Genomic DNA, 72089 nt, shown 5'->3' on the forward strand with positions numbered 1-72089 from the left:
TCTGTGCAGACAAATAAGCTCACCCTTACAGGCACAATGCAGGCACAGTAGATTACTCATCACAGGCACACACATGAGTTTATCCGGAACAGCTCAGGGCACATACTAAGACACATTGCATAAGCCTCGCAAGCAGGCGAGTTCACCCTCAAACATGGGTTCATCTGCCCCGATACTCACAAAAACCCGACAGTGGTAACTAAGTGAAGCCCGAGCAGCGTTCGACCATCTCTAAGGTGAAAGGAATGTAGGGTGCACTAATGTGGGCATGAAGTCCGTGCACCCTACTGTAAAGGTGTAAAACCCATGCTGTAAAGATGTACACCCATGCTGTAAAGGTGTACAACAAAAGGAAAGTGTGTAGCCCATGCTGTAAAGGTGTAAAGATGTACAACCCATGCTTAAAGGTGTACATCCATGATGTAAAGGTGTACAACCCGGGCTGTAAAGGTGTGCAACCCATGGTATAAAGGTTTAAAATCCATGCTGCAAAGATGTACACCCATGCTGTAAAGGTGTACAACACAAGGAAGGTGTACAAACCATGCTGTAAAGGTGTAAAGATGTACAACCCATGCTTAAAGGTGTACATCCACGCTGTAAAGGTGTACAACCCATGCTGTAAAGGTGCACACCCATGCTGTAAAGGTGTAAAACCCATGGTGTAAAACCCATGCTGTAAAGGTGTACACCCATGCTGTAAAGGTGTCCAACACACGGAAGGTGTACACCCATGCTGTAAATGTGTAAAGATGTACAACCCATGCTTAAAGTTGTACACCCTTACTGTAAAGGTGTACAACTCAAGGAAGGTGTGTAACCCATGCTGTAAATGTGTAAAGATGAACAAACGCATGCTTAAAGTTGTACACCCTTGCTGTAAAGGTGTACAACTCAAGGAAGGTGTACAACCCATACTGTAAAGATGTAGAGATGTACAACCCATGCTTTAAAGGTGTACAACATGTGCTGTAAAGGTGTACAACCTGTGGTGTAAAGATGTGCACCCATGCTGTAAAGGTTTAAAACCTGTGCTGTAAAGATGCACACCCATGCTGTAAAGGTGTACAACCTGTGGTGTAAAGATGTGCACCCATTCTGTAAAGGTTTAAAACCCATGCTGTAAAGATGTACACCCATGCTGTAAAGGTGTAGAACCCATCCTGTAAAGATGTACACCCATGCTATAAAGGTGTACAACCCATGCTGAAAAGGTGTACACCCATGCTGTAAAGGTGTACACACATGCTGTAAAGGTGTATGTTAGAAATGGGGATCTCTGGTTGGCTAAGACTTGCACCAAAGCCAGGCAGAGACCACCACTCTACTCAGGGAAAGGGAGTTACATGCCAAAGATAACCCCAGCTCACCCCCTTGGTAGCTTGGCACGAGCAGTTAGGCTTATCTCGGTGGCGATGTGTAAAGCATTTGCACAACACTCACAGCAACAACACACTAGGCACACTACAAAAGGAACTCCACACAAGGTTATATAAAAATAGCCTTTGTATTATAATTAAAACACATCAGATAGTAATCACACAATATACACTGTACAAACTGGCACGGGCAATATTTACAAGGGATTATTTACACAGGACAGGGCCACGTGGGCCACTGTCAGAATTAGCACTCGGTAAAGAATAGTAAAAAGTAAGAATAAATATGAACTTAGAACACAGCCAGTAATCACTGGCAGACACTATACTCAGCGTCAACCTGTAACCTAAATCAGAACAGGTACAGTATCACATAAGGCGAGAACTCTATTCTGCACCAATCTCATAAGCTAAAATAGGATAAACCATAATCTCCTAAACATCAGGAAATACACTTAATCACATAACCTGCAGTAGGGAATTAATCAAACCTAGACCACAGTAGAGAACTAAAACAGTAGGTAAAACCTGAGAATCATAAAAGCACATCTATAGCATAAATCAAGGTGCATAAATCATACTAAAAACATTACATTTCCTAGTACATATAAAAATGACATTAGGGCCTTGCGCCCTACAAAACCTAATAGTCCCCAGGGCCAACTGGCCATCTATAAGAGGCTCAAATGCCCTCTGTCCACAAAGTCAGAGCAGGCTGCAAAGGCAGCGACAGCCACTGGGGCGCACTTGGCGCAAACCTAAACGTGGCAGCTGCCCACTACTTGCTGGGCAGCTGTGAGTTCAATGAATGCCTAAACGTTGCAGCTGGCACTAAGTGCTGCGCAGCTGTGCAGGCCAAGGTAGGGAGAAAGGAGTGCGTCTCACTCCTGGATTAAAAGACATGTTCCCTAAAATGAAGAACCTAAACGGTGCAGCTGCCCACTACTTGCTGGGCAGCTGTGAAACATTCAAATGGCATGAGTCCTCACTGGCCCTTAGGACCGTGGTTCCCAAACTGTGCGCCGCGGCACCCCGGTGCGCCGTAATGAGGAGCCGGGGCGCCGCGACCATAATGTGGAAAAGTGAAGCCTCTTTTTTTTGCACCCAAAATATGTCCCTCCTGCAAATCCCAAGAGCGCACTTCCCCTATATGTGCGTCTCTGATTTCTAACCTGCTCTGTTTTTACAGTAAACATAATGCTGGCGATACATGTGTAAAACAATGTTTGGGCATTTACACCCGTATCACCAGCATTATTTTTACTGTAAAAACAGAGCATGTTAGAAATCAGACATAAAATATAAGCCAAGCCAAAGCCTTCTCTCAGCGAGAGGAAGGCCTTGACTTTGCTTATGTTTTATGTCTGATTTCTAACGTGCTCCGTTTTTACAGTAAACAGAATGCTGGTGATACGGGTGTAAAATGAAGGTTCGGCATTTACACACGTATCACCAGCATTAATTTTACTGTAAAAACAGAGCACGTTAGAATTCAGACATAAAATATAAGCCAAGCCGAGGCCAAAGTGTTAAGATCCATTGGTGCACTATATATGGGTCCGAAGTATATGCATGTATAAGGCCCCTGCATAGCTCGCTCCAGGTCTTGCCAACCTTTTTCCATATCAGACAGGCACACATGTTCAGACCATGCTCACAGATACCAGCAAGTGCACGGAGGTGAAGGGGGGAGGGGGGAGGTTGCCAGCGCATTGGCAGGGGACCAGTCAAAGTGGACATAGCCTCTCACTTGCAGATGTCAGCACTGGGTCCGGCCCAGTCTCGGCCTCTAGCACCGCAGTGGTCAGTCAGTATGACTGTAGTGGGCTCCAAACTTCCTTTGGCCTGCTGGCTGCAGGAATCGTACTGTTGTATAGTTGCAGCTGGCAACCTTGTCATTCAGCCATTTATTCAACAACAATAACACAATGGAAGTGAAGCTACGGTGTTCTGTTGACACCTCCAGGGTGCACACCAGCAGAGCCATCCTCAGTGAGCGTCGTAACAACACACTAGTCATGTCCGAGAGCCGAATGAACACGTCAGCCTAGAGTCTCCTAACAGGTGCACAGTCCCAGGCCAAGGGCATGAAGTCTGCAGCCGAGGTCCCACAGTGACGGCAAGAAGAGCCCCCTCCCACATGTCACCATTCCCGGGGGGGGAGCGGATTATATAACTGATGTAGGAACTTAAAATGGATACGACGTAATCGGCCATTTGGGGACAGCACTCCTATTTGTTTGCAGCAATATTTCCATTCCTTGTTCGTGAGTTGCGTCCCCAGATCCCTCTCCCATTGTACTCTGGCCTTGGGTGGCATGAGTTGGTCCTCCATTTGGATTGCATTATAAAGGGTCGTCACAATGTGTCTGCTAGATGAGAGATTTGATATCCCTGACCCTTTACATGCAGGAGGTTCCTGTGGAAAGGAGGGGTGGTAAACCCTATATCGGACCCGTAATCTGCAGTATACTAGTGTGTCCATTGCTGATCAGGTCTCGCCCTCCCTCGCACCTGGGTCCTGCAGGAACTGACCATCTTGGAAGAAGTCTCAGATTGTGAGTAGCCCTGGGTCCTCAGATGGGCAATGCTACTGTATCTTCTAAGAGCTGTATAAGTAGGTAGTACAGTAGTGATTGGCTTGGGGAATATAATATGGGGGGTACTAGATGCCTGCGTAGTCTGTCCGAGGCCCACAGCACACAGTCCATTGTTTTAATCACTGTATGGCAAATTCAGGACAGAAGTCCCACAAGCGAGCAGAGTATGTGAAGTTGCCCCGGACCTCACTCCTCTGCCACTTGTGGTGTAAAACTGCAGCTGGGTTTTGCGGGGGCACAGCATGGCAAGGGAGGGCCTGTATCCTTCTTTAATGAAGTGAAGCTAGACGATGTTACATAGGGTATCTCATACCTAGAGGTTTGTTTATTAAAAAGTTTTGTGCAGCAGAACAGGTCACCGCTTAGCATCGCTCCAAGTCTTGCCAACTTTTTTCCATATTGCCACTGTCTGAGGCATTTATGGAAATTACTACCTTTAAATGTGTTCTTTTGAAGAAGGAAACACATAAGCAAGCTCCTTGTTCAATTAAAAGGAGCTCATTAGAATGACATGTTATAGAGTATGTAATTCACAGTGTATATGGACACATGCAATTACATAGATATTCCTATCCACATTAAGGGGATGCACGTGGGGAGGTACTCCTGCGTCAAGGGGTCATGAGGGTGGCATGTTCGAGTTAAAAAGAAATAGATTGTTGGTCTGTTAGCAACAATGAATACAGCTAGACTTAGACATCTGGAATGTCTCAGTGCTGTTGTGGGAGTGCACCAGAGTACATTTAACTGCTGGACTCTTGTGAGACTATCAATCATAGGTGTGCAAATCAGGGTATAGGACATGTTACATAAGACAAAGGAAAACAAGGGGTGAATTCACATGTCAACCATATTGGTAGGGAGTATAGTTGAAGAGTACTTGGTCTGGAGAAGCACAAACTCTCACCTTAAAATGTAACACAATGGATTGGGGCTCCCTTTAACCCCTTTACCGCGGCATAGAATCCGCCGCAGTGCGGAGGTTTCCGTGCACGGGCGGGGCCGCGTCGGCCAACGGACGTGCGCAGCACTCCGAAGGTAGTGCTTGCGACGGCCGTTGGCCGACACCAGCACACAACGGGTTAATAACAAGAACAGATTTGTACACAAGTGAACCCTTTTTGCAACATTAGAATAATTGAAGAACCGGGTTATTTAAGACCCGGCGGCGCCAGGGGCACGCCCAAAGTCTTCGGGTATCACCTGTCTTTAAACACAGAGACACGGAATCTTCTTGGTGACGTCAAAGATCTAATCTAATGGCTGCAGCCAGTAACAGAAGTCCTAGAAGTCAACACGGTATGAGTTCTCAGGAGACTGCTCAATTTTACAAAGCGAGCCATCCCTTTTTATGCCAAAAATCACATTCCAGACAAATACCTTACATTTACAAACTGTCCAATCACATGTATCCAGATCAGAGGTGTCGCATGACGGTAAAACCCACTTTTCAGTTGCCCAGCCCATGATCGATTATTGGTCGAACCCAACATTCTTCACCGGACAGGTCGAACGAACCCATAATAAAAACGGGCACATCCCCATCGTAAATAGACCATAAAGAAAGGAGCAGAAACAGGTGTGAGTAAGATAAGACATATTTTTGTGCAATAAAGGTTTATGATGTCCTGTGCCTTGATCCTCAATCCTGATCAGCTACTGGGAAAGGAACAAGTTTGGCTTCAGGCAAGAGGGTCAGTTTGCTCGGGTCATTCAGAAGTCAGCTAAAATGTACGTGTGCTAAAGACCCGTTCGGCCATAGTCATCGGCCTATGTGAGGGCAACCACAAAATGGCTGCCACACACACAAAATGGAACCCGAGGGTTCAGAACGAATCCCTAAATACGTAGTGAAGCCATCGGTGTAACGCGACGAAAACACTCATGCTTGCCGTACTAACTGGTTACGGTTCGCTAATATCAAATTCGTAGCGAAACCATGACCTTTATGAAACGGGTTCAGGATTCACGGAACCTCAGACCCTCCTTTTGCCCTTACATAGGCAATAACCTACACTCACGTCAATCTGAGTCCAGGTCTATATTCATCAGATCACCAAGATGTTGCTGAAGCATAATCCTATTACTTAGTACCTCTCTTCCATCCCCAGGTGGATAACAGTTCCCAGAACCATCGCATCAACGACCAATCTTCTTTATCCACGTGTATAGATTCAGAGATCTTATGTAACTTGGAAATGGCCTGGTATACTGTCGGAGCATTGTCTGGAATGAAAACGCAGCAGCTCGATTGAATCAATTTACATACCCCTCCTCTATCTGCAAGTATGACATCTAATGCAACTCTGTTCTGGAGAGTCATAAGGCGATCTGACTGGAGCTCAGCAGTCAAGTTACTAAGGGCACCGGCAGTTTCAACTACGGTGGACTCAACCACTCTCGTCAATTGCCGTATGTTCCTGCTGTTAACCATCGGTCCCCAAAACGGCAGAAAACCCTTCGAGAAATCTCCTAATTCTAGTCCTGCAGTATCTTCCTTACTGAAGACACCTCTAACAACTCTCGTCTTGTGGTAATCTGCCGCAGCTGTGTAGGTGGGAGGCAACAGGAACGAGACAAAACATGTGCCCGAGAAATCAGAGGGCAACCATGTGTACGCTCTATCGTAACAGACAAAATAGGTACCCTTAGCTGCTAGAAACGGTGGGGAAGTCTGGGACGCAAAAACATACGTCTCAGTGCAGATACTCTTTCCTAACTGCCATTACCTTGCAGACAAAGATGACCCTGACGGGGTACGATCCAAATCGGGGAGGATCTTTTCGCTCGCTGGTTCTCACTCAGACTAACTCCATATCCAGTCACGTTCCATCCAATATACGCTAGTGTCTCATCTCTCGGGATTGTCTCATAGGAACTAACTCTTCTAATCATATCGACTATTCCCTTAACTAGAGCACTATTCTTTGGATTGTCCTTCACAGAACGTAGGGGGTAGACTTCACGAGCATAGATGAACATGGTTCTGTATGCCCACACAGAACCATTATAGCTGAATGGCAGGACCAGGTAAGGAATACCTTTATCAGTAGTATGAGGCATAAGGCCACACACCCAACAGTTAGTCGTGTTCACTACTAGCTGGTGTTGGTGCAGAAGCTGAACAAAGGAGTTATTAACGAATTCCAATCTTCTAATGGATTCATGTTCAGGAAAAGGATGTAAAGAATGCGAAGAGACAGTAGAAGAAGGTATGGGTTGTGTAGTGGGTGCAAACGTCACTTGAAAAGAGAATATAATATATCCCATTAAAAAAATCATTAAACTAAGTAACATAAAAAGACATAATATTAAAAAACACTTTCTACTCATAATTCGAAACATTTTGCTCTTAAAACTTAATTCTTCACAGGTCTCTCCATATTGAAAAACTCCATCCTCTAACCGTGCTGTTCGCGGCTGTTGGGTGTTCCGTGCTAAGGAATGCGTCTGTCAGTGCAGGGAACGCCCTAGGACCAACCAGAACCGTCGACCTAACGTCTTCGGCTTGCACTCCAAAGACTTGACACCGCGACCTAACAGCTGAACCCGGATGGCGGTTCGAAAAACAAAAATCAGCCAAAACAGTTTCTCAGATGGGAGATCTGAATTTCAAAAATAGCAAAAAGGAAAATTTCTTATTTTATTTGTCCCATGACTCTTGGTCGCAAATTATAACGGCCTTTATCAGGCAATGTCTGGTCGCGGAATAAAAGTTCAGGCTCAGTAGTGTCCAAACGAATTGACGGTGGCACAGCTTCTTGCAGAAGATCGTCGCTTTCACGCTCAGAACTTGTCCCAAATAAACGTGCATTGCTAAAAGGCAGAAAACGAGCCTAGTGTCAGTTTCTGAATCAGGAACACCCTCCTGGACCCACCGGTCGTACGACAGAGGCAAGGGAACCCTCTTACAATGTACGCAGTGGATCCAGTTCTTCTTTCCTTGCACTCGCACTGCAGATCGCGTAGATAATAGCACCAAGTAGGGACCAGTCCAACGGAGCTGATCGTTCTTTGTCCGCTGGAAATTCTTTATCAGTACCCAGGTGCCAGGATCGATGGTGTGTCCTGGATCTTCAGAAGCCTGAGGCAATGTATCATGAACCTGTTGGTGTAACACACGCAATTTAGCCGTCAATTCATACAGATAGTCAAGCAATACAGGGTGTTCAATCTCGCTGAATTTCGTCGGCCTCGGCACTCCCCATATGTTTGCCGGGCGACCAAAAATTATTTCATAGGGACTAAGTCCCACTCGAGAATGTACAGTCATCCTAGTTGACAAGAGTGCTAATGGCAACGCGTCAGGCCATTTAAGACCAGAGCTCGCTTGTATCTTGGCAAGTTTTAACTTAAGAGTGCCATTATGAGGGAGGAGCCAAGATGGCCGTGGAGACGGACGTGTAATCTCCCGGCTCCTCGAGCCCTTGTATCCCGCGCAATAATCCTGCTTCCTATCCTGTACCTGAGTACCGGCGTAGTGTCGGGGGTGATTTCCTGATTCCGGAGGTGTCCCTCCGGAGTTTCTGCTTGCCCGGCACCCTGAGAAACGTCGAGATCCACGAAGGGGACGACCCTAGCCCTGGTCCCGGGACCTGTTCCACGCAGCGCCGCCTGTGATTGCCGTGGCTACAGGAACCAATTACCTCGTAGCGGCGCCGTCATCCTGGGCTGACCGACTGGTTAACCGGCCTCTCCGTTGGCGATCGGGTGATTGGAACTGCTGGCCGATTGTAAGCCTGACTTGCTCCTTCCCCCTGTTCACAGCTGCGGGATCGCCATCCATTGTCTCCCTCCTGCCGGGGGCGCCTCGGCGGCCATTACTCCCTCACTGCCTCGCCTCTCCTGTGCCGATCGGAGAGGGGCCCCCCCCCCCCACGGTGTGCAGCCTGCGACTGCGGACCTGTCCGGTCCCGAGGGAGCGGTTCATTTTCTCCTGGCGCCGGCCCTGCCTGGACTCATTGTTTGCTTTGACGGTGGGAGCATAACGACCGGTTCCTTTGAGGCAATGGCGGATGGCGCCCTGGTTCCTGCTCGTAATCCCCGGCTTGCTCCTCGTTGGGGAACTGATTTGACTGACGCGTCTAATATTACGGAGGTAATGGAGCTACACTCTCAAGCTACTCTCGCCTCTGTTTTCCTGGCTCTAACTAGACTGCGGGGTGCCTGGCAAACGTGCTTGCGGCTGCTGGAGGGGAAAGTTGATAGCTGCCTGGCTGATTTGGACTACACTCTGCCCGTCCTCTCTCCCTGCTCTGTTACACTGCCTCCGCGGTCCCCGGTCTGTGAGACATTGTTGCCGGAGACGTGTGAAATTGATCAGCAGCTTCGCCGGTTCATGGGGAACGAGCCACATTGTTCCCGCCTGTGCACTGATACATTGTCTCTCTCCCCAACACGGAAAGCAACCTCGCCCACTGGGTTCCAGGGACCGCTGCCTCAGTATTTGCCTATCCTGTCCGACTGTGCCTATCTCTGGGGGACATCGTTATCTTCCACAATGTGTGATGTTGAGGATTTTGACATTCTGCTCCATTTACGTGTTGACTCTGGCCGGGACTGGCGAATTTTACTTAGTCCTTGGACTCTTCTCTATTGCCGAGTGTGGCCATTTTGTTTCTTTGTTCTTGGGGGGGTGGGCTCTCCCCTTCTCTTCGCGGTTGCTGGCTTCCCGGAGGGGGCGGGCGCAGGAGGACATCTTAGATCGGGCCAGGGCTAGGTCTTTTAGTGTGTTGGGTGCATGGGCGGGCGGGGCCTGGGTTGGGCCTGTTCCTGGCTTGCTCCGCTTGCTTCATTTGAATACTTCCTCCGCTTCTGCATGGCGCTGACCATTTGTTTCGCAATGTGTAGGGGTTGCGGGCGGCTTGGGGTCCGGGAGATCTATTATTGTGTGGGCTCCTCCCCGCATCCTTCTTTTGGGAGTGATAGATCAGCTTGTCCTTTTCTTCCTCCCTCTATTCCTGTGTGAAAATTCTCATTTCTTATCTTCTTTTTTCCCTTTTTCTACGCTTCACTAGTTTTCTCTTCTCCTTTCTTCCGTCTTCTTTTCTCGCTGCATTTCGGGTTTATGGGGCGACAGGCACGCTGCTAGGGGGGGGGTAGACCATAGCCTCTGCATGTGTGTAGGGTGGGGGGTTATATTTCATTTTTGTTAGTTTCTATGGGACCTATTTTTGCTCTTTTATAATTTTTCCTTTTTCCTTGCTTTCCTTTCCTCTTTCTCCCTTTCTTATTTTCCTCTCTTCTTGTTGTTGTTTCCTTTCTTCTATATTTCGGGTACATCTGGGCGACGGGCACGCTGTTAGTGGGGTAGACCGTAGCCATTACAGTGATGTAGGGTGGGAGGGGTGTTTGTTGTTTTAGTTTGTTTTCTTCTATGGTCCCTTTTTGTCTTTCTCAGGGGGTGGGCTGCGTCCCTTGGTGTTTCCTCCTTAGTCTCATTAGCGTCTGCACCTTTTCCCTTTTCGGGGCGGGTGGGCTGTTACGTATGGCGTCCACTTTATTTGTTTGTTGGTATTCTCTGTCTATTTTGTACCTGATGTGGGCGTATGTGATTTTTGGGCTCTGCCCTACTATATCATCGGCTTGCATGGGGGGCTGTTCCCTCCCGCCCCCCCCGTTTCCACTTTCGGTATATGCTGCATGACGCGCTGGTAGATGTGGTTACTGCCTCCTTTATACAATGTAAAATGAAACCTCTTTATCCTGGCGCTGGCGATGTTATGTTTGTTGCATCCATCCTGTGCTCATTCTGTCGTGTACATTGCTATGTTTATTGCCTCTCCTGACTTTGCGGCCGGCCCCTGTGGTTGTTGGCCAGCGCTTGTACTTATACCTGTTCTTCAATAAAGGTTTTAAAAAAAAAAAAAAAAGAGTGCCATTATAACACTCCACTAGACCAGCTGATTGTGGGTGATTTGCAGCGTGGAACTTTTGTCGGATTCCTAAACCATCACACAATCTCTTCATTACTTGACCTACAAATTCACTCCCATTGTCACTCCAGACCATTCTCGGCAAACCATACCTAGGGAAAAACTCCTTAACAAGGGCTTTAGCTGTGGACAAGGCAGTATTATCTTTTAGGGGATATGCTTCTACCCATCTCGAGAAGGCACACACAACCACGAGTACGTATTTCAGGTTGTTGCATCTCTCCATATGGATAATTTCTAATTGCAAAACCTCACACGGATACGTCGGAGGCGCAAAATGACCAGCTGGAGTTGGAGTTCCCTTACCAGGATTGTACTTCAGACAAACCATACAATTCTTGACCACATTCTCTGCACACTTAGGAATTCCAGCATTTTGCCATACCGGAGCCAACAATTTACAAATTCCTTTCACACTGATATGAGCCATTCCATGCGCCATCGTAACCACTGCATGCACGTACGCATCGGGTAACAACCATCGCTGATGCTCTGACAACTCAACCCAACAACCATTCGCATCTAATTTACCCGTACTCTCTCTCCATACGCTCAACTCTCTCTCTGTAGCTTCAGCTTGAATAGACTTCACACTTTCTATCGTATCCTCACACATTCCAACATCACCAATCCATCTTGCAGGGCCTGAGACATACATTCGACTCATCACATCCCTCGCCACATCTTTCGCAACTTCATCTGCAAACGCGTTACCGTGACCAACGTCATCGGTAACCTTCTTATGTGCACTGCATTTCACAATCGCCACTTGCAACGGCAAGGTAAGTGACTCAAGAAGTTCGTTCACCAACTGACCATTCTGAATCTTCGTTCCATGAGACGTGAGGAAACCATGTTCCTTCCACAAGCGTCCACAACTATGAGCCACACCAAACGCATACTGGCTGTCGGTATATATGGTCACTCTCTTTCCTTTTGATAACACACACGCTCTCGTAAGTGCAATCAACTCTGCTGCTTGAGCTGAATTATGTGGGATACGTGCAGCTTCAACAATCGTATGCAAAGTCGTAACAGCATATGCCGCAGTCGTATCACCATTTGGAAGCTTGAAGCATGAACCATCCACCCATAAGGTAACGTCACACTTCACAAGAGGAGTGTCCCTAAGATCTACTCTCCCTTTCGTTTCTTCTTCTGTCCTGAGAAAACAATCATGCTGTTCAGAAACGTCTGTCTCTACTGAAATCGGCAACAACGTAGCTGGATTCAATGTATTGCATCTCTTTATGTGCACATGACTCGCTAAAAGTGTCAACTCATAACCTGACAATCGAGCACTAGTTAAGTGCTGTGTCTTAGTCCTGTTTAACAAAGTACCCACTGCATGTGGAACCATCACAATCAACGTTTTATTCATCACCAAACCAGCAGACTGTCGAATAGAAACAGCTGCTGCCACTGTGGCTCTCAAACAACTCGGCAACGCTCTAGCTACCGGATCCAAGGTCGACGAGAAATACGCACATGGACGTTGCTTATCGCAGAACTGTTGTTTCAAAACTGACAACACACATTCTTCTCTCTCGTGGACATAAAGCGTAAAAGGCTTACTGTAGTCGGGAGTACCCAACACAGGAGCCGAACACAATGCATCGCGCAATTCAGAAAAACTTGTCTGGCATTCATCGGTCCAAGGAATAGGATTCGGAGTATCCTTAACAGTAAGAGCTATCAAAGGTTTCGCAAGAAGCGAAAAATTCGGAATCCACTGTCTGCAGTACGACGTAATACCCAGAAAAGCACGCACTTCTCTCTGTGTTATTGGCACACTCATTCTTGCAATCGCTTGAATTCGTTCTGGGGTCAATCTTCTTCCCTCCTTCGATAAGAGATGACCTAGGTAGGTCACTTCTTGTCGACAATACTGTAACTTCGAAAGAGACACTTTATGATGCAAGTCAGATAAATGACGCAACAACGACAAAGTAGCTTCTTTACAAATCTCCTCAGTATCGGCAGCGACTAACAAATCGTCGACGTACTGAATAAGAGCAGCACCATCAGGCAAAACAATCGTATCAAGCTGTGTTTTCAAAGCCTGACTATAGATTGACGGGCTCTCACAATAGCCTTGTGGAGCGCGCTTGAACCGGAAACTTCGACCTCCTAAAGAGAAGCCAAAGATATCCCTACTCTCCTCAGCAATCGGAATGCTGAAGAAAGCATTCTTCAAATCAATCACCGAAAACCAAGTGGCCGAAGCTGGAATCATGGTCAATAAGGCAGTGATATCTGGAACAACAGGAAATTGTGGAACTACAATCTTATTCACCTCGTGGAGATCGATCACGAACCTATATACAGGTATTTGCGAAGCATCAGTGTGTTTCAGAACAGGCAAAACCGGACTATTACACACATTACCTCTTGTTTCCTCAATCACGCCTTTCTCAATTAGATCATGGATAATCACTAGCAACGCCCTTTCACCATCACTAGAGATCCTATATTGGGGAATACGTGGCATTTTAACGTTCGCTGTCAGCGTCACACAACATATGGCGGTATCTCCAAAAGACCCACATCATTAGGACCAGTAGCGCAAGTAGTGTCAGGAAGAGAAGACAATTCCGTCGGAAGTTGATCCTTCGACAAATACATCGGAGAGACCACTTTCTTACCCAATGTAAGTTGTACTCCCGAAGGAGAACAATACAACGTCGCGTACAATCTTTTCAACAGATCCAATCCCAACAAGCTCTCACCACAACCTGTCGTCAGAATAAAGGGTGCTTCGAATTCACGAGGTCCAACAGAAAGAGACAAAGGACTAGAAATCGGGTTTCTAACTGGGGCGTCAGAAAAACCTACTGAAACATTCGTCAAGCCAGACAAAGAAAGGTGCGCCAGGGAGTCTAGAGTGCATAATAGAACTCTTCGCAGCACCAGTATCCAACAGAAAAGGCTCTGACACACCTGATGTAATCACTTCAACATAAAGGTCAACTCTGATCTACTGGAACTGAAACAACTCCCTCTCTTTGTCCATGGCTGTCCTAGCAATCATTACCATCCATATTCTCACCCTCGACCTAGTAGTCGTCAGCATAGTACTGAGTCGTCCTACCAGACGCATTATTCTGCTGATCAAAACAATTCATTGAATTTTGTGGAGGTAAGGAACGCGCATTCTGGGGGAATGCATCACGTCCCCTACCTCTAGAAACTTGCAGAACGCCTCGACCTCTTGCACCAGAAACACCATTCATACGCTGTAACAAAACAGGGCAACTATTTTTAAAATGACCCTCTTCTTTGCAATATGCACATTGATTAGGGCCTACAGGAAAACGCGGTTGAGAAGGCTCAAACCTTTGCAAGTTCCGCTGAAATTGCTGAGGTTGCTGATAATCACGTTGGTTATTACGAGGCGGGTACGCTTGCTGTAAAAGAACCTTCGTCTTCAAATCTTTAGTCTTCTTGTCTGCTCTGTCCTTCTCATCCTTATCCCTATTTTCGTAGTATTGTGCAGTAGCCAATATCTGTGCTGACGAGGAAACAGCCCAAGAACTCTCTGAATCCTTTAACTTGGTACACAACTCGGGAAGTAAATTATGCACAAACTTATCAACAAACAACCGTTGACCACCCTCGGTACTCATGTCTTGACCACTATGGCCAATGATCGTTTCTTCAAACCTGGTGAAGAAATCAGATACACTTTCATCTTTCTTCTGCTTACACGCAGACAATTTGTCCCAATTTACTCGCATAGCAGGCATCAAAGTCTTCATGTAAGTAATGATCCTACCAGGAAGGTCTGCAACTAAAGGCTCAGGTTTAGCACCACCAACTTGTCGGCCATCCGCAGCACCAATATTAACCCATGTATCACCTACCTCCGGCACATGATCAGTATGACGAATCAATCCCCATAGCGGTTGTGGGACCACATTTCCAAACAACATGTCTATATCAGCTAGATTCATAACACATGAGTCTGCGGTCTGTGATAATTCCTTATAATACCCTGCAGGATTTTTACGGGGGTCAGGCAAAGTCTGCTTAAGAGCCAAAACTTCAGCTCGTTTCCACGGAACATGTACCCAAACACGTTGAAAATGAGCCGGCACAGCTGGGGGATTATTATTCGCACCAGCAGGTACTGTTTCCTTCCATACCGGAGGAACCTCTCTCATTGGATACTGTCTCGCCTTTCTCCTAACAGAAGGATCAGGCTCAAACAATGACTGAGAAGGAGACTTACTCCTAAACGACAACAATGTCGCAACTGCTCTCTCAACGTCGAGACCCACTATAGTTCCCTTCGCAAACTCGGACTGTACACGGAACAACTCAGACGGAGTCTGTCCCAGATCACCATCTTCCCATTCTTCACGAAGGAAAGTACACATTTCATCAAAAACATACCTCTGCTTCGGTGCTTCCCATTGACGGAAGACATCCATAACGGACTCTAAATCATATCTTGCAGAATCAGTAACCCATTAACGCGCTAAATGATCTAATACTGTCCTCTCCGTGGGACCAGGTATTTGGCTACGCAATTGCTTACGCTCTGAAATGGGGGTCGTGCTCAATGACCCAAAGAAAGGAGACAAAAGACTAGTAACAGTATCCGTCATTCTCTGTCGAACAGAAGGAGAAGTTGACAGGACAGGAGATAAAGCGGACTGTGAGGAAGCTAATGTAGGAGCAGTAGCAGAGGAGGCAGCGAGAACAGGCGGAAAAGTCATAGGAATTAAAGACGGAGCAGGTAGCATAGTCGGCGGCCCTTGAGAAGGCTGCACCAGAGGAGTAGGAGCCAACTGAATAGGAGCTGGCGGCTGTGCAATAGCAAGAGGCAAAGCAACCGGAGGTTGCGCAACTAAAGATTGCGGAGGTGCTGTAGCACTCTGCGCATAAGGGGGTGGTGAAGTCAACAAATGTGACATCAAAGGATCTTTCACAAGGTCCTTCATCGCATCTTGCTGAAGAGGTGGCAAAACTGGGTAGCATTTATCAATTTCCATTTTACGTTGCCTGTGCAACTGCTCACTCGCTTTTTCTTCTTCGTTATCTATAAACTGTATAGCAGCTTGCATTATCGAGATACCCTTTTCTCTTTTATTCCTCTTTGCTAATTTAATTTCTTTCTGTTTGGCTTCCTTTCGCCATAGGCGGAAAGAGTCAAACATCGCCGGCCGGGCTTTCTTCTTAAAAAGTCTAACCTCTAGATTATCTAAAATTTCCGTGTCATAACTACCATATAGGGGCCACTTAAGGACACCATCCTTTCTAGTGTAGCGAATCCACACTTCATTATACGTGATGGGGCCCACGCCATGTTTCACATAGAGCTCATAGGTTGGAGTTCCAATCGGAGGGACCGGACACGAGTCCTCCAATCGGGAATCCCTAATACGACCACAACAAAATAGTCTTCCAAGTCTGCTAAGACCAGGCATCTTCGCTCACTAGTCTAGCTTCAAACTTCAAGGGAGTATCGAATACGATAGTCTCGTGAATACACAAGTCCCTCGGCTTTGGAGCTTACAAGTTCCAAATCAAAGATCCCAAGGGATACCCAAAACTAAGGACTGGGAGACGCTCCACTCATACTTAACTGAGGTATCGATGACGTCCCAAGAAGATCCGTCTATCGTCTCGCTCTACAAATCATCAAAGGCTCCAAGACAGGGCGACAGTCAGGGCAGCAGTCCTTCGTAGCCGTCGGAAAGCAGGGAACCTCGCAGCAAAGACTTTCGGACCACGACAACATACAGGGGTCGATGAAGTGGTAGGCCTTCCTCCAGAATTTTCACACGAAGCTCCTCACGATCTTCAGGCTTGGACCGGTACCGCTGAAGTCGCCCAACGTTGGGCGCCAACTGAAGAACCGGGTCATTTAAGACCCGGCGGCGCCAGGGGCACGCCCAAAGTCTTCGGGTATCACCTGTCTTTAAACACAGAGACACGGAATCTTCTTGGTGACGTCAAAGATCGAATTTATTGGCTGCAGCCAGTAACAGAAGTCCTAGAAGTCAACACGGTATGAGTTCTCAGGAGTCTGCTCAATTTTACAAAGCGAGCCATCCCTTTTTATGCCAAAAATCACATTCCAGACAAATACCTTACATTTATAAACTGTCCAATCACATGTATCCAGATCAGAGGTGTCGCATGATGGTAAAACCCACTTTTCAGTTGCCCAGCCCATGATCGATTATTGGTCGAACCCAACATTCTTCATCGGACAGGTCGAACGAACCCATAATAAAAATGGGCACATCCCCATCGTAAATAGACCATAAAGAAAGGAGCAGAAACAGGTGTGAGTAAGATAAGACATATTTGTGTGCAATAAAGGTTTATGATGTCCTGTGCCTTGATCCTCAATCTTGATCAGCTACTGGGAAAGGAACTGGCTTAACAAGTTTGGCTTCAGGCAAGAGGGCCAGTTTGCTCGGGTCATCAGAAGTCAGCTAAAATGTACGTGTGCTAAAGACCCGTTTGGCCATAGTCATCGGCCTATGTGAGGGCAACCACAAAATGGCTGCCACACACACAAAATGGAACCCGAGGGTTCAGAACGAATCCCTAAATACGTAGTGAAGCCATTGGTGTAACGCGACGAAAACACTCATGCTTGCCGTACTAACTGGTTACGGTTCGCTAATATCAAATTCGTAGCGAAACCATGACCTTTATGAAACGGGTTCAGGATTCACAGAACCTCATAATGAAAGTCTGGGGGGAAAACCCATGTGTTCTAATCTATACCTTGAAGTCTACCAGCAGTTCTTTGACGACAGATATTAACTCACAGACCTGTTTACGTTACATTCACTTTGTGATCTGCACCGTACATGTTCTGTGCAGCAGGCATATCAGCCCTTTGCACTATCGAGTTAAAACTTCTATATTAGACAAAACTCTGATCTCGCCTAGGAGAACATTAATCACCGGAGCTTTATTGACATTTTAATTGCTGCCTGAACACTGCTAGAGGCCAGGAACGGGGCAGCATGTGTTTTTACACCCCTGTGCGAAGTCATCACCCGCTACGGTGGCACCGGTCGCACCGCCCTAGAGCCAACCCTACCTTCACTTTTATGAGTGACGCTATAAAATGTATTAAATGCATCTGAGAGAGAGTGGTTATGGAGACTGTTAAAGGGTAGTAGGGAGGGAATACATGGCAGAGGGGGTCATTGGGAGGGGGGTGCCAAAAAACATTGCCGCACTGGGCGCCATCAGTGCTAAAGCCGGCCCTGCTGCTGTGCAACAGACTCACTTAATGGTAAAAAAAATGGTTGGGAGCCACGGCCAACGGTAAAACACCTTCACAACGGAACTTTCATTCCGCATACCTTCACTCCGCATATCATTTATTTTATTTATTTATTTGCAAGCTTATACCGCGCTGGGAATCGACTCCCTAGGGAGTATCTCCGCGCCATTGGCAACGTCAGAAAGCAAATAGCCCTGTCATGTGTAAATATCATGCTGCAAGTATCAATAGTTGAATAAAAAAGTTTTTCGTTTTTTCCTGAAAGGAAGATGATCCCTGCAAGCTCTGATTTCCAGGGGGAGTTCGTTCCAGAGTTTCGGGCCGGCCACTGACAGAGCTCTACCACCTTGTCGTGATTTCCAGAATCTGGGGACACAAAGTAGTTCATGGTCTCCAGATCTCAGAGTTCTTACGGGAATATATGGGGAAAATTTCCCTGTTAAGATCTCCGGGCCACTACCAGACAGGCACTTATGGATAGTGCAACAGGTTTTAAACAGCACTCTCTGTTTTATGGTAAGCCAGTGGAGTTTTTTTAGAAGGGGTTTTGAGGGGGTTCTGGCCGGGACGTTTAGAACAAGGCGGGCAGCCGTGTTCTGCACAACTTGAAGTCTAGCGATGACCCCTTCATTGGCGGCTAGCAGCAGACCATTGCAATAGTCCAGTCTACTCAACACGAGTGACTGAACCAAAGTTCTTCTGGTGGAATCAGGTAGCATGGGAAACACCCTACGGAGAAGACCAATAACGTGAAAACAGGAGCCTACTACAGAAGTAGCGTGATGTTTTAAAGTAAGCTCCTGATCCAGTTTGACTCCCAGATCTTTCACTACCATTTTTGGCTCTGGGACTGGGCCAAGATCACAAGGCCACCAGTCCGGAGTCCATAGTCGTTTTGCTTCCCCAAAAAGCATCACCTCCGTCTTGGAGACGTTGCACTGAAGGAGATTTACTGCCATCCAGCGTGCTACTTCTTTCATCCCTTGAGCAAAGGAGTGGCGCACTTCAGGAGTCAAGATTTTAAAGGGAAAGAGGAGTTGTGTGTCGTCTGCATACGATACAGGGATAACCCCGTGGGATCTCACGATGTTAGCTAGGGGTGCCACGTAGATATTAAATAATGTAGGGCTCAAGCAGGAGCCCTGTGGCACCCCCTTTGAGATCTCCACCTCCTCTGACTGGTAGGAACCCAGCATAACTCTCTGAGTGCGCTTGCTAAAAAAACTCCTCAGCCAAGCCAGCGCCTTGCCACCCAGACCGATGTTAACTAGTCTGGTGGTCATGATCTCGTGTGACACCGTGTCAAACGCCGCTGACAAATCTAATAGCATCAGGATAACGGAGTACCCCTTATCCTGAAGCATACGGAGATTGTCAATGACGGACAGCAAGGCGGTCTCGGTGCTGTGCCTAGGCCTGAAACCCGATTGAGAGGGATCTAGTCCCCCTACACTCTCAATGAAGTTGGATAAGTGCCGATTAACAAACTTCTCGGCCAGCTTCCCTAGGAAAGGGAGGAGAGAGATGGGTCTCAGGTTCGTGAGGTCAGTCCATGGAATGGAGCTGTTCTTGCGTAGAGGCCTCACCAAGGCACGCTTCCAATCAAGGGGAACATCACCTGAAGCTAGAGATAAATTAAGCACCTGTTGAATTCCTACTCCTAGATCTTCCCTTAGGAGAGACATGATCCGGGCTGGGACAATATCTGACGGGCAACCACTCTTAGTCTGGTTGATAAGAGTATAGATTACCTCGATAGATATAGGGGGGAATTCAACCAGTTTATTAGCACTAACTCCTGTTGTGCAGGGGTAAGGTGGAACCACACTATCCACAGTGCTGGAGATATTAGGAGAGGAGTTTGAGGCCAGAATCTTTGCATAAATACCCTCAATCTTCCTTACAAAGAACTGCGAGATACTGTTGCAAAGTACCTGGGACTCAACGTCCTCAGTTTCACAGGCTGCGGGTTTAACAAAGGTCTGTAAGATCTGATAAAGGACTTTCACATTATTACCTGCAGCTGTTATTTGGTCTGCTATATGATGTTTGCGAGCAGAACGTATTGCTTTGTGGTAATTTTTCTGTGCGGTCCTATAAAAGACCTTATCCTCAGCCTTATGAGTAGCTCTCCATAATTTTTCCGATTTCCGTGCCGCAATTTTTAATTGCCTTAGATCATCTGTGTACCAGATTTCTTGTCTTGGGGCAGGACGGGGCTATATGTTTTAAAAGGAACAACAAGATTAATGGAAATAGCTACTGCTTCATTGAGAGCTGTTAGTGCAGCATTAACATTGTTCCCATATTCAGGCCGGTTGGGTTCAATAAAGTTGTCCCTAAAGTTCTCAGGCTTCAGTTTATTCCAGGGTCTTCTAACATCGGCCAATATTTTATGTGCTCCCTTAGGCACATAAGTGGATCGAGTGTAATACTCGATAATAGAGTGATCCGTCCAATCCACTTGGCAGGGAGGTAAACACTTTATGGAGGCGGAGTTATATAGCACAAGGTCCAAAGTGTGACCAGCTAAGTGCGTGGGTCCCTGATTAGCTTGGTGTAGACCTAGAGTGGTTAGATCTGCCAAAAGAGTCTGCGCCTCCACACAAGAAGAAAGTTCACTGTGGACATTAAAATCCCCTACCAGGAGAAAGTCAGAATCAATCTGTATGTGTGGGGCCAGAATTTCAACAAGTTGGAGAGAGAAATTACCAAGCGAGCCAGGGGGTCGATAGGCTAATGCTCCCTTCCTTATATTTTTCGAATTGGGGTTTATAGTAAAGATGAGGAGCTCCATTTGTGAATTACATAAGGTCTCAGTAACCACAACCTCAAGGTCTTGTTTAAAAACAATAGCCAGTCCCCCACCAGTTTTGCTGGGTCTGTCCACCCGTACTAATTTGTATCCTTGTGGTATCCCCATAGTAATGGCTGGAACAGAGTGGGGCTTCAGCCACGTCTCTGTTAGAAAGCATAGATGAGGTTTTTCTGATGTTATCAAATCCCAGACCTGGGTGGCGTGGGCAGCCAAAGAGCGAACATTGCACAGTAGGTTCTTGCAAGACAGAGTTGGGTCAATCGAACTGTCAAGTGCAGTTTGCTGGCATTGAGAGAGTTGTAGCCGACGAGGTGTAATTACTGTACTACAAGTAAATTGAGTATGACAGATTATGCAAGAAAACGGTCCCTCCAGAGTGCCAGATACTTTATGTGAGCACAAGCTGGCAGCGTACCTGTTTAAAGCAGCTAGGGATTGACTGGTGTAAGTAAGACCATGCCGAGGACGCGACTCAGGAGTGTGTAATGAGTCCGCCATTGCCCCCTGCCTCTAGCCTCGTCCTGTCGCGGACGGGCGCAGACGGGCAGGTCTTAGGCTCGTCTTCGGCGCAGGAGGAGGCGCCACACTGCGCGTCAACACTGCGCGTTGACGCCGACGAGTTACTTTATAGTCCCTGATCCTGGGAGAGCTAGAGCGCGAAGCGCTCGCCTCCCCGGATGTTTCAGGCTCTGCCCCGCCTTCCGCGCCCGTGATTGGCTGGAGGGTCGGACTGGGCGGGTAGGCACAGATCAGGCTACACGGAAGCTGGTCCCTCAAATGCGTGTGGGTAAGTGGTTTGTTTTTTCAGTGTGCAGCTAGTAAATCAGACACAGCACTATAACAATACTACCCCCCTTTTAAAACGCTATTAATAATTAGCGAGTGATTTTTAAAATAAGGCTTTGTTCACAGATTCAATTTTACACAGCATCACAGCATAAAAGCAATTGAGAGCAGAAAGCACTGAGACTGTCGCCAAGCGGGGTGGGGAGAAGCTGCCACCGTCCCCCTTACCGCACAGACGGTCGCCTCCTCGCTGTCTTTATAGTCCCTGATCCTGGGAGAGCTAGAGCGCGAAGCGCTCGCCTCCCCGGATGTTTCAGGCTCTGCCCCGCCTTCCGCGCCCGTGATTGGCTGGAGGGTCGGACTGGGCGGGCAGGCACAGATCAGGCTACACGGAAGCTGGTCCCTCAAATGCGTGTGGGTAAGTGGTTTGTTTTTTCAGTGTGCAGCTAGTAAATCAGACACAGCACTATAACAATACTACCCCCCTTTTAAAACGCTATTAATAATTAGCGAGTGATTTTTAAAATAAGGCTTTGTTCACAGATTCAATTTTACACAGCATCACAGCATAAAAGCAATTGAGAGCAGAAAGCACTGAGACTGTCGCCAAGCGGGGTGGGGAGAAGCTGCCACCGTCCCCCTTACCCATTACAACTAAAGTACCATTACTCCGCAATACTATTATAACACATGCCATTACATCTTATATGCTTTTACCACGCATGCTTTTACAACGAAATTCGTTGTAAAAGCATGAATGGTAAAAGCAAATGTTTTTAATATTTAAGTTTAAGGTAAGTATATGGTTTTAGTTTGGGGGTGTTGGGGTATATGTTTTAGGGGGTTCAGGGATATTTTAGGGGTGGGTTTGGGTTATGGGCTACAGGGGTATTTTAAGGGTTCAGAGATAGGTTTGGGTTTTTTGGGTACAGGGGTATTTTTAGGGGTCAGGGCTAGGTTTGGGTTTTTGGGTACAGGGGAATTTTTGGGTTCAGGGCAAGGTTTGGGTTTGGTATACAGGGGTATTTCTAGGGTTCAGGGCTAGATTTGGTTTTTGGGGTACAGGGGTATTTTTAGGGTTCAGGGCTAGGTTTGGGTTTTTGGGTACAGGGGAATTTTTAGGGTTCAGGGCTAGGTTTGGGTTTTTGGATACAGGGGAATTTGTAGGGTTCAGGGCTAGGTTTGGGTTTTGGGGTACAGGGGTATTTTTAGGGTTCAGGGCTAGGTTTGGTTTTTGGGGTACAGGGGTATTTTTAGGGTTCAGGGCTAGGTTTGTGTTTTTGGGTACAGGGGTATTTTTAGGGTTTAGGGCTAGGTTTGGGTTTTGGGGTAAAGGGGTATTTTTAGGGTTCAGGGCTAGGTTTGGGTATTGGGGTACAGGGGTATTTTTAGGGTTCAGGGCTAGGTTTGGGTTTTGGGGTACAGGGGTATTTTTAGGGTTCAGGGCTAGATTTGGGTTTTGGGGTACAGGGCATTTTTAGGGTCAGGATGGGTTAGTGCTTAAGGGTGCTGGGGTATTTTAAGGAGTAAGGGTGGCTTATGATTATGGGGTGCAGGGGTATTTAACCGGACTAGGGTGGGATTAGTTTTTAGGGTGTAAAGGGTAATTAATAAATGTAAAAAATTAAATATATATAAAATATATATGTAATATTATTATATATATATACATATAAATATTACAATCTAAAAGAAATAATGTTTTATTAAAAAAAAAAAATATATATATATATATATATATATATATATATATATATATATATATATATATATATATATATATATATATATATAAAAAGTACTTTTACAAAGTATATGATTTCACCACACATGCATTTGCCTTTTAATGGCATGCGTGATACAGTCATATGCGTTGTAAAAGTTTGAGGAATTATGGCTTGAGGAGTAATGGTACTTTCGTAGTAAAAAATGCGGGGTGATGGTATGCGGGATGAAAGAATGCGGGATAACATCATATATTCACGGCCAACTGCCAATTAGGTCAAGGGAGCCACAGGTCAAAAAAGTTTGGGAGTCACTGCCTTAGGAGAAAGGTGCAGAGCGTTGGAGCCATCTGGCTCTAAAAGATAACATGTGCCTGGGAGCACTCTGGCTCCTTAAAATATTATGGCCAAATGTTAGAGCCATCTAGGCTCGGGAAACCACTGAAGCGAACGTTGGAGCCCTTCAGGCTCTAGATAGCAGGTATGCCCCCCTAGCGATAAAGTATGGGGACAACAAGACCCCTCTGGGCTTGTTAGCAATCAGGGCCCTTAAGGAAATATGCCCCCAAAGCAAATATGTCCTAAGCCCCTCAGGGGTACTTTTACAATAAATGTGGGCCTGGTTGGAGCCATCCGGGCTCTGGGGGCAATGATGCAAAAACATGCGGGCAGGGACCCGGGCCCCTCGGGACAAGTAGGGCCAGTGAGGAGCCACCCATAGGCACTTGAAAGAAATGGAGTTGACCGTTGGAGCGGCCCGCTGCCAAGTGGGGCTGCTCGGGAAGAAACAGGGACAACCCTCTCCTTACCGGGCTGGTCTTTTCTCTGCCGGCAGTGCCGTCCCTCACTCGTGCGGTGGCATGCGGGGCTCTCCCACCTCACGGGAGCCCCGACTCACCCCTGTGCCACACTTCACCCGGTCCCCCGCCTCGGGACCGGGACTTAGGAATGGAGCCTGCGAGGCTCCCGGCGCATTTCTTCCTCCGGGGCTCCCACTCGCTCATGGGAGCCCCGCAACTCTCGCGCTGCTTCCGGCCCAGCCGCAGGCCCCGCCCACGTCACAGGTGGAGTTGCCTGACTTCCGGGCGAACGCGGCTGGGTGGCAGCGGTGATTTTCCACTCGGGGCACAGCGAGGGGTAGGCTCCCTCTCCCGATAACAAATTGGGCTGCGGGGTGAGCACCCGTATTAAAAATATAAATAGAAGGCGGCCATGACGCGGGGTGGGCACCCGCTAGAAAATATAAATTAAAAACAAAGACGCAGGGTGGGCACCTGCGCACCAAAGTAATTAAATAAGTGGGGTGGGCACTCGTGCTGCCATAATCATGGGGGAACCCCTTTAGGAAGCATTGTAACCCAGCGCTGTGAAGGCAAATAAAAATAAAGCACTCTCAATGCACTGGGGCAGGAGGAAGGTCTTTTAAGCTAAAGAAGGGATCCTGGGGGCAAAGAAAATAAGCCAAAGGTCCCAGAAGTCTTTCCATGCCTCTAGGGCAAGGCACAGGGGTCCCAATAAGTACCCCAGGCCTCCAGGGGCTGGGCAGAGCCCAGGGAGGCAAGCCTTCCCCTGAGCTCCAGCAGCAGCACGCCCCTGGCAGATTCCAGTCCAAGACAAGAACATTTACTTGGGGTCACAGCCCCTCTTTTATACACAGAAATCCTTTGTCTTAGCAGTGTAGGCAAGGGGAGAACAAGATGCAACTGGTTCTTGAGCACTTTGTTTTGCTCAGCCCCTCTCCCTATTCACAGGACAGGCCAGGTACATCAGACACACCACAGGGGGTGGAGCCAGCATTGTGGAGGGAAAGCCCAGCCCTATTCAGGTCCCAGGTGCACTCCTCCCTGCCATCAACATGCAGATCTCTCCATTCACCACCGGGGCAGACCCGTCCTGACTCCTGGAGCCAGGCACACCAGCCAGCTCCAGCCAATCACAAGCCAGACAGTCAATTCACATTCACTGCACAGACATGCCAACTTCAAGAAGTGGCACTTCTACACTAGACACAATAAAGCTGCACACGTCATCGTGCAGCATTTAATCTCACGAGTTCGCACATACCAAACTCGACCCTGCACTCCCCACACATCAGGAACAACCATGGACACACATATCCCCCATGCATTCCTATGGGAGGCAGGCCATCTCAGCACACACACTTAGAGTGCACACGCACTTTACACTGGGCCACAGTGCTAAAGTGCGCAGAGGCCTAAAATCACTACCACCATGCCAGAGGCTAAAGGCAAAAAGTTGAGGGGTGATCCTGCCAAAAAGGCCCAAGTCCAACAGTTTACAAAACGTGCTATAAAACTGCAATATCTACCCCACTGTGGAGAACCTGAGCCTTGCTGTAAAACTGCAAAGTCTCAGCTCTTCTGTGCACCAACACTGCATAACACCTGTCCTACCACCATTGGTGGTGGGAAGGTTTAAAATCCATGCTGTAAAGATGTACACTCATGCTGTAAAGGTTCACAACACAAGGAAGGTGTACAACCCATGCTGTAAAGGTGTAGAGATGTACAACCCATGCTTAAAGGTGTACATCCATGCTGTAAAGGTGTATAACCCAAGGTATACAACCCATGCTGTAAAGGTGCACACCCATGCTGTAAAGGTGTACAACCCAAGGTGTAAAACCCATGCTGTAAAGGTGTATAACACACGCTGTGAGGGTGTAAAGGTGTACAACCCATTCTTAAAGGTGTACACACACGCTGTCAAGGTGTGCAACCTGTGCTGTAAAGGTGTACACCCCATGGGGTAAAGATGCACACCCATGCTGTAAAGGTGTACAACACAAGGAAGGTATACATCCATGCTGTAAATGTGTAAAGATGTACAACCCATGCTTAAAGTTGTACACCCATGCTGTAAATGTGTACAACTCAAGAAAGGTGTAAACCCATGCTGTAAAGGTGTAGAGATGTACAACCCATGCTTAATGTTGTACACCCATGCTGTAAAGGTGTACAACATGTGCTGTAAAGGTGTACAACCTGTGGTGTAAAGATGTGCACCCATGCTGTAAATGTTTAAAACCCATGCTGTAAAGATGTACACCCATGCTGTAAAGGTGTACAATCCAAGGCATACAACCCATGCTGTAAAGGTGTACAACCCAAGCTGTAAAGGTGTACACCCATGCTGTAAAGGTGTACAACCCATGCTGTAAAGGTGTACACCCATGCTGTATAGATGTACACCCATACTGTAGAAGTTTACAACCCAAGGTGTGCAACCAATGCTCTAAAGTTGTAAAGGTGTATAACCCATGCTATACCGGTGTACAAACATGCTATAAAGGTGTACACACATGCTGTAAAGGTGTACAACACGTGCTGTAAAACTGCAATATCTACCTCACTGTGGAGAACTTGAGCCTTGCTGTAAAACTGCACAGTCTCAGCTCTTCTGTGCACCAAGACTGCATACACCTGTCCTACCACCTTTAGCTATGCAGCAAACGTGGAAACGTGACCTCTTCTAAGTCAGTGTGAATAATATCCAACTGCTATAGCAGGTGGCACTTTAAGGCTCAAAGGTGCAGCACTCCATGCACTGTGGACAACCGCCTACCCACAACTAATTTGTCAGCAGCTCTGACCTGGGCCGAAGAAAGCTCCAGTTCAAACCCGGTCCACTCCCTTTCTTCCCTCTAGGTAACATCTGACTCCTGTGGCACCTGCTCCCTTTGCGGCTTGGACCACTGGCTCTAAGCGGACCCTCTCCGGAAAACCAAGGGGTAAAATACTGCTTCATTCAACCGGACATAATGCTGCTGGCTGAGGCAGAATGGAGGAGAGAGAAACGTGTCAGCGAATGACATTAGAGCATGCTGGAGGCCTTCTTGCCATGGACTTACGCTACTAGGCGGCGGCCATATTAGGTGGGAGGAAACCCTCAGGAACCAATAGGAGTGCAGTGGAAGCACTCTTTTTGCAGAGGCCCAGAACTTTAAAGCTGTACTCAGATGAACCAACATCTGTGCAGAGCCACAGTCCCTCTCTCTGTAGTACAACTGAAAGCTCTTTTTTAGGTTGATCACATGGCGTCTGGCGAGAGCTGCGCTGTCCAGCCAGACCTAAAAAGGACATAATACCAAGCAATACAAATAATGAACACTTCCTCTATCATCAACTGCATAATGTAAAACATGTTTCAGACAATGATGACGTAATTCATTATATGAAAATAAATATTGTCTAGACTTATGGTGAGTAACAAACAAACAACAGAAGCTGTCTCCTGTCTGGAACACTTCTCACAAAACAATGCTATTTGTTTCATCAGTGCCACGTCACTGAGGCAAGTTTCTATAATTCACAAACATTTGCAATTGAATTGAGGGGGCAGGCTACCCATTGTCCCTTTCTACGTTTGCAAAATTGTTACTTTCTAATTTAATAAGACACTTACCCTGAAGATACTTCAGCCGCCTGGTGTTATTTACACTACAAAGGAAGCATAGAGGCACAGGCCAGCAAATGGTATAAGCTGGGGAGAATGCTGACTAAATTCCACCAATTTAAATAACTCCAAGTATTTTACCAACCTGTGTGGAGGGTCGCCTCTACACCTAAGAACCACTCAGGAGCCTCGGGGGTGGTAGTAATTTCTTTAATTGAACTGAGCGCCGGGGAGAGCGTCCGACGGGCTCCGAAGTAGCGGCTTCACAAAATGGCCGCACTTCCGGTTCCGCCCGCGGCGCCCGCCCCGAACGTCTAGAACGTCACCACATATCTCCCCCCTTTAGTGCCCTCAACCAAAACACAACAGAACACAATCAGTCTAAGTCCAGGGGCATCGGAGATGCGAAATAGGTATAAGGAACAGTCTTACTTGATCTCCATGCTGAACCCTTCGAACTTCTTGGGGGTCTTGACCATTCTGCCCGACCTGGTTCTCAACCGAGCCTTTCCGGTGGTCTTGCTTCGTGTCTTTACCGGGCTTACCGCCTCACTGCCTGTAGATGACCTTGTTTCCCGATTGAGTCTGTCCCCTTCTGGAATCCTTGGCATGGGTGGCACGGTTCTGTCAACTTCTTCTGGGTAGTGCTGGTCGTCTTCGCCTTCCCAACGTGCTTGATCTCCCAGCCTGTCTATCTCCTCCGTCGTTTCGGAACTCTGTTCTTCTCCGTCTATTCCACTCAGGGGACCTGTCTCTTCTGGTACGTCCCATTTTAGGATCTTGCTGCATCTCGCCATCCTGTCTTGAGACCATACCTTACCGTCGCTGAGCAGCGCTGATCTAGCATATGGCTCTACCACCTGCAGTGGTGGGGTGAACTTGCTTTCCCCCTTTCTTTTCATTACGGCAGTCTTCACTCTCACCCATTCCCCCTTTTCCAGGGCTACATCTTGGACATTCCTTTTTGTGTTGTAATGTTCGGTGTACACTGCTTGTGCCCTTTCGATGTTGCGCCTCACAACAGCAGGGGACCATTTGCTCTGGACGATTAGATGCTTCCACGCCAGATTGTCCTTTGTGAATGGTTCTCGCCCTCGCAGTATGCGGAAGGGGCTGTACCCTGTGCTGGCTGGTGTGATGCGGTACGCCCACACCATTTTCGGGAGTTCTCTTTCCCAATCTTGTCCAGCGCTAATTGCTGCCTGTACCGATCCCATTATTACTCTATTGAATCGGGGTATGTTTGACTTCGATTCCGTTTCGCACCATGAAAGCGTCCCATTTCGCTGATACAAATTGTGGTCCATTGTCACAAGTAATTACCTTGGGGATTCCTTCCTTCAGGAAAGTAGAAGTTAAGAAGGGAAGTACTGTTTCCATGTCCACCATTTCTTGAACTTTCACTTCCGGATACTTTGAGTATCTATCCACCAAGACTATGGCGTATTTTGGCACTCCATGGGTATAGAGGATGGGTCCCAAAATGTCCACGGAAAGCATTTCCCACGGGCTGGAGGGAACGGGGAACTTTCCTAAGGGTGGTCTCAACAGGACCTGTGTTTTGTCCGCTCTGTGGCACTGCTCGCGCGACCTTACATGCCTTTCGACTTGGCTGTCCATTGCTGGCCACCAGTAAGCTTGCTTTGCTCGGGCTTTGGTTTTCATTATGCCGAGTTGTCATTCATGTATGATAGCCAGGAGATGTTCTACTAACGACTGAGGGGGAACTACTTTGTCCCCTGTTAGTAGGAAGATCGGGTTGTCTCCAATTGATAGTTCCTCTCGCACCTTCCAGAATTTCTTCAATTGGCTGTCGAGATGTTTCTTGTCTGGCCATCCGTGCATCACTTAGCCTTTCACTGCTTCTAAGGCCTCATCATGGACATACATACGCTTCACCCCATTCCTTTTCGCTGATCACCTCTTCATGGTCCTGGGTTACTGCTACCATGTAGTCTTCCCATCCAGAGGGCTCCTGGTCTTCTGCTCTTTCCATAGCCGCTGCCCTGCTTAGAAAGTCAGCCACTCTGTTTTTGTTGCCCGGGATGTATTCAACTTCATATACAAAGTCTAGTAACCTCAAGGTCGTCTTGGTGATGCGGGGCGTCGCATGGGCATGTCCGCTTGAAGTGAGTACCTTCACCAGGGGTTTATGGTCTGTGGGAAGTAGGAAACTGGAGCCCCATAGCAACTGTCTAAACCGCTCCATGGCCCACACTGCTGCCAGCATCTCTTTTTCGATTACACTGAATTTTTCTTCGTTTGGTGCAAGCGACCTCGAGGCAAAGCTGACCGTTGAGATTTCTCCCTTTCGTGACCTCTGCATTACTACAGCTCCTAAACCTTTGTCGCTCGCGTCCGTAGTTAATATGGACAGAGCTGCTTGGTCAAATCCTTTGAGGGGTACTGCGTTGCTAATCTCCTGCTTCAGGGCGTCAAACTCTGTTTGTTCCTCTCCTGACTATTTGAACACGTTCTTCTCCTTCAGCAGCTGCCTCAGGTTATGGGTTTTGGAGGCAAAATGCGGAATGAATTTGCTATAAAATTCAGCCATTCCTAGAAACGAGCGAATGTCCTCCTTCCTCGTTGGTGTGGGTGCATCTTGGATGGCCGTCATGTTTGCTTTTTTCGGTTTTATTCCCTTCTCACTGACTTCGTGACCCAGGTATGTCACTGACTTTACTCCGAATTTGCATTTCGTCCATTCCGCCGTGAGTCCATTCTTCTCCAGTATGGATAACACCGTATGTAGTTTTGTGTCGTGGTCCTTCTTCGACTTTCCCATTATGAGTATGTCATCTTGGAAGTATTGCACTCCCTCTTCCTTCTGAAACAGCTTGTGCATTAGTTTTTGGAAAACGCCGCAGCTGACGCTAGTCCAAACGGCATCCTTAGGAACTTATAACACCCAAACGGGGTTATGAAGGAAGTTAGGTGACTGCAAGACGGGTGTAATGCGATCTGGTGGTACGCGGAAGAGAGGTCAACTGTGGAGAACCACTTTATTCCCTTCGTCTTTGACAGCATTTCGTTGATCCTTGGTAGAGGGAACTTGTCAACTAGTATGTTCTTGTTCAATTCCCTGAGGTCCACACACAGGCGCACTTTCCCGTTGGGCTTCTGTGCCACGACCAAGGGTGCAAGCCATTCCGCACTCTCAATGGCCTCTATGATGCCGCTCTTTTCCAAGTGCCTCAATTCCTCCTGTACCGCCTCTCTGCTTCGGAACGGTATGTTGCGGACTTTGTGGCTCGCTGGATCTGCTCCTTCCTTCAGACGTATTTTGTGCGTGAACTTAGTCATTCGGCCAATTGTTCCTTTGAAGACCTCTGGGTATTCTCTTCTCCACGTCTCCTTTTCGTATCCACTGTCGGTGTCTGTCATTAATACCTTATCGACCCCTCCTGGATTGAGTTGAATGCCCAAGGCTACCTGGTCTATCCAACCTAACACTGACGGCCCCTTTTCGGCCACATACAGCTTGCCATCCGCCTTTCGTCCTTTGAATTCGAAGGTGAGGGGGCAATACCCTACCATGGGTATCGGTTCGCCGGTGTATGTGACCGGGCGTATGTCTGGGGACATTAGTTGTGCTGCCGTCTCCTTCTGAAAGTTCTTCTCCCATACCGATTGTTGCACTATCGTGTAAGGGGAGCCCGAGTCTGCCACGATGTCGATCTCTACTCCTCCAATTTTCATACTCAGCACCGGTTTCTTGGAATTAGTGCAGTTTATCCCCAGGACTTGGTCGTTTATGCACAAAACTTCCTCTTCTTCTTCTTCATCTCCTTGGGTGTCTCCTTCCACTTCATCTACCTGCGTTACATATTTCACTTCAGTTTTCCTGGGCCGGCGTCGGCACACTTTTTCATAGTGACCCATGACGCCATAATACGAGCACCTGGCCCTGAATGCTGGGCAGACTTTGTCGTTGCCAACGTGTGTCGAGCTTCCACACCGGTAGCAATTGTCCTTGCTGTCCCACCTGGGCCCTTGCGTTCCTCTGGTCCTCTGCGGGTATCTTTTCTGGGGCTATGTCTTGACTGGTTCTCTTTGTTGGTTCTTGTTCGGCCTGTTCCCTTCTGTCACTTTGCACACCGTCGTCTTGCTGATCATGTCCTTCCTGGCCGCTTCTGCGCATCTCTTCGACAGCTCCGCTTTTTTCACCATAGCTACTACTTCTTTGAGTGGGGCATCGCCGTTCACCCACAGCTTCTCTTGGACGGCTGTGTTGGACGTGTGCATTATTATTTGGTCTCTTATCAGTTCATCGTGCAAAGTTCCAAATTTGCAGGTCACCGCTAGTTTTTGTAAGGCAGCTACGTATTCGTCGACCGATTCCTCTCCTTCTTGCTTCCTCTGGAAGAAATTGCATCTATCTATGGCTACACAGACCACCGGTCGGTAGTGCGAGTCTAGGTCCTCTACCGGGTGCTGGAATTCATCTGTGTCTGTAGGGTCTCTGGTCTTCTTCACTAGGTTGTCGTATACTCGGATACCCTCGGGGCCTAGGTTGTGCAGGAGTATCTTCTTCCTCCTGGCGCTCTAGTATGCCACTTCGCTCTCTTCCTCTAGGGCTGACAGATAATTCAGAAAGTACCTCTTCCAGTCTTCCCATGGCATAGCTGGCTCCCCTCTCTTGGGTCAGAACGGGACCAAGTTGGTGAGGGAGGACGATTGCGCACTCATCTTTCCCGCGTTGCGTGGAACTTGATTTTGCGGCACACTTGCGCTTGGTGGACTTCCTGGCGCCTGTCTCTCTTCTTGTCCGCTTCCTTGTGTGTGCGCTGCGTCTCCTTCCTCACTGCCGGACGTGCTTGAGAGTTCCAGGACTGCGTTTAGAGACCACGTGCAGGGCCTTGGCTTGCTCTTTGTCAGTGGGTAGGTCGGAAGCAGGATCGTGTGTGTTAGTTCTCTCCTGGTACAGCTACCCTCTGATGTCCTTCTCTAGTGTCTGTGACGAGTGGGTGCACCCCTTCCACTTTTGCCTGTTTATATCATTTCCTGCTGTGGCTGCCTGTTGCCTTGCTACTTTTCCTCTCCTGGTCTGTTCCAGCATGTGCTGGTTGGCTTGGGGGGGGGCGTGCACTCACCAGCTGTGCCCTAGTGGAGGTTGTGTGGTGGCTTGTGCTTGCCTGCACCTGCTCTGCTTCTCTCATCTGGGTCCTTCTTTGGTGACCTCCTGTCCCTCTGCCACGCTCAGTTTTGTGGGCTGTAGAATGCTCAATCCACTGTCCGTTTTTCCTTTTGTTTAGAAAAAACATATATATTTCCTTAATTGAGGCATCCAGTCCCTCGTCGCCATTTGTGGAGGGTCGCCTTTACCCCTAAGAACCACTCAGGAGCCTTGGGGGTGGTAGTAATTTCTTTAATTGAACTGAGCGCCGGGGAGAGAGCGTCCGACGGGCTCCGAAGTCGTGGCTTCCGGTTCCGCCCACGGCGCCCGCCCCGAACGACTAGAACGTCAGCACAACCTGGTGTTAATTACACTAAAAGCAGCGTGATACAATGCACTAAACTGTACACAAGTGTGACTGTTAAGAGTGACTGTCTGTATGAGGAAATGAATTCCCACCAAAATAGAAGTCAATGGCTATGCTGAATCTTGACTATTGAAGCACCTGCCTCCATGTCCCAAAGAAAAACTAAAACAAAAACTAAAAACAAAGGTTTCAAGGCTTGTGTGCCTTTCCAAAATGTGTCTTTGTCCTGAACTAAGGAAAACTGCAGTCGTGGCTGGTGTCAGGGCAAAGTGGCGAGGAGGGAGAGGGACAAAACAAAACAAAAAAAATAGAAACCGTACCTCAATTCTTCCGCATTGCCGCTCTTCTGGCTCCACTGCAGGCACAGGTTCCCAGTCTGCCCTGCCGCCAATCCTGACGCTACTCTCCCATTATGAAAGCAGCATCAGGATTGGCCTGCGCGCCCTCGATTTGTGCTCACAGTGAGGCTGGGAGCCTGTGCCTGCTCTCTCCAACCCGGCAAAGCAGCTCAGGTTGGAGACAGCTTCAGTGTGCATGACGGTTTGGCCGGCCTGAGACGGCCGGCCAAACCATCATGTGCACTGATAACAGTGCAGACCACTCCACCTCAGTGCCTGTCATCCCCTGGCCTACTCCCAAGACTCCATGGTAGAAGAAAAATAAAACAACACTAAACATGGCTCATTATTGGTTTATTGTTCAGGTTTTGCAGCTGCTGCTGCATGGCAGGGGTGAGGCGACGCTCCTCCGCCATAGCGCAGGAGCCGCTGCCGTTAGACTGACCAGCTTCACCTGTGAATTGTGAAAAGCACTTTAAAGCTTCAACCCAGAATAAACTGGTGTATAACCTCCTCCCACCTTACACACGCGACAGGGGAAGGTGATGGAGAGAAGTTGCTCTCATGATGCATACATGCCACTTTTCAGAATACCCAGAAGAACTGTACAGAAGAGCTCAGTCTATTTTACCTCTTGCACGTAACACCACCTCACTGAGTCCTGCCAAAAATGGTTAATAGAATCAGCTGACACCATCAGAATGCATTTCTCTGTAACAGTTAGTCATGTGCCAAAGCAAGGGGACTTGACCAATCAAGACAGCTCAGTGGGTCAATGCCCATTCAGCAAAAACACCATTAAATATAACGGGGTTACCCTGTATCCCTCAGAACCTTGGTATACAGATATGAGCTACAAACAGTTCTGTTGGGTAAAACAACCCCCTCAAGGGGAATTGTAAATAATGTTTTTCATTAAAAATTAAATACTCAAAGGGCCTATAAATGATCCCTCCAACATGTTTGCAACTTCTCCTGACTCAGATAACACAAATCTTTCCAGAAAATGATATCTAAAAAACACTGCCACAACGCAACCATTAACTTATGTTTTAAATATATTATGTTTCATATATCCAAACATGTAAATCTATCTCTTTTCATATTTTTCTACTGCTGTTTAGAAAACATAAAGAACGATATATCACAATAACATATACATAGTGAAAATCAAAAATCTCCCAGTGATCACATACACAGACATGAGACCTTGGAACCACATATAATTAAAATGTCCCAAAAGGTTTTTGTTCAGTGTGTCCTTATATCTTCTTTAAGTATTCCAAGGATAGCTGACATAGGCAATTAAGTAATGTTGTCGATGTTTCAACCCTGTGTTCAAGTGTTACATACATCAAGGCAGGCCTTCCTCAGGCCCCTGTGACGCCTCTCTGCACAATCTACTTGCACCTTATGCAGTTTTGTACATTTTATTTAGGTATTAGGAAACGCGTATTATTACTCGTTGTAAAGGAACTTACCTAAGACAATACAAGCAAGCTATGTTGTATTTACAATCACTGCCTTCCCTGAGTGTATGTGTGACTGTAGTTAGTTTTATTCAGTATGTAATTAAACATAGGAAATATGGCTTCAAGCTAAACGACCTGTTTGATGGTCTTGCTACATTTTATATTTTATGATATTTTTTATCTGTTTTCTTATTCTAATGTGTTCATTCAATCTTGTGATGTGTATTTATTGATTGATTGATTGTTTTGTATTCTTATTTGCATCTGTATTTTATGGCCTCTCTGTTCGAATTAAGTGGCCGATTAGGATGGCGGACGGACCCCCGAGGTGGAGGGACCGTCCGCAAGGGCAGCGGCGTTCCCTCCATGCCAATTAGGATGTGACCGCCAGGGTGGCTTCAAGCAGCACCCGCCGCAATGTTAAAAATGCATGCATTGCATTTGCATGCACAAAGCGGCAGGCACCGCGCGGTGTCTGCCGCTTTGTACATGCAAATGCAGGGGGGTACCATAGGTACCCCCATGTGCACCCCCACCACCCCTTCACCCTGGGGGCCCGCAAGGGCCCCCCAGAAGCAATGGTCCACATGCTTTTCCACGGCGGAAAAACCACAGCGGAAAAGCATGTTTACACATGCTTCCTAATTTGGCTGGCGGTGTCTTGCAGACACCGGCACCAAATAGCAGGCTACACCCCGCGGATCAGCAGGCCCGTCCGCCGCTGATCCTACCGCCATCCTGATCTGGCGGGTGGTGTTTACAGGGACCGTGGCAGTGAATCCGCATCCTCCGGAGAATGCGGATTCACTGCCATCCTAATCGACCCCAAAGTTCTTTGAGTGACTGACAAATAATGTAAAACATGCTGCTTTGACGTGAGAGAAATAAACACTGACCCAGAGACACAATTATGTACTCATTGATGAAGCAACATGCTCAGAGGGACACTGAAGGATATTCACTCACTGCCACTGACTCAGAGACACACTCATGTACTCATGGGTGCGCAGAGACATACTCAGAGTCACTCTCAGGGACATGCATTCTCTGAGTTAGAGAATCTCACTCAGAGGCACACACTAGTATATGCACTTTCAAAATAATTATCAAGTTGTCACAATTATCATAATAATAAACGTAACAATACGATAACAATGATACTATCGTCATTATAGGATGGCCTTGTGTGACTTAATCAAATTCTCAATAGTAAGCTTCCCTGCCAACAGAATAAAGCACATATTCCCAAACAACATACTCCCTTGAAGAGGATGTCTTAACAAAGAGGTCAAGGGAGGAATGGCATTGGGTCTGAACTTCTATCTCACTTTTCCCAGTAGTGCTGAAAAACATGAAATCCCTAGAGGTAAGTAATTGCCACCTACCTCTTACCCTTGCACTTCTCCTTCTAGGGCAATGATGGTGGCTACGTCTTATGGCCTACCTCCTCCTCTGGTGGCCATGGACTTCTGCTCTTCAGTGGGCTTCTTTCAGCCGTGCCAGGGTGGCCCCTGAGTTCATTTCTTGGTGGGTGTTTGTGAGAGCCAAACGTGCACAGCACTTCCCTTCAACCAGTGCTTCATTTGTAACACAATAAGTGCCAGGCCCTTGTCAGGATGCCACTGCAGTTGGCACCACCCATTGCTCCTGACAGTGCTGCCAATGACAGTACCTACACAACTGTTAACCATCACACTGCAACAAGTGTGGCAATTCAGACTGTTCTAGGCCCCCAAAGCTGTAAGACTGGCTTGTGCGTCAGGTATTAGTTGTTTTTATTGTATATTGAATTAATAAACAACTGGTGTTCATCACATCTCTAAATTACACAAACAGTGCCACCATGTGGCAGCAGTCACAAGTGTTGTTATTGACAATTAAGTGCTGGTGCAGAGCACCAGAAACCACTGGCTCTTATTAAGCACTGCCTGCAGCCCCACACAGCGGCGCAGTGTGTTGCTAGGGCCAGGGGCAACATTTTTAAAGAAAGTATTGCGCCCCTTAACCTGTGGACCGTTAGCTCAGGAAGTGCTACCGGTCCACAGGTTAGGGGGCGCAACACTTTCAATTTAAATTTTGCGCCCCAAATAATTTTTTGCCCCGGACCTATCGACCACCCCATACTATGCCACTGACCCCACATAAAGCCAGTTTGTATGTCTGAAAGTACTGGATTTATGTAGCGGAAACCTAACTATAAAAAAGGGGCACAATGTACGTAGGAAGGTCTTTCTACACTTAGCGGGCGAAAGAGTGGCAGTGCCACCCATTAGACCATCCTCCCATTGTGGGTGCCACCTTCCAAAGTTGGTCAAAGTGAGTAACAAATTGGGTATTAGAAGCATTTTTTACCTACAGCGCTGCAAATGCAGTAATTCAACGTTTAGCACTATGTAAAAACACATTATGATTATGGCATGACAGCGAGGGGTACTCGGTCTGTGGTGACACATAGATGAGACGGTGCTTGAAGAAAGAGGTCATGAGTTTTTAAAAAGTAATACTTGTGACACCCAGCCTTCCTTTGTGTCATTATGCCCATGTAAAACAGGTGCTTCTTGCTGCTTAGCAGCAGAACAATAGCACCCCCTCCCTTCATGATGTTTGGGAAAGCAACTGATTAAGGAAGGTTAATAAAACCATTTATGGACCTGGAATCTATGTGTCTAAGTTTGGTAAAAGTAGTTCCTAGAGGTAGCTTAGTTTCCAGTGAGCGCTATGTTGGAAGAGGTATGTACGTATACTGATAGCTAAATTTAAGACTCCAGATTACATTCAATGAGAGCTCTTTTCCTCCAGGATTGTGCAAGAGAAACCCATGCTCTTTGAAGTACCCCAAAATGGAGTAAAGCGCACACAAATGATTTTCTGGAAATTACTTACTTAATGTGTGGGTGCACTTTGAATAAAAATGCTGGACAATGTGAGTGAACACATCTCACATGGTGTGCAAGCCTCTCTGTAAGACACCATGTGCAGTAGAGCAATGCAGGTCTGCCTGAGCTCCAGAACCCGGATGGGCATTTTTAGGTCTGGCCTAGGCAGCGCATGCGCTGTCTTTTCGAGACATACTATTCCTAGAATATGGGCTTTAAGCACTGCCCATCTTTTCACTTGTCTCCTCGTACTGTCCTTTGAACATGCTGGCTTTTTATTGGTGAATAGGCTTAGTAGTCCCTCCTTTTGGACTTTTGTATCCTCCCATGAGGAGTGCTCCTCTTACCTGTGCTCTTCCTTGTCAGGTTAGATAGGAAACTTGGAGAGCACTATATTTGTTGTTGACCTGCCTCTGCTCCTGTTAAGTGTTCTGTTTACTTCATACACGGGCTTCATGAAATGCCACTTCGTTTGGGTTTGCCTGTCTTCCAGGTGTATTAAGCTTCACCACCACTTAATCTCCCCATGCTGACACCTCACAACACTGCTTTTTAAAATGTTTTTGCACCCCTCTTGGTGTTTCGGCTTTGCTGGCTCTTAATCTCCCTGTGCTTCCCCCCTCCCCCACCCTCCCCCTCCCCAACACTGCTTTTTAAAAAGTTTTTTGTTTTATTATTTTGCAGTGTTATATAGTGATCCGAAGGTATCAGAGCGCTTTACATGACCACCAGTTGCATTACAGATGGACACATTCAATTTACAGCCAGGGCCAACGCCGAGACTCGAAACTGGCTCCCCAGCTTCAAGGTCCATTGATCTGGCCGTTAGGGCACATCCGATCGCTGCTCCCTTCTCTCCTGTTCCTCCCACTTTCCTCCTCACATAGTGCCATCCATCATTGGCTACACACGGGTAAGGGCGACAACAACGGATCACGACAGCACTGTGGTTTGATCATTCTCTTGGGCTGCTCGTCCCATAGCCATAGCATTGGCTTGGTATTTCAAGCTTTTGAGTCAGCTGCCCCCAACCTTGAGCCACCGCAGACTGCCCCTTGTTGAACCCGCCGGTCTTTGTATGCTGGAACTCAAAGGTCTTGTGTATTTAACTGCACACCCGGCCATGGAGTTTGGGACCTCGTGGGTGGGGACACAGAGCTACTGCACCTTCCTTCCTTTGGCCACAGAAGTAAACACTATGCTGCACCTCCAGGCAAACAGAGATGTGTGGGTGTGTGTTTGTGTGTATGTGTTTCTGTGTCTGTGTGCACTCCCAACTGTGTATGCCTTCGTCTCTCTGTACAATTCATCACATGATCCGAGTGGAGTGCTCTTGTTACCTATTGACACCAGGGGACCTCTGGTGTCAGTGGTTCTGAAAAAAAAGTATCAAGAGAAGGACAAAAAAAAAACAGGACGCCCTCCACTCAATACTATTAATATACAAAAGCCTGGTTATAATTTAAATATAAAACTTTTAATCTGTAAGGGAAAGTCATAACATTTCTTATCTTGGTAGGACAAGGTTTGTTATCTAGTCATATACCCCCCATAAAAGTCATCTTTAGTGCTTGAAACTAATCAAAGCAGGCCGGAAACCCACAGAACTTTGACAACTAAGCGGGTGTAAAAAGTGAGGTGAGTCAAGGAAGTGCCTCACATAAGCTACACCACGGGAGCTGCTTGTAGGTACTCACCAGTTAACTTAATGTGTCATCATCGACACTTTCCTGATACAAAATGAAGCGTAACCAAACTCCCAAGTGTGTGTCATTTAAAGAAAAAGTTGTATTGAAAGAAGAAATATCAAACCACTACTTGAAACCTACAGATCCCCGCTATACAAAGGAGGCTGACAGTGCTCTCCTTTAAGGCTAAAATTGAGTTACGGATACACATTACTCCTATTTTAATTTTTTGTGTCCGTACTCGTTTAAAACCACCATATCGTGTTTAGACCATTTTAACCTGAATGGCCGACATGTTTCATTGCCAATGACTTTGTGGCAATTTCACCAGGGTACAGGGACCCAATTCCACCTCAGGAATGCACCGGACCTGCAGTATGTTTGTAAAAGGAAATAAAAAGAAAACAAGAAAACAAAGCAAGTGACATAGACATATACACCATTATATTCAACCCACACAGGGTACACTTAACAGTACTTAATATTAAATGTATTTACCAGGTAGTTGCCAGGTGGATGTATGACATTACAACGCATGCTTTTACCACGCATGCCTTTACAACGCAGTATTTACAACGCATGCCTTTACAACGCATAGCGCTTTGGGGTGCTGGATAGTGAATAGTTTAATTTACTATTCCAACTCCAGTCCCCGTGGATAGTACGGAAGGTGTTGGATCGTAAATTAAATCTATTCCCTATCCTAGAGCGCCCCCAGCGCAATGCGTTGTAATGGTTTGCGTTGTAAAAGTTGCGTCGTAAAGGCACTGCGTGGTAAAAGTTGCGTTGTAAAGGATGTTTCCCTTGCCAGGTGGAATCCTACCAGCAAGCCACCTATAAAAATCACAGGAGACCCACAACCAGGTCCCAAACACCTGAACATAGATATGTGCATATTGATACAGCCAATACTCTACAGCCTTGTTTCCCCCACTGTGTTAATAAAAAAGAGTGGCTCTTTTATCCATTCCAATTCCATCTTTCAAGGAACTTCAAGTTTTCATGCCCTGACCGGTATTCTAAAAAAGTCAAGGGCTTTATGGAAAATAAGCGAAAACAAAATGATGCTCATCCCTCTTACGGTCAGGGAGGCTTCTCCAACCCACCCGCCTTAGTTAAGATAGCAAGAACCGATTCAGGAACCCAACTAATCTAGTCCCTGGCTTATCGGACTCACCGCTGGGCCCAGAGTCCACACCTATTCAGCACCCATTGCCTTCAGCTCTCCTCTACGCTCATAAATCCCGGGTGACCTCTGGTGCCAGTGGTTCTGTAACATCTGTTATGTGTTTGCCACTTCATGATTGCTGTGAAGTAATAGTCTCTTGTCACGAGGAAAGGTCAGCTCTTATGAAGGTCATGCAGGGCTGGAACATTGCTGAAATGACAGCTAGCATCATGCTTGCATTAGTTAGATGTTATAGTGGTACACGCCATAATTTTACCTAAAAAGGCAGTCAGTCACTTGTCAACGAGAAATATAGATTTTTTTGTGTGTATGTTATTTCTTTTCTTTTTCTTGCACCCCCTACCTCCCGTCATTGGGCTGCTTGGTGGAAGGCCATGCGAGCCAGCTCTAATATGTATGGCGCATTAAGTGTACGGTACCTTATGTGGCTAATAGAGCTCCCTTTAGAACTCTAAAGGGACCCTAGTAACAGCCTGTGCTACTGCACCCTTTCCTTGATCCGTGGATTTTCTTTTATTGCTCATGCTAGCTCTGCTGGGATATTTTTTATTAAAAAAACGAACTAACAAACTTTATCATTTGCAATGCCAATTGCTCTAACTTTCACTAATGCAAGACCGATGTGCATTGCAAATGCTTGTTTTCATTCTCATTTACCAGCAGTCACAAGTCCTTATTCGAAACAGACCTTCATTCCAACACCACATTGCTTGAGGATGTGGTGGTGTTTCCATATCCGGTGTGTTCTTTGGACTTTGGTCCACATCTTGCTGCCATCTTCTCCTCTGCTTGCCCTGCCCTTACACATAGAAGTTGCATAACCATCTTGTAACACCCTTATGTATTTTATGACTTGAGGGTTCCTTTTAGTGTGCATGAAGACGTAGACATCATAAGCTTGCTTGGGAATCTTACCAACTTCCAGTGTCCTGCGATGTATAAGTCAGATATACTTTTTAGACCTCACCTAAGTTCATGCACTATCTGCTGTGATACATATTGTTAGCTTATAGCGGATTTTTAACCCGCCAATGCTTACCATGGTTGGCTTTTTTGTCACTCTCATTTGCTTACTTATTTGTCAGCTTTAGTGGGCTTTCCTTCCTCTTCTTGTGTTTGTCACTCCCCTGTTGCACAGACCCATTACTTGTGTTCTTCCTCTGCTCACTTTTTTTGCTCAATTTGTTTCTTTTTGGTTATGCCCTCTACAAATGTACGTATGTTTTCCAGCTGTCTTTCTTGTGTACTTCATGTTCCTCTATCTCGCCTATGTGTTTCTCCCCTTGTCCTCTCTTTCTCAGTTGCTGTTCTTGCTTTCTCCCTGCCCAGCCACCTCGTGTTGCAGTTTTTGCTTTCCCACCTCCCTCTGTTTCCAGTGTGATTTCCCATCTGCGCCCACCCACCCTCCATTGTCCGTGTGCTTCCCCATCACCACCTACCTACTCTCAGTTGTCTGTATGCTTACCCATCACTGCCTGCCCACCATCTGTTTTCTGTGTGCTTCGCAATCCCTACCCATCCACTTCCCGCTGTCTGTGTGCTTCTCCATTGTTGTCTCTTGCGTGTACTTCTCTCCCTTTCCCCATCCTTCTTTCCTGCCATCCTGCCCTCCATGTTGCCTCGTCTCCTGCCCACGGCCCACCCCCAACCCACTCCCTATTTGTTTTTCTTAAGCGCATTTGTGCTGTATCAAAAAAGTGCTTTTTGCTCAACTTTTTATTTACTAATCCATCTCAGATTGGTAAAGAAAAAGAAAAAATGATTGTCTCATTATGTAGGCGTGTGCCTATTAAATGACACAACAACAAAGTCACTATACTTTTTTATAACATTATTTTCAGCCACGCTGCTGTAAGGCACGGCTACAAATCATTGCCAAAGCCAGTAGGGTTCATATGGGAGACCTATTAGCTTTGCCAATGCTTAGAATGAAGGGGAGGTCCTTGTACCTCAGACGCTTAGTAAAGTCATCAAATAGGACCCTCCACTGGCTGTAGGGATCATTGATCGTCGAATGAAAATGTAAGAAGGGAGCTAGCATTAACAATACATTTCAATCACAGGGAAAACAATGTGGTTCCACAGAAACGACAGAGAGTATGGTGTCCAAACCATAAAGGTTCTATTAGCAATTTAGTCAAAGTTACAATTCAATCAATTAGTAGTAAATTAGTCAATATATCATATAAGAATATATATTCAAATGATTATGCAGCATTAATTTATATAATATTAGAAAAATGGTGCAAAATATGAGAACGTAGAGGAGGCAGAAAATTAGATAAATAGGTTCCATAAAAGAACTTATGTATTTCCCCATCCTTGAAAGTGCCAAGGGGGTTGTCATCATCAAATGAACCAAGTCTAATGTTCAGGGTACAGGCATAGGTGCTCAAGCATAAAGCTTAACAACTGGGGCGGGGTAAATCAGCACAATCAAGTATGTCTTCTCTCAGCAAAGTCAGTACAGGATCTGCTAGACTGTTCTATGGAACACACAATTAATACACCAAAGACAGTTCTGGAAGCCTCTCCATATCAGTTCCCACCAAATGGTCCAATCAGAGGATGATGTTCTCTGGGAGCAGGTACTCTCCCTAATTTCCCAGGCCTGGACAAAGAAACACACATTTACATGTCCTTAAAGTTAGCAATAGTCCAGTCTACCTGCTACAGGAGGATATCTCCCATCCCCATGAACTACACATCCACAGCCAAAGTCTAATTATCCCACCTGTCTAATAGATTTAATACTGTAACAATGAGGCTTTCCTAACTAACATGTATGTTGATAAGACACCTGGAGAAAAGCATATGAAACTTACAGAGCATTTCATAAGTGAGCAATTTGTGTGACTCGGGCCTGGTTACAAGTTAGGCCAACTTTAGGAAAATTGTAGTAAAGTGCAGATAACACAAACAAATACATTTATTACATTTCTGATATATATGTGTGGCTCTCACGAGGAGTAAATACAAACACCATCAGGAATTCAATTAACATGGTCACACAGATTAATAAGGTTATCGGACAATGTGCATATATGATGTATACATGCACAAATCTCCCTTCCGACAGCTAGACTAGCCTTCACACAGTGCAAATCAATCTTCTGAGACATTTCAAAATGTTGTTGTCTTCAGTTCTCTAACTCCTTCATCTCATCATAAGCCTTTTACTGTTTCTCCTCCAATTAATCTTCCTTCCCTTTCCTCTTAGTTCCCTCTTAGTTCCCTTTCGATCAACCACCAACATCTTTGTTCTCATGCATTTGAATCCCTTTAACAAAGCAAATAAGATAATCAAGTAAATGGTAATAATAAAAATAGGCCTCATATAGCACCTAAAAGTTGACTACCAATATTGCCACGCCAACTACCTATAGCAGAAAATAATTTTCCAACTACTGTCTAAGCACCTGTTGCTTCTAATTCCTCAAATGCAGCTTCCTCTCCAGTAATATTCTTCACATACCCTTCTCTACTCTTATTTCCTTACTCGTATCAGGTATAAATGTACAACATTGTTAAACCTTCACCATCTTATAGGCTCCGTCCTCTTTAGCCAGCAAAATATCTAATAAAAGGGGGTTCTGTAAAACAGTAAACCTACTAGCTACCAGCTTAGTATCAACAGCCAACAAAGACCCAGCTGTGTTACTTGTAAGTTTGTCCACTAATGTAGAAAGCTTTCTAATCTTCAAATTATTTAAAAAAACTCCTCTGAAGAAATCATAGCTCCAAAGATGCCGCCTACTATTTGGGATGCACTTAGTTCTAACAGGAAAATCTGACTTCTTGAGCATCTAGTTGATATACATGATACATTTTGAAGGAAACTTCAACTAAATAGCAAGTACCTGCCCAATTAGCAGACAACTTAAAATAAGCTTTCTGTATGCAGACATAATAAACTTTAGGAAAAACAGGATGCTTTCCTGCAAGCCCTTGTTCTGTGTTAGCTAAAATGTCAAACTTATGATAACACTGACTCACTCCCATAAAGTGATTGTGTGCCTTATCTTCTCTCCTGAGCCATTTCCTCCATGTTGCCATCTAAGTTCAACTTGGGGTAAACTCCTATGTCCTTATACCTCGCCTCCTATTCCTTCCTCTCATCCTTAATAATGTCCATCTCTGTCATTGTTCGATAGTGTATAATTTCTCTCCTACATTATAAATCATCAATTAATTTCTTCTCAAAGGGAGTCAACAAACAAATCAAATGATATCTGTGAGCTTGAGCAGTATCTAGTTTAGTTGGGGACCTATAGAAATGCTGAACGGTGTCCATTTCCTTTGCATTAGAATAAGGATTCAGATGTTTATACATGGGGCTTCTGAAAGACTAAGGGCCTGATTATGAGTTTGGGAGTCCATTGGCCCACAGAACCCCGGGTGGAGGTGCTATGGCAGTCGGGGACGGCCGTAGTGGTACGACAGCCGTATTACAACTATGGCGGTCGGACCTCCATGGGACTGTCGCTACTGCAAGGGAACCATGCTCCTTTGTGGTGGCGCAGCGGTCAGAGTTGCAGCACTGCTGCAGCACCGCCAAGCATATTCCGAGTTTCCCTCACCGCCAGGATTTCATGGCGGTGTTCATGAGATGAAATACTGGAAATGAGGAAATAAAGGAGACCCCACTTGGCCCCCTGTTGACTCTGGGCCCTTGGGTGCATGAAGAGGGGCACAAGATGTGCCTCCTCTGCAAAGCATGGACTTTACAGGCCATGCTGTGCAAGTAAGGGCCTTGGCATTCCCAAGGTGGTGCCTTTTTCAAAGGTTCCACCATGGAAACGCCTAAGGACTGCCCGCCAGGAAACGAGAGAACTCGTAATCTGACAGGCGGCCGCTGTTCAAATTTAGCGGAGCTGGAGTGGGGCAGTGGCGTGCCACCTGCTCACGCACTGCCAAACCTGTAATCAGGCCCTAGGTCATAATTCAAAAAGTAATTCTCAAAGTGACCCTGACAATATAAAATGCTAGGCAAAATACAACAGGTAATGCCATAAGTAAGGGGATATGATGTTTGATTATTCCTTCAGCTACTGAATCTGACAAATAGGTGCAGACATAGCAGTCTTCCGCATCCATCTCATTTGTATATTCATAAAGGAACTTAAAGAATGCATTTTGCAAAAAATCTCCCTCAAAAGCATCTTTATGCTAAATTCTATGGTAAAAGCTACATCTGTCTTCTACTGAAAGATGGTGGGTCTAGATGTGATTCTAACAAAACTCACATCTGTAGTGAAGAGTGTAATGCAAGTTCAACTTGTAATGTGCAGTTAGCTATAAAGCCAGGAATGGCTGATGGTGTTACAGCTAAGGACAAACATTGTCCACTGGCGTAATGAAACTTGAGGGGGCCTCCCTGCAAGGTACGTGTAGGGGCTCCCCTCTGGACCCATTAAGGAGCTCTCCAGGCAGAGTACTGTGCTGAGGGGGCCCCTTGGAACTTGGGTCCCCCCTGCACTGCGGGGGCTGCGGGGGCCTGTGTTACGCCACTGTGGTCCTTTTTGGGAAGCTGGTCTCAGTGCTCTGTCCTCCTGGTTCCAACACTGACATCTGAGCTGCTAGGCAACATTTTTAGTAGTTAAGATGGCTGTAAAATAGTTCAATGAGAATGTATTTTTAGGTCTTTTTGTTGACAGTTCTGCTATCAAATAGACCTTTAGCTAACAATATACATGGAGTGGGCTTTGGCGCCGCCCATTTGAACCATTGGCTTTCTCAAACCCTCCTCTTTCAGCTATTGGTTTGAGACTCTCTCTGGCTGGTTGTATGACGGAACAATGCAAGGAAATACTCTGCAAGCCTTTACCATGCATTTTTTGCCCTGCATTTTTTTAGATTGCATATGCTTTTACAAAGTATGCCTTGACTACGCATTGTATATATATACTTGTATTTTACAGTTAGTATCCCCAAAAAGGTTTTCCCCAAAATGGCATCAGTTGGAGATAAATTGTCGAAAGTTGCCATATGCTATTATAGCAGCAATATTTTGCAAATTTTTTCATGATGTTTTTTTGTATGATATTTTAATATATTTATCGTATGTATTTATTAGGGGAATTGTTCTTAACTTTATTTTTTTTAAAACAGTATATTTATTGCTGCTTGTTTGAAAAATAAGTATATGAACTTTGACGCATGTATAGTATTTTGTCTACCTCGATGATGACGTATATTGTCCACTGTGCACTGCCACTTTAAATGTTGAATCATTACTCCAAAGCGCTGTCATGTGATCAAGGGTCGTGGAAGACCCGAAACGCGTCATGGCTATGGTGCGGGGGCACTTTTGCACTAAATAAAATTTGCACCAGAAATTTCCTGGGTCCGCTGTCGTCCTTCTTCATGCTATAAGGCTGACTTCCTGAGTAATATATATATATATATATATATATATAATATATATCCATATATATTACATATATAAACAATGTATTTGTGGGGGGAGACACCCCACACCCCCAAACTTACCTTAAATGGGTGGTAAAGTCATACGTTGTAAAAGCATATGCGTTCTAAAAACATGCGTGGCAAAATATGCGTGGTAAAGGTACAAAGTAACATCATTGTAAAGGCTGTTTCCCCTCCGTCTATCAAGTCTTGGCTCAGACTAGTGGAGTATTCATCTCTCACTTGATACTATTGACTGTTTGGGTGCACACTTCCGACTCCATTAGATAGCTTGCATTGAACTGCATGTGAGACTAATTTAAAAACTTTCAACTTTTCTCCTCTCGCTGCCTTTCTCCTGTGTCTCACTCTTATGAGGTATGCGTACGTGTGTCAGCACTTTAAACTCAGACATATTAGCTTTGCCAATGCTTGTTTGATTTGGAATTTAGCATTAAGGATACACACCTGGATGGAAACTCAGACGAATATCACCTGAGTCTTTTTTCAATCTATTTAACAAGACTGCGGTCTTCATTCTAATGGGCTGGCGTGGGCCCAATGATACCTCAAGTAAAATACAATTTGCAGACAGAGTCAGCAACTTTGTTGCTCCTAAATATAACGTTTGCAATAAAAAAAAATTGGAAATAACGTGTTTCTGCACAGGGCATTGCCCTGCCGTAGTTTATCATGCGCAATTTCCAGCATATAGGGCTTGAAGGAAGTTGTATGCGCAGAATTCAGGCGTGAGCGTTGTTTCTACTTATGTGGTAAAGCAAAGGGTGTAAAATTAAAAAATATGCACAGAAAGCGTGTAAGCCAACTTTTCTCTCACTTGTCCACCGCTCTGAATGAAGCTGTAAATAGTGTTCCTCCGCCGCACTATTCTTTCCTCAGTGATGCTGCTGAAATTGTGGGCTTCAAAGGGCCTACCATGGAGTAAAATGGGAAACAACCTTTACAACGCAACTTTTACAACGCACTACCATTACAACGAAACTTTTACAACGCAACATCCATTACATAGCATGCCAATACAACGCAACCATTACAACGCATGACACTACAACGCATACCATTACAACACATGTCATTACAATGCAGTCATTACAACGCATACCATTACAGCGCATACCATTACCATCCAACACTTACCCTACTGTTGCACCCCCTGGAGTTAGAATAGTAATTTTTACCCCTACACTATCCAACACTTACCCTACTGTTGCACCCCCTGGAGTTAGAATAGTAATTGTTACCCCTACACTATCCAACACTTACCCTACTGTTGCACCCCCTGGAGTTAGAATAGTAATTTTTACCCCTACACTATCCAATACTTACCATACATGCAATGTAATGTTATGCGTTGTAATGGTATGCGTTGTAAAGGTAGTATGCGTTGTAATGAATTGCGTTGTAAAGGTAGTTTTTAAAAATTTGTTGTAATGGCATGCGTTGTAATGAAATGCGTTGTAATGGATGTTGCGATGTAAAAAATGCGTTGTAAAGGTGTGCATACAACCGAGTAAAATTGTACATTCACACTGCTTTGGCCACCTTGTTCATTGGTGTGTATTTTTTGGAGTCCGATATGAGCATGGAACAGGATGTAATTTTCTTTCAAACAAAAAATACCCATAGGGTGATGGTTTAGTCTCAGCACACTGGCCACCCATCACAAGCCCCTCCTCTCGTCATTAAAATGCTATTTTCCAGGACTAATGAAAATTCCAGCATCAAAGGAGAAATGTGCTTTGTTAGGGAAAACGCTCCCCGCATCATCGTCAGGATTAATTTAACACAATCAGCGCTCTTTTCCGCCATCAAGGAATTGAATTATGTGATTGGGCTGATGGGAACTTAGAGGCCTGTTTAGACAAAAATCATTAATTTATCTGCCGCTCACCCCTTGGTGACCTCCGGAGTATTTAAAAAAAAAGCGCATGCACGCATTGAGGTGAAAAAAGAATTCCTTCCTCCAATCGCGCAAAATATCTACTTTTTGGGATGGGCCCCGGACAAGAAGTCATTCGGACCGAACAGAATGAACCTCTTTGTTTATAAAAAAAAAATAAAAAAAATAAACCTCTCGTAAACCAGGTGACATGATATTCACGGACACTTGTCACTTGAGGGCCGTGCGCTGCCTCCCTTGTCACTGGCTAATCGGTGCAGCTGCTCAGGGCCGGCTTTAGGGCAGTCAGTGCGACTGGTGCAGCGGCACTGGGCGCTGACCTGGAGGGTGGGGGCTGACCTCAGGTGGGGGCGCTGTGTTTAGCAGTAACTTAGGATTTAAAATCAGCTGATGCAGAGTTCCTTGTGGGCCCAGATTTCAGGCAGCAATAAAAATGTCAAGATAACTCTGATCAATGTTCCTGCTAGAGAGAGAGAGATCAGAGTTTTGTCTAGTGGCAGTTTTGACTCGCAATAAAGTAGTGCAGAGGGTTAATATGCCTGCTGCAAAGAGCAGATCTGTATTTAAAGTGGATAGCTGAATGGATTAGTAAAGCCAGCCTTTGTAAGGCTTTAAAACAAATGAAATGTGTGGGAGAGAGGGGCTCTGGAGAGATGAGGGGGTCCTTTTGCTGGGTGGTAGCGAGGGCATCTGAGGAGAAGGTCATGGGGGGGGAGGGGCGCTAAAAAAGATTGTCACATTGGTGCCCTGCAGCTGCCATTGACCATACAGCTACCAGGGCGGAAAAGAGTGTAGGTAATGAACGTAACATTTACAGGGGGACGTCTGTGGCGGCCATTTATGAAACTCTTGATTCTTGGGCCTGCAGTTAGGGTGACCAGAATTTTAAAGCCAAAAAACGGGAAATTTCACAAAAATAGAAAAAGGACTACAATTTTACTTCAAGAGAGCGCGCAGAATGACAGCGATACTCAGAAGAGAATTACAGAACAGGTAGTTAGAACATTCGTAAAAGGCAATTTTTAAACCCAGTAGCTTGCCTGTTAATAACATTGGTTTCTTGAAACAACTGCTAACTATTCCTGCTTTGTAAAACATAACAAAACATATCCTGACGTTTTCAGTCTGCCCTCTTTAAAAACCGGGACATGAGCTAAATTTCCTGAAATCTGCTGGGACAGCTGGTGAAAACCGGAACACCTTGTCACCCTATGTGCACTCTATCTTTAGAACCCACTGGGCTGGGGCCAGCATGCTGTAGGGTGACAGATGTTTTTTCTCTAGTGGATGTTAAGACATTGCCATATTTCTTCCAAAGATTCAAGTTTTGTAAACATTTATGTGAATTTCGTAATTATAGAGAAATGCCTGCCTCTGTCTGTCTCCGTCATTATCTATCAATGGCAGGGATACTCTACAGTACGTCTCCTCTAGGCCTTACTCCCTCTATGCAGTGTCCATGTCTAGAGGAGGAGTGAGAGAACTGTTCACAATAGGTGGCCATTCCTTCCTTGCCCTTTCTGCTGAGAACATCAATGAAAAGTCTAGTGGATGCCAATCGTGATGGGCGGGTGGCATTGTGGGTCCCTGGACTTAGTTGGGAAGAAACGGCAGGTAACTTAGTATAAACACCTGGGGGCATATTACCAACAAATAGCGATATTTATCGCTAAATAGGGTTAGCGGCAATATTTTTAACGCCGCGCATCACCGGTTTTTATCGCTGAGATAACTTGCTATTAGCAAGGTTAATCTCAAAATCAATTAAAATCAGGCGAAATGTGTGAATATCGCTGAGAATACAGCGATATTCACGCATTAGCGACAAAATGCTCTTAGCCATGTTGTCCACCTCCCATTGGATAACATGGTTAAGAACTGGTCTGAGCAGGCGTTAGTTTTTGGCGACAGCGGGAATATTTCCATCGCTACGCCTGCCTTGCTAATAGGCGATAGCGACGTTAGCGACTGCTTGCAGTCGCTAACAGGTTGGGTACGCCCACTGTGCATGTCATTAGCGATAAATATCGCTGACATGCGAAGCGGGCCCCAAACCGCTCGCTATCGCCTAAAAGCTGTCGCTAACATCAGTTAGCGACAGCTTGCTAATAGAGCGATAGAATTATCGCCGCTTAGCGGCCGAAAACGGCCACTAAACCGGCGATAATTGCCTATCGCCATCCTTGGTAATATGCCCCCTGGTCTCTATTTGGAAATAGACTACAGCCACTAACACAATGCCAATACTGTTTAGGACTAGCAGATTCAAAAGGTTTATGATTTTCAGTTACCATAGAGCCACGTTTTATGTTAATCATGGGCCCAGTAGTGGGAAGCTAAGCCTCGAACTTCGACAAGGAATTAGGTTATGCTCCCCAAGCTTTTATCTAATTCTGTTCACCTTGACCTCACACGCGTGTGCACACACACTCACTCACACACACCTGAGCTCCTTGAGAGACTACAGCTTTTAGATGTGAGAAACTGAGTCACTGAGTGAGTGATGGAGGTACTGAGTCAAAAAATAAGTGAGTAAATAAGTAGCAAGCCAGTCACTGAGTAGGTAGGTGAGACATTCATGGAGTTAATGGCAGTCAGTCTGTGAGATGATAGGGAGTCAAGGAACGAGGGAGGATGTCACGGAGTAATTAAATAAATGAGAAAGTGCATGATTAAGTGAGTCACTGAGTAAGTGAGTGTGTGAGGGAATCAGTGAGCATAGTAATGGGAAAACAGATGAGTATGGTAAACAGTGAGTATCAGTTGTGTCAAGCATACATTTGACGCAGTGTCCCTAGATGGTAAATATTCTAAAGTCTAAGTTGAAAAGAGTCATGGGGTCTGCATGGAGAGTCGCCTTTGGTGTACTTTAAGATGGTTGCATGATAAAGGCACGCATGGCTAAACCATGCGTGCACCTACCACGCAGCCCGAACCACGAATGTTCTTAACCATGCATTCCCTTACCACACAATTTCGTTGTAAAGGCAGGATTGGGAAGGGGGAATGCATCGCTAAGATAGCAACTACCCGACCCCCCTCCCTGCCCTAAGCCCTAAAATTATATCATTCTATCTCGCCTCCCGTCTGAAGCCCTCAAACATGCCCTGCCCTTAAACCAACCCCTTCCCCACCCCCTGCCCTGAGGCCTAAAACCCTGCGCCCTACCATAAATTACCCAACCCCAGCCCCTCTGTCCTGAGCGCTAAAACGTACATCCGCTAAGTCCATAAAACGACCTCAACCCCTTCCACTGTTCGAGGCCTAAACCATGCCACCAATTAAACAAGCATTTGCAATGCAATAGGTCTCGCATTAGGAAAGTTTGAGCTATTGGTATTGTAAATTACACATTTTTTATTTATGTGTTGGTTTTGGAAATAGCGAAATTAATAGCTTTGTCATTTACAATGCCAATAGTTTTAACTTTTGCAAATGTGACACATGTAGCATTTGTAATGCAATATGTGTTGTATTTACGTGACTTAGATGTATTGATATTACAAATAACAATGGCTTTTAATTTTTTTAAATAATTAATACTTCAAAGTTATTGTAATTTATAATGGCAATAGCTTAAACTTTTGTAAATAACTTTTGTAAAGATTATGTTCAGTGTATTTTATTGTGACGAAAATCCAAGAACAGAAGTGAAATATTAACATCTTTTTGTGACATTTGTAATAAAGCTTGAAACATTGAGAGGACATATTTGAACCAGTTGTTTTTGAATGGTTGCACAGATTGATGCTGTGGTGGCGCTGAGTGATGTTGTGGTGGCGATGAGTGGATGTCTGACGCTTGTGGATGCCTGACGCTTGTGGATGGCTGACGCTTGTGGATGGCTGAAGCTTGTGGATGGCTGACGCTTATGGATGCCTCAAGCTTGTGAATGCCTGATGCTTGTGCATGCCAGACCCTTTTTGGATGCCTGACGCTTGTGGATGTCTGATGGGTGATGCTTGTCTGATGCTTGTGGATGTCTGATGCTTGTGGATGTCTGATGCTTCTGGATGCCTGATGCTTGTGGATGTCTGTTGCTTGTGGATGTTTGATGCTTGTGGATGTCTGTTGCTTGTGGATGTCTGTTGCTTGTGGATGTGTGACACTTGTGGATGTCTGACGCTTGTGAATGTCTGACGTTTGTGAATGCTTGATGCTTGTGCATGCCTGACGCTTGTGGGTGCCTGACGCTTGTGGATGCCTGATGCCTTTGGATGTCTGATGCTTGTGGGTGCCTGGCGCTTGTGGATGTCTGATGCTTGTGGATGTCTGATGCTTGTGGATGTCTGATGCTTGTGGATGTCTGATGCTTGTGGATGTCTGTTGCTTGTGGATGTTTGATGCTTGTGGATGCTTGATGCTTTTGGATGCCTGACGCTTGTGGATGTCTGACGCTTGTGGATGTCTGTTGCTTGTGGATGTCTGATGCTTGTGGATGTCTGATGCTTGTGGATGTCTGATACTTGTGGATGCCTGATGCTTGTGGACGCATGATGCTTGTGGATGTCTGATGCTCCTGGTTGTCTGATGCTCCTGGTTGTCTGATGTCTGATGCTTGTGGATGCCTGATGCTTGTGGATGTCTGATGCTTGTGGACGTCTGATGCTTCTGGATGTTTGTGGATGTCTGATGCTTCTCGATGTCTGATGCCTGATGCTTGTGGATGTCTGATGCTTGTGGATGTCTGTTGCTTGTGGATGTCTGTTGCTTGTGAATGTGTGACACTTGTGGATGTCTGACGCTTGTGGATGTCTGACGCTTGTGTATGTCTGACATTTGTGAATGCTTGACGCTTGTGCATGCCTGACGCTTGTGGATGCCTGACGTTTGAGGATGCCTGATGCCTTTGGATGTCTGATGCTTTTGGATGCCTGACGTTTGTGGATGTCGGATGCCTGATGTTTGTGGATGTCTGACGCTTGTGGATGTCTGACGCTTGTGGATGCCTGACGCTTGTGGATGCCTGACGCTTGTGGATGTCTTATGCCTGATGCTTGTGGATGTCTGATGTTTGTGGATGGCTGATGTTTGTGGATGTCTGATGTTTGTGGATGTCTGATGCTTGTGGATGTCTGATATAGAGCTGGTGGGTGGTGGGGGGCAGATAGGGTTTGCAGTTGGTGAGGGTGGCAGAGGTGGTGGTGCATTGGTGGTGACAGTGGTGCTCGTGGAGTTTGTAGTGGGATAGCATGTTGGGTGTTGTAGCATTGGTGGGATCGCGGTGGTGGGGCTGGCTGTGTTTTTAGTAGGAGAGCGTGGTGATGAGTGTAGTGTTTGTGGGTGGTGAATTGGCGGTGATGCACTTGTGGGACTAGTGTTTACAGCGAGAGGCTCTGATGGTGGTTGTATTGCTGGTGGGGGTCGTAGAGGTGGTGCCAGGCCCACCTCCCTGGGTGTCCCTTCCTTCCCTTCATACTCGCTAATCAGTGGGGGTTTCGGCTCAGTACAGTTGCTGTTGCACCCACCAGCACACCTTCTAGGTAAGCTACGTGTTATTCTTGCCCAAAATATAATAAATAACAAATAAACAAGTAGGATCCCTTCGAGCCGAAGACCCTGCTCACTGAGTAGCTACTCTGCGTTTGTATAATGCTTTATTTAATCAAGGCTTGTTTGTCATGGACTGACCTTGGCCCGCCGTGGGTGACTGGTTTAACCTTGTTTTTGGCTGCACGTGTGACCTTCGTCGCGCCTTGACGCCCTGCGGACACATGCAAGCGCCTCCTTCCGCTCGAGGCCAATAGTAGCCTTCTCAGAGTGATGCGATTATCCCATATCCGGGGAGATGGGGACAGCTTTATCCCATGAAAGCCTCTTTACACAAGCAGGCCAATAACGGCCAAAGAGCGAGGGTGTGGGCCGGAGAGAGATCGTGGTGAGCCAGGAGAGAGCGTGAGAGTGAACAGAGATGGATAGCGATGGCTAGGGATGGAAGAAAGAAGGGAGGGACAAAGTAAGGAGAGAGGGTGGATGGAGAGGGTTAGGGGCAGAACGGGGGAGGGGCACAACGTGTGGAAAGGGGAGAGGGTGAGAGAGACGCAGAGTGAGCTGTGAATGGATGGGGAGGGAGGGAGTGAGAGCAAGGGGGAAGATGGGCAGAAAGTTTAGATAAAAGAGAGGTGCATATATCAGGAGAGAGGGGAGGGGAGCAGAAAAGCACGAGTGGAGAAGAAAAGCGCGAGAGAAAGGGAGCCCAGGAAAGAGGAGCGCAGCGAGGCACAAAAGTGTGTAAGGAGAGAGACGCGGTGGAGCGAGAAGGAGAAAGAAGTGGAGGAAGTGAGACGAGAAGGAGAAAGAAGTGGAGGCAGTGAGATAAAAAGATTGCAAAGAAGAGGGGCGCAAAATGTGAAAAGAGCAATAGATAAGGAGAAGGGGAGGGAAAAAAGGTGGTAGATGGGGGTGGGACGAGAGAGAAAACTAGGGAGGCGGGGGAGCGGAACCCTTTGAAGCACGGCCTCGCGGCCGTGAAAGAAGTGAAACAGCAGGGATGTAATTAGGGTGGAGGAGAAGTGAGTCCGAGCGTGCGCTGGGGTGAATGCCTGAGGCCGAGCGCATGCTGGGGAAGCTTCAGATGCCTGTGGAAGGGAGGCTGATGGCTTTGATGTGGACGCGCTTTCCGCACGAGTGCACCACACAAACTGTCCGAAATCCGCAATGGTTTAAGACCTTGGTTTGCCCACTGTACTCTCGTCTATTATCCCTTGCGGGATTAATAGTCGAGACCTAAAAAGGAACCGAGCCCCCTCGCCCTGAGCCATAAAACCACCCCACTCTTAAAAACTCTCCCCAAAACCAGCCTCAGCCCATAAAACTGCCTGACCCCCTCCCCTCGCCCTAAAATCCCTCCTTCCCAAAGGTACCCCAACACCCCTCGCCCGGAGCCCTAAAAGATACCCAATCACTAAAAACAACCCCCCCAACCGGCCCCAGACCTTCTTACCTGTCCGCTTCCAGAGCTTCCTGTTGAGATACTTCCTCCTCTTCTTCCCGCACATCCTGAACACTAGTCCGCTATCTGCCTTAAGGCAGATGTGTGGTTCAGGCAAACGTAGTTGTGCTTGCGTTGAAATGGCATGCATGGCTCTGCCCGCTTTGTTCTGGCCGTTTCCCCATTAAGATCCATCTTTGCTGATGCCTCAAACTGTTCACCTTCCACTGAGCTAGGCCCATCTCCGCTGTGGATACTGGGCCAGACACAGCACTCCTTCCTCAATATAAATCCAGCTCCGCCCCAGATCCCACCTTGGAAGACCTTATGCCTTTTCCTTAATTTAGGCTTCTCTCTCTTCAATGACCACCAACCCAAATTCATCTAAACCATCCATCATAGGACTTCTGTTGTGAAAGACGTCGCTGTACCCAGTCTGGCTCTATCATTTATTTAGCTATTTTATAAAGCGCCAATTGTCAGTTTACGATATCTTTGGACAGCTTGCACTCAGAAAAAAAAGAAAAAATATGTACATTAAAGTAAAAAAAAAAAAAACATGCCATTAGATCTGGTCGTGAGAGTTGGTCCTCCTTTCTGGAATCCTTTAATCGTGGCCCTTGGGGCAAGTCATAGGCAAAAGCTTTTTTTTAAAGATTTATTTTGTTTGAAAATGCTTCATTAGAGTTAGTAATAATAAAAGAACAACTTTTAACAAGAGCATATATAAGCACCTATGTAAGGTGAAAATGGATAAGTAATGGGATAATAATGTTTAACAATTTCCTGAATACATGCCTGCCAACATTTTAGAAGAGCAAAGTGAGAGATTAAAAAATAATTATCGGGAGAATGTATTTGCCCCATGGACTTCTATTGAAGCAGAGGCAATTTCAGGCAGGAGACAGCCAAAATAAAGCCACTTTATTCTTTAAAAATCGGGAGTCCCCCCCAATCGGGTCTGTTGGCATGTATGTGAATGGGAGGCAGTTGAGTTTGGCTCTGAGTGAGTTGGGAATCGAAAGTATCTCAAAGATTTGAACCCAGTTCTCCAAGCTGATGGAGCATATAGGGATGAGGTGTGGTCATGTTACCTGGAGTTTTCTAGTGAGGGTTTAACATGGAGCCGGTTTTTATACATACGATGGGCTTTTAGTCCAGAAGGACAATGCATTGTGACTCTAATAGAATCCCAAGACCAACTGGGAGCCAATGAAATGCTTTCAAAGTTGGCCTTGCTTGGTCAGATTTGCATAAATAGAGACACATCTTATAGTTGAGTCTGTAGGATGTCACTCAAATTATTTGGGTGGCCTGCATATATCACATGGCAAATCAATTTACAATTTCTTCTATGCTCCCTTCTCTTTCAGTCCTTCACCTCCCCTATTAGCTGTTCTCACCCTTCTAAATCAATGCACCCACAGTGTGATCTGAACCACATATCAAAATTATTAGGGGTGGAAGGGAGCCATATTCCATGTTAAATCCTTGCTAGCAATGAGTCACTATAAGTAAAAAGACTATGCGGTGTACGCATGCGTGTGCGCACCTTCCTTCAACCTCAGTTCCAGAACATCAGCGGCGCCTTGTGAAGGTATTCTATCCGGAGCTAATGGGGCATCAAGCAAACATCTGTGCCCCAAGAAAAGCCCCCATTGACTTTCTGAGAGAAATACAATAATACCATTTGACATAATTAATCACTGCTGGCTCTGGATAAGGTACTTCGAGGATCAGCGACTGTCTCAAATCGAAGAAAAATGGAGGAGGGTCACTAGGAGTTGAGAACACTCAGGGGACGACCCCCCCCCCCCTTTCTTTCTCTGAATGACAGTGTTTTTTCACTTCTATGGCTTAAAGTGATGACCACTGTAGTCCAGGTCTCAAGAGCCAATCAGATCGGTTCTTGATTGAAATCATAGAGAAGCCTATGTAGCTTGTTCTTCCTGTGCTGACGTCTTGTGTTTTAATTGGCCATCCCAATGGAGATGGAACTTCCCACTTCAAGTGATCACTGCACAAAGATGCTCTATATTGGGTCACTTGGTTGCAGTGTTGAGACCACACAGCTACAGGACATTGATACAAATGCCATATCGTGTCTTATTATGCGTGTTTCCATGAATCATGTAAATACTTTCTCTAGTTGTGGGAGTCCCCACTAAGCCAGTTCTGAGAAACAGGAAACTCTATATCTTATAAAATCGACAGGTGGATTGTGGGACGAACTTGCTGTCCAAACATGAAGGAGTTATGTTTTCCCATCAAGCAAATGGAACGTCCTATGAAAAAATTTAGATTTTTTCATGGAATTTTGCTATTAAAGAAAGTACTCTTTCCTGAGACCTTTTTATGTAAGTGGTGTAAAGAAGTGGGACATTGAAGGACTGTAATGTCACCAGTTGGTAAGTAGGCTGTAAAGCTAAAATAACTTGCTGGCGTGACCTTTCAGTGTTTCAAATGCTCAGTTAGAACATAGTATTTTTTTTAAAAAAAAGAGAGAGGAGGTAGTAACTGGCATCGAATTTAACTAGGGGACTGTAGAGAAACATTGATTGATTTTTTTTCATCATTGATTGAATTCTTTTCCATCAAGTGAGTGAAATTGTTATCATCATTGAAATATTTCTCTGTATCAACACCTTGGAGTTGATATGCGACAGGGGTCTACGGGACCCCATAACGCAACAGGAGAGCCTAGGCACGACAATAATTTATGACCCAAGAGTAGAGGGATGAAGAGATAAAAACAACCCTCCCAGAAGTGTAGCGAGGGAAGCGGTGACCATTGGCTGGCTGCAGGACACAAGGAAATGTTTTTAAATTTTGCACTGTCCTGTCATTGATCAATGACTGTATTTAATTATGTTTAGAGTCTTTTAAAAAGTATTGTCCTGCTATGTTTATTTAAAATGCTTCTTTGAATGATATCACAACAAGTTGCATCAGAGAAGTCAAATTGTTTTATGTGGTGTCTGAGTGTTCCACAACTGTATATTTTTCTCTCAAGTCTCTCTATCCAAATCTTAACAAATTTTTACTTCCAGGAGACCTATTTGTTTATCTTTCAGGGTTTACAAAATTGTGAGTGAAGGGCACAATGGGTTCTGGTAATTCTAAAGGAACTATGGAGGTGGTAAGGCCTCGCATGGTGAAAAAGACAAAGAAATTATTTAAAAAACTGTCATTAGAGAAGGATTTTAAATTACCAGCAGATAGCCCTGCAGCTCAGGTTGTGAAAGATACAAATTGTTTAGAATATGTAACTCCTTTTTGCGCGCTAGTATGGACGTGGAAAGGGAATGACGGGCTGTGGCCTAGATTTGGTTCTCTTGAGATAGATGATATTGAACGCTTGACAGAACGTATACACTTAAAGGGTGACCCATCAGGGGATTCACATTATGTAAAAGATTGTTTACAGCAGTGGCTTTCAATTGCAAAAAATAAAGCTCTCCTTTCAAAAAAGAAAGGCCAGGGAAATGCCTCCACTGAATATAAAGACTGTTCTGCAATAGCAATGGTGAATAGTGAGTGCAAGAAGCCTACTAAAAAAGAGCTAGAATTAGCAAAAGATTGGCCCACATCTTATAGCCAGTGTTTATTAGAATTAAGTAACTATGTGCAAACAGAACAGCATTTGTTGTCACTATGGCAAAAGTGTGGGTTTTCAACAATTGAAGCAGACCGGGTTAAAGAAATACCAAATGCCACTACTTCTAGACGGGCTGCTGCTCTGCTATGTATTTGGACGCACCGCCAAATAAATGTTGATATAAATACGTTAAAAAAACTGTTTATCGCCTCCAAGCCTCAAGGCCTTTTTGTCAAAATGGGGGAAGGAACAGACAATGAGCAAATAACTAGTAGCGCATTGACTGAGGAGGAGATCTTGTTGCTTACTGAGGAAGAAAGGAAAAGACAGAGAGTAAATGCAACTAGTGAATTTAATTCCTGGGTCTCAGGTAGAGCCAGCAATGAGAACAGCCAACAAACATTGGGACAAAACATCCAGTCTGCAGGGCCTGTTTCTCCTGCACCTCAATTCTCATCCCCTCTTCCAGCAACTTCAATTTACCCATCACTTTCAGGCCCCTACAACCAGTGTGAAAGACATAACACACCTGAGCAAGCACTGGCTTCACAACAAAGTTTAGCACGTGTACCTTATTTCCACATATCCCTGGAAGGTGATTTAACTAGGGTACCTGACATACCAACTAACCCCAGAGAGGGCAGTTTTGGAACACCAGTCTTGAATGGGCACTTATCCTTAGGAGGGGACATGCTACATGCTTTTGAATCCCCAGCCCAACCTTCCACTTTTGGTCTGAGTGAAGATTTAGGGCTGAGTGCAAAAGAGAGAAAAGATGAGGAGGAACATGAGCAGTTGACACACCTGAGGAAAGAGGCAGATGAGTTCCAAGAAGAAGTAAACACTGATAGGGAGGAAATACAACGCTCCATTAATAAACTACAGGATAAGCTAGAGAGAAGGGAACGGCTGATACATATACGGTCACAAACACGGACCCTAAAGGGAAAGGGTGAGAACTCATATACTGATGACATACTATTGAACACTAAAATAACTGCACCAAAAATAGTGTTGGGAGGGACAGCCATGCTAAAACCATGGACGCCCTTGGAGGCAACCCAAATGACTAAGGACGCGCCTGACCCACTGACTGCCAGTGTAAAATATTATGAGTGGCTTCATAAAATATGTATTGCCTATACCCCCCTCCCGCGAGATGTAGAAATGCTATTAAAAATAGGATATGGGAGCAGAAGGTCTTTAGTAAAAAGTGCATTCCAAATTCCACAGGAAAGGGATTGGACCATACTGACTAATAATATGGATGTCACAGAAAATAGATTGATTCATTGGTTAGAGTCTATCAGGGACACAATTAATGGGCTAGCAGTTAAACATGGTGATTTTTCTCAAGTCACTGCCACATTGCAGAAGCCAGGTGAGTCGGTGGCTGATTACATCTTAAGGTACAATGAAGCATGGGATAACAGTGCAGGGGTACCACGCACCACAGAGGCCTATAAGGTATTGGCTACGCAAACCCTTATGAATGGATTGCTAGCTTCTGTGGCCCACAGTTGTAAATTATGCCACCCTGATTGGTCCACTAAAGGATATAACGAGTTGTGCACGCTTCTCATAACTATGGAAAGAGATGGTATTTTTAAGGTAAGAAAGGACATCACTAAAAATGACAAAGGAATGATGTTGCAGCAAATACAAAGAGAGGAGGAGCCAGAGGGAATGTACTATCAGGGGGCACAGCAAAGACAGGATAATGGACAAGGATACCAGAGGAGAGACAAGAGTAGGGATCGGTGCTATAATTGCCAGAGGTATGGGCACTGGGCACGCAATTGTAGAAATAATAGAGGTAGAAGGGACTGGAATGAGAGAAGTGACCAGTATAATAGAAATGATAGAAACAGGAATGAAAGGTCAGACAGAAATGAGACCCAGCCATCTGCACCACCCATGCCCAGAGACCTGAAGCAGACCCAGCACTCCATGAGGAATCCTTTCCAGGAGCAACATGGATCAGCATAGGACAACGCGGAGAGAGAGATGGGACAAACTGCAGCAACCAGAGCCCAGTGCTTTATGATGAAGGTATCCGAGACACCAGAGGAGAATCCCATGTTTCAAATTAAGGTAGGAGATAAAGAGATCGATTTCCTAATAGACAGTGGTGCAACCCTATCTGCAGTAAGAAACAAGTTGGGTCCTGGTAGTGGTGAAACAGTCACTACTATAGCGGTAAATGGAATGATGATGCATGAAGAATTGTCAGAACCCCTACCAGTTTCTGTTGATGACTTCACAATGACACATCAGTTTCTGCTGTCACCAGATACACCCATCAATTTGCTGGGGAGAGACCTCCTCTGTAAATTGCATGCAACATTATATTTTTCGCAAAATGGGATTTACTTACAAGTACCTGAGAACAGGTTAGAATTGGCTAATAGAGCACTTACTGCTTGCAAATTAAGTGAGGACTCTGTGTTATGTGCACCCCCTGTCTTCTCTCTCTCTCCAACACGTTACCAATGGACTCCATTACATGGAGATTTTTATGAAAACATGTTTCAAGAACTGTTTAAATACAGCCCTGACATTGAGAGTGAATTGGTCACTCATTTAGTACAGTTGACATTAGTACCTGAGCCCATGCACTGTACTGCAGCATTTTTCACAGGAGCAGTGCCTGAATGGTACGCCTACAGGGCAGACAAACATTTGCACTGGACAATGGAGTTGTTTGAGCACACATTATATGTAGGAAAAGAAGGGTGTGCAGTGAGCATTAAACTGGGACCACAGGAAATGAGATTATTTCAAGTGCCAGATTCTGAACCACATGTATCCATAGCTGTAGCACCAGGTTACTACCCTAAGGATCTAGGCCCCATGGTCAAACGCCTTCAGGACTTACCTAGAACAAAGGATTTTACATTTCCTTTAGGAATGGTGTCTGTGTTAGGAGATGGAGAAGGGTGGTGTTGGACGTTGTGTATGAACAGAAAGGACAGGACTGCAGTTTTTGACAAACTTGAAGGGAATATGGCTTTACAGCTGACTAAAAATAAAATACTAGAGCAAGTGAACTCAGAGGTCTGGGCAAAACACAAAAATGAGGCAGGATTATTGAAAACATGCCCTCCCCATAAAGTGACACTTAAAGAGAATGCTGAATTACCTTATGTCCGTCAGTATAGGCTGTCACCTCAGGCTGAGGAGGGAATAAAACCTGTGATTGAATCTCTCTTGCAGCAAGGTATCATTAAAAAGACATCCAGCCCCTGTAATAGTCCTATCATTCCATTACCCAAGGGCAATACTGGGCAGTATAGGTTCATACAGGACTTACGACAGATAAACAACATTGTGGTTCCCTTAGCACCTGTTGTGCCTGATACCAATACTATATTATCTTCTATACCTGTAGAGGCAGAGTAATTTTCAGTCATTGATCTCTCCTCTGCATTTTTCAGTATCAGAGTCCATCCAGAGAGCGAGTACCTTTTTGCTTTCACAGTGAAAGATACCCAATATACTTTCAAAAGACTGGCACAAGGCTATACTGAGAGTCCCACGGTCTATGCGCAGGCAGTAAAGAGAGACCTGGATAGCCTACACCTGGAAGGAGGTAGCATCATCTTGCAATATGCTGATGATCTACTTGTGGCATCTCCATCCCTTGAAGCTTGTGAAAAAGACACTGTAGCGCTGCTGAATCACCTCCAGGAGAGAGGACACAAAGCGTCATTGTCAAAATTCCAGTGCTGCCAAAAAGAGGTGACTTACCTGGGTTATGTGGTATCCAAAGGAACACGCCGCATATCACCTGACAGGATCAAAATGATTCAGGGCATGAGGCCTCCGTCCACCAAGAAAGGAATGCTGTCATTCCTGGGGATGATGAACTACTGCCGCCAGTGGATCCCTGAGTACAGATCCTATGATGCCATCCTGCGACAATGTACACTACAAGATGCTCCCAACAACATTGTATGGACTAATGAACTTGCAAACTGTTTTAAGAAACTGAAAGAGACTGTGTGTACTGCACCAGCCCTGGGGCTGCCTGATTACAAACTGCCCTTCCATCTCTATGTGTCAGAGCAAAATGGCATTGCAAATGGTGTGCTGACACAGCAGCATGGCTCTGGAAAAAGACCTGTGGCATACTACTCCGTGACTTTGCCTGCAGCAGTAACTGGGCATCCAGCTTGCTTGAGAGCAGTGGCATCAGCAGCTGTGATGGTAGAGAGGACGGCTCCCATTGTGTTGGACTACCCTTGTATTGTTTATGTGCCACATTCGGTACAGTTGTTGTTGTCATCTGCAGCAACACAACATTTTTCGGCAGCCAGGCAAACAGGTTATGAGGTCACTCTGTTGTCTAACACCAATATCACCATTAAAAGATGCCCACCTGTTAATTTGGCAACATTATTACCTCCACTAGGTGATTCAGATGAGACCCCTGACCATGACTGTGTTGAAATTGTAGAGACATGCACCACACCCAGACCAGACTTGCAGCAAACACCATTAGAAAAAACTGACTATGAATGGTACACTGATGGTTCCTCCAGCAGACTAACAGACACTGATTACAGAGCAGGGTATGCTATAACAACAGTAGACACCATAATTGAAAGTGCAGCCCTCCCACCTGGCACATCTGCCCAGCAAGCCGAGCTGTATGCTGTCACAAGGGCATGCATCCTAGCTGAGGAGAAAGATGTTAATATTTACACTGATTCACGTTATGCCTTTGGAGTTGTCCATGATTTTGGCCAGCTGTGGCAGTATCGTGGTTTCATTACAGCAGCAGGACGCCCCATTCAAAATGGTCCCTTAGTAAAGAATTTACTACAGGCAATACTACTGCCCAACAGAATAGCAGTAATAAAATGTGAGGCACATACAGGAGCTAATACTGAGATAGCCAGAGGTAACGCGATGGCTGACACAGCAGCAAAAGAGAGCATGTTACAGCCAGTGCAGATGGTGCCTTCAATGGCAAAAAGTATTCCAAAAATACAACTGATTCAGAGACAACTGTTGCTAGCTGATGTGAAAGAAGCACAATGGTCTGCACCTCCAGAGGAAGAAAGAGCGTGGAGTGATGCTGGATGTGAGCCAAATGATGAGGGATTGTGGGTACACAAGGATGGGAGGCCTGTGGCCCCACGCAGTATGTTCCTGCCCCTTACAAGGCTTGCCCATGGACCCACACACATGGCTCAAGGAGGGATGAATGCTTTGATTAGACAAGAATGGTTTGCACCAGGGATAACAGCTTTTACTGCGCAATTCTGCTCCCAATGTCTTGTCTGTGCCCAACATGCTAAAGGTCGGTGCCCCGCTACCCATGATCACTTGCCAATACCAGAGGGTCCCTTTACCAACCTTCAAATAGACTTCGCCTACATGCCCCCAGTGAATGGATTCAAATATTTGTTGGTATGTGTGGATCAGTTTTCAAAATGGGTGGAGGCGTTTGCCACTAGGAAGAATGATGCAGCAACTGTTGTGCGATGCTTGATGAATGATATAATACCCCGATTTGGGGTCCCCCAGAGCATAAACAGTGATAGAGGGGGTGAATTTGTTGCTGCCATTGTGGAAAAGATGTGTGAGTGTTTGGGAATAGAGTGGAAACTGCATGCCCCTTACCACCCACAAAGTTCAGGGCAGGTGGAGAGAATGAACTCCACAATAAAACATAAATTAGCCAAAACAACTGATGCAACAGGCCTAAAATGGCCAGAGGCGCTGCCTTTAGTGCTGCATGCCATAAGAGCAACACCATCTAGAACAACTCTCTTGTCCCCACATGAGGTATTGATGGGGCGGCCTATGTCGGTGGGGTTGAGGTTGCCTCTCACAGCATCCCAAGCAGCACTGCTGTGGACGGATGAGCAGATTTCTGACTATGCTGTACAATTATCAGTGGTATTGAGGCATCACCATCTCCAGGTGAAGGAAGCTTTGCCCCATCCTTCCTTAGAACAAACACACCCTTTTAAACCTGGCGACATGGTCATGGTGAGAAAAATAAAAAATGTTTCTCTTACTTCTAGGTGGACTGGACCCCACGTTGTGCTCCTGGTTACCAGAACATCACTAAAGGTGGAGGGACGTCCCGAGTGGCTGCACGGAACACGATGCAGAGCTGCACCAACAACGCCTGAGGCAGAGTCACCTTTAACAGATGAGCAACGGCCACATGTGGAGCAGCGCGAAACACAGGACAAGGGGGAGACAGACCAGACCTTTCCTAACAACAACGCTGAGGGTCCTTCATCAAGTGTCCCAGGAACGGTGACACCAACTGATGCTGTTGAGTGAAGCACGCAGGGTAGGTCCGGGAAACTGCCCCTGAACAAGACGACTACGGACCAGGAGGGGAAGCAGATGACAGCACACCACAAGAACTTTCATTATTGACACTTACAGAAAGTACCCTGGAACTGAGACAGAAAGGCACTGCCTAACAACATTTTAAATTCTGAAAGTGACATTTACCACTGTCCAGAAAATGCATTGCATTATGCTAACAATATTTTTAAGTACCTTAATCATGTGTGTGCTACCTGTACTGCAACAACCTGCTGACCATCCCCTCATTGCAGTACATGAGAAAGTTGCCCAGGCTTTAGGCCTTCAAAATTGCTGGATTTGTAGAGAGTTATCCAGACACCGCAGCGACCCTATTGGCCTTTATGAAACGCCTGTGCCTATACAAAATTGTGCGCAAGGAATAGGATGCCTCATATCCAATGTAACATGGGATTGTGGAGAAGGAAGGATTGGATGGTACCCACGGTGTACCATACTGCCAAATATTCAAGCCCAATACCAAGTGTCTCCTACAGTAGAATACAAAGACAAGGAAAAAGCATTTCCTGTATGTTTAAAGCATCGTGTTTCAGGATATAACCCAGCTTCCCAATACTTAGGACATTTAAAAAGTAGCAAGTGTCCTAACATATTAGAATTTGATAATATCACAGGGAATTGGAACATAAAAGACAGACAGTTAGTAAGTAGGAACTGGACAGCAAAGGTACGAGGAAAACAAGTAAACTATACTTTGCATTACTGGAACATCACTATAGATGGAGAGACACTGTTAGTAACACCTGATGGTCTTCTATATGATCCATTTATTGAGCAAAAGAATAAGCATGCTAGGGCACCAAATGTGATTTCTAAAATATTAGAATACCCCTTATGGTCAGCTCGCTGCTCATACATGGCACCATGGGCAAATGTTACGCTTATAAATTCTTCATGGATTGATTACAAATGGTGTGATGAATTCCAAAACACTTTCCCTGAAGGGGTAGGCCTTCCACTCAGTAAATATCACACATTAGACACACAGTTACAGGGCGGAATGTATTTTGTTTGTGGCACTAAAGCATACAAGGTGCTTCCCCGGCACTGGGAAGGCATGTGTGCTATTTCTTACCTTACACCAAACATTTCAGTCGTGCCACGCATTGCAGCCCATGAGCCACTAAATTTGGGGAGTTTTGCTCATAGATATAAAAGAGATATACATGCACCTATTCTGGAAACTAGACGGGGCCTATTCTTTGAACTAATGCGTATATTTATCCCTGGATATGGGGTATATGATTTAGAATTGGCTCTAGTTAATATGTCTGCTGAGCTAGCTGTAGCATTCAATGCAACAAGAGATGCACTTCAACAGTTGCAGATGGAAATTAACTCAGTAGCTGCCATGACTATTCAACATCGGATTGCACTTGACCTCCTGACACTACAACAAGGAGGACTGTGCGTTTTATTAAATTCCTCTTGCTGTTATTTTTTAAACAAAAGTGGGAACATAGCAAGGGATGTGGCACAAATTAAGAATGCAGTTCAAATATTCCGTGGAGCAGGGAAAATTACAGATTCTGATGACTGGTCCTGGCTATGGTCATGGCTACCAACAGGATGGTTAAAGCACTTACTTTTAGCACTACTGGGTATCTTTTTAACAATAGTGATATTTTTGTGTTGTCTTCAGTGTTGCTGCTCCATGGTACAGCAATGGTGTACTAAAAGCATCCATTCAATTTCCGCAGTTAAAATTCTACCTCCTACAGAGCAGGAGCTAGCCTACAAATATCTCCAAATACAACAGGATGTAGAGAAAGCACACAAAGAAACATTTCAATTAATGGCTATAGAGATATAATATAAAAGCATTAAGTATTAGTATATAATGTTATCTATGTAGAAAAATGAATACCTCTTGGATGGGTCTACGCCAATATATGCATGTTATTTAAACACTGTGTGATGCTAGTCAAAGATAAGTACATTTTCGATATTTCTACCATATGCATATATTCATATTTTTCTTACAATAATATTTGATATTACTATCAAAAAGGAGGGATATTGTGGGGAAAAATATATCTCAATTCCATATTCTCCTCCACACTAACTCAGACCGACTGAGCTGACTGCTCTGACCAAGCTGCTTGCTCCGTGCTCCTGAACACCCCTCCCCTTAGAAATCTATTAACTCCTGACCCCATGACCTGTAGTGCCCTCATTGACACGTCATGGGTTAACAGCTGTGGAAAGCCTCTGAATCTTACAGGTTTGCTTAAACTTGCTTTCTGGTCCCTTGTGCCCATATATTGCTCTATGTTCTGGGCCTGCGTGGCACTTCTATTTGTATATGTACAACCATATTTGGCCTTGGGCACATTGTATGAGTTTACTGATGACTGCACTTTCTGCCCTATATATTCTGCTGTGACTATTCATGAGGGGCAGAAGAAGCTTGTTCCAAGACGTGACACTGCGTCTGCATTCTGCCTTGGCATGCCAATAAACAGACAAAGGTGCAAGAACATTTCCTGTGTTGTGTGAGGCAGCTGTGGTTTATTTGCTTTGGTCGCTCTGCGAGGGGTTGGAGGATTTATTGCCCAACTTAATGGATTTATTACCTAACATATAGCCTCATTATAATTGCTAACCACAAATATTTTATAATGAATACTCACTCTCTTAATCTCTTCTTTCTTTTGGTGACTAAACTATGGGTAATCTCTGCATGTTTATATGTATTCAGGGTTTTCTGTTTTGTTAATGAAAACAGAGAATCTATCTGTGCCTTGATAGGATATAGGTTTTGCAGATGATTCAGTTGCATTTTGAGTGTATATGTATTTTCCCAATTCTACTTTATTTGTGAAAAGTCCCTGAAGGCTCAAGTGATGTGTATCAAAGTAATATTTTCGTCACAGACTATAGAGAGATGGGTGACCGTGAAAAATGTAATGGTGTTGTACAAAGCATTTTTGTGACAAAGCAGACCACCACACATCACAACTTTCTAATTCTATATGCTGTGCTTTTACCTAGCACAAGTCATCCACGCCCTAAAGGCAGCCAACACAAGAAAGCAAACTTGGAAAAGAAAAGCTTTCATGGATTTGTGCAAGGCCCGGAGCCTGTTCATATTCTGTTTGTCAGTGGATAGTTTCTGCGATATAGTGCTTAATTTGTAAAAAAAAAAAAAAAAAAAAAGGCAGGCTCTCGTTAGGAAGGCCACTGCAGCTTGTACCACACATATTGATTTGCCGCATTTACCATATAATGAATGCATCATCTGCTGCATAATCTGCAGATTTTAACAAAATAAAAATTCTAGCTCAAATTGATAAAAAGTTACTAAACATGCAAAGACATGTTACCGCACGGTGACAAGCCCTTCGCAAAGGTTGGCTAGACACTTTTTTGTTGTTTATTGCTGTATTTGTGAGTCAAACTGACACTAATGAGCTGAAATCTTTGCCCAGATAGTGGTAAATGTGCAAAAATGACGAAAAAAATGAGGTAATACTATTATCGAATATGTAGCATTACGCCACATAATTTCCCTTTTCTTGCCGCATAATTTAATCAACACCCCACCTATTTTTGTCCTCCCATGCCACTTAATTCCAGTAGTCCTACCTTTAATCACACTGGCAGATAAGGATGTTAGAACACTGAACAAAAGAATATACCATACGTGTGAGAGTCAAAAAATTAAAATAAAAAAAACAGAAAAAGCTACTTAGTATACCAATTTTTTATGAACTAGGGTACTGCCTTGATGCAACAGGACGTGCAGCCGTGATGTGGCAGACCGTCACAGGCCACATGTATCCATCTTATGCTAAGTGTAGCTTTGTATGCTCTGGTACTTCCATCACATGCATGACTGAATCTCAAGCTGCCTGGGCCAACCATCATAAAACCCTGATCAGGGACTACCGTCATATGCTAGATTTCACCCAGTATATGCCCAGGTACAACCAACATATGCCCGGATACACCCTTACATCCCAAGGTAGAACCCAGTATAGCAAGATGTGACCTCATATATCTAGCTACAACCTGTTGTGCTAAGGTAACACGAAAAAAATGGCAATTACAGCCATATTTTTCCCGTATATATAAAAAAAATTTCAGCCATTGCCTCTAATGCTTGCGCATACCCTGATGTACGTACCCGTAAGCCTACCTAGACAGATGTTTGTTCGTGGTGATTTCTAAGGTGCTTCATGCTGCTTGGACCACCTCAGAGCTTCAGGAAAAGCTAAAAGAATGAGGCAAGTTGGCGAGGGAGGGCATTAAAGATGAATGAGAGAACAGTCTGCAAGGACCTACCATAGCTCCTATGCCATCCGCTGTGAAGTTCTCTTCCTACTGGCTCTTGATCTCATCCTGCAGAGGACCCTTTATTCTCCTGATAAAGGGCATTGAGAGGCAGATTTACAATAACTGGCGCATCCCTGCATATCAGCAGGGATGCGCCAGTTATTGTGCGTCACGGCAGACACCTCTTGCGCCACCATGGATGCGCCGCATATACAATGCGGCGCACCATAGGGGAAGAATAGACAGATGCGTGATGCATCTGCTGTCGTAAAGGTGGCGCATTGCTGGAGCTCCAGCAAGGCTCAGGGTGCCCCTATGCCTAACATGCTGCGTCAATCCTTACGCCTGCTTCAACGGAGCATGGCCTTAAAAGTGACTTAGTGAAATCTTGTAGATTTCACTCAGCCACTTTTAGGAGGCGTTCCTGCGTCGGAACACCCCCCCCCCCCCCCCTGCGCCGGAATGCCCACATGTGGCTCAGGGCTGTACAACGTGACGCATCTCCCAGATGTGTTACATTGTAAATACCCCGCAGCATGGCGCTGGCTTTGCACCGCCGCTGCATCACAAAAGTGATGCAACGGCGGCGCAAATGTGGCATCCGGGGCTTGTAAATCTGCCCCTTAGAATGCTGTAGTAACAATTTAAAGACCAAGGCTCCTATGTGGCACACCTTCAGAACATGTTTCATAGGGGAGTGTTAACATTCCCAGGTGTCAGCATTACCGGCCCCCATTTTGTGAGTATTTTGAACATGTCTGGAAATTTTGGGAAATACCTGACAGTAGCATTGTTTCTGCCAGTCATTAATGCAAGTGTCCTCCGGTAAGAAAACTCTGGCAGATATTGCTGATAACTGACTAAAGGTGTACGGTATTACTGGCCTCCTCCGGCATTATTCTTTTGAAAACATGGGAACCCTATATATCTAATGAACAAGCTGTACATAGAGAAAGGAAGCATTAGATAAAAGTCTATAGCTTGTTTCCATAACACAATCAACAAACAACATATAATCTAGATCTCTCTGTAGACAGTAACCACTAGTACAAAAACTAAATAGACACTAATAAATCTCAAAAATATATATTTCATTTTATTCTTCAATATAACTTATTATTGTGTTAAATTTTCAAATGTTCTTTGTTTTTTTATATAAAAAAGTTCATTAATTTCACATAGTCAATATAACAAAATCACATAGATAAATAAATAAATGAATACGATAGACGTAAAGTTGATGGGGGCAATGCGGTAGATGTGGCATTATCAGAGCAGCTCCCGGTAATTGCCAGAAACATTAGTGATGTTCCAGAGCAGCATAAGTGTCCAGGACCTGAAACTGGGCATGTTCCACTCTCCACAGTATCAATTTTTGAAACAATCTCCAGAGTAGTTAAGGGTTGTTTTTAAAAATTAGGCGTTTATAGTTATTTGGTTTTTCTCTATCTCACAATTTAGAGGTCTTGTCCAATCCAATCCTTGGATCCTGGCTTCACTCCGTGTTTTCCTCTGATATGTGTAATGGTGTGGGAAATTTCGTTAGAATTTGTCTTTGTAATAGTTTGTGTTGTTTATTTGTTGAGTGGTTGATTTATTGGGTGTCTGTTGGCAGCATTGAACCTCGTAGA

The sequence above is a fragment of the Lissotriton helveticus genome, chromosome 10, assembly GCF_964261635.1.
Source record: "Lissotriton helveticus chromosome 10, aLisHel1.1, whole genome shotgun sequence".
Classification (NCBI taxonomy): Eukaryota; Metazoa; Chordata; class Amphibia; order Caudata; family Salamandridae; genus Lissotriton; species Lissotriton helveticus.